The sequence below is a fragment of the Coregonus lavaretus genome (assembly GCF_964263955.1).
Source record: "Coregonus lavaretus genome assembly, contig: HAP1_SCAFFOLD_386, whole genome shotgun sequence".
Lineage (NCBI taxonomy): Eukaryota > Metazoa > Chordata > Actinopteri > Salmoniformes > Salmonidae > Coregonus > Coregonus lavaretus.
Genome location: NW_028165272.1, coordinates 181,529 through 247,647, shown reverse-complemented (window position 1 = coordinate 247,647; position 66,119 = coordinate 181,529). Strand labels below are relative to the sequence as shown.

Here is a 66,119-nt window from a genome sequence, read left to right as displayed (position 1 = left end):
TGATTCAATCTTAGACCTGTATTGACTCTTTGCCTGTTTGATGGTTCGTCGGAGGTCATAGCGGGATTTCTTATAAGCGTCCGGGTTAGAGTCCCGTTCCTTGAAAGCGGCAGCTCTACCCTTTAGCTCAGTGCGGATGTTTCCTGTAATCCATGGCTTCTGGTTGGGGTATGTACGTACGGTCACTGTGGGGACGACATCATCGATGCACTTATTGATGAAGCCAGTGACTGATGTGGTGTACTCCTCAATGCTGTCTGAAGAATCCCGGAACATGTTCCAGTCTGTGCTAGCAAAACAGTCCTGTAGCTTAGCATCTGCGTCATCTGACCACTTTTTTATTAGCCGAATCACTGGTGCTTCCTGCTTCAGTTTTTGCTTATAAGCAGGAATCAGGAGGATAGAGTTATGGTCAGATTTGCAAAATGGAGGGCGAGGGAGAGCTTTGTATGCGTCTCTGTGTGTGGAGTAAAGGTGGTCTAGAGTTTTTTCCCCTCTGGTTGCACATTTAACATGCTGGTAGAAATGGGGTAGAACGGATTTAAGTTTCCCTGCATTAAAGTCCCCGGCTACTAGGAGCGCTGCATCTGGATGAGCGTTTTCCTGTTGATTAATGGCCTTGTACAACTCATTCAGTGCAATCTTAATGCCAGCATTTGTTTGTGGTGGTAAATAGACAGCTATGAAAAATATAGATGAAAACTCTCTTGGTAAATAGTGTGGTCTACAGCTTATCATAAGATACTCTACCTCAGGCGAGCAAAACCTCGAGACTTCCTTATCTATTCAGGTGAAATGTTCTGAACGTTGCTAATAGAAATGTATTCAATAGAGCTGATATGATTCTCTATTCTACCTGACAGTCGTATCTATTCTTTAAAACACATTTCTGTCTGAACGTTCTGTATAGATTCACCCTATTGAACATTCATTTAGCTGCACCACATCAGACACAAAGAACAACTGTTTGAATGTAGAGGTTTTGAAACAGAAAAGATGTGATCGACATTGAAGGCCGTGAAATGTCTGACTTTAAAGAAGACCTTGCTCAGATACATGTATTAAAAATCATTTTAACCAACGTCTCTGCTGATGGTGGCTCCTTCACAAGTTGCTAGAGCTGTCTTTTAGAAAGATATTAAAACTGTAATGTGAAGGATTAATTAAAATGGAAATGGAAAGTAATCTGTTACTTTATTGTAATTATCCCCTATTCACTTTATAGCAGTTTTATTAAAAACCAGCTGCTAAACGGTTAACTTCAGAGTGTAATAGAAGTTTGAGGCAGCTATATTGCTGTCAGAAATATGAGTGGATGAGATGATTGAAGCACTGTAATGATGTTATGTAAGCCTTAAGAATCCCACTGGATGGTTTTAGCCAACTGAAATGTGAGACCAGTAAAACCTCCTGCAGCATCTTCAATAGATCAGACTGGAGATAAATAACTACACAGTTGATTGAACACTTTGATGAAGCTGTAATTGAAAGCCTAAATATTTCTGTTCCAGCTTTTAAATATTTATTTAATATGGTGTCACCAGGGTGATAAATCACAAGCATGAGGTGACTGAGGACACAGTTCAGATGTGTTGACAAGCAAAATAGAAAAACATGGGTCAAAATACACATATTAAGTTGTTGATAAAGATTAATGTAACTAAACTAAATAATGTCAGATTATTATGTAATGTTTTTAGTGGTAGTGGGGTAACATGGACTCCATTACAGTATTTGAGGTCAATGGTAGTAACATTGGAGTCAATCTGATAACTCAAACTTTTGATACTGTCATCATTATTGGTAATGACATCTCTTACTGATGTTAATTCAATTTAATTCAGAGACAAATATGACATTAAAAAGTCATGTAATGGGAGTGTTTGCGCTCCTGGAAGTTGGTGGTGCTAGTGAGACACAGAAATACAGAGGTCTCTCATCCGATCCATTTCCTTTACCAGAGTGGTCCATAATTAACTTTTGCTTGGTTGGCACTTTCAACCAGATATAAGCAGGTTGAGACCCCAGCATCCATTAGTCAGATACCTTCCTTCTCTGTGGTAAGACTCTCCGCCTCCTTGATGTTTCCATTTGTATCATTTTTTTTGTGCTCAGCATCTGAGTCAGTAGCTAACTGCACTGTTGGAATTGACTTCTGGATTGACTTATTTACATGTCCCTTGTCAGATTTTACAATATGCAATCAAGTGGCATTCATTTAAAATGTTGTTTTGGGGGGGAAAAAAGGTTTTTGCTTTAAATGTGTTTTACTTCAAACCTGTAGCTTTTATTTAGGGTCAAATGTAGTGCTCCTGCTGTTTGTAAATTGAGGGGGTGGTCTAGAATGTAACTGGGTTTTCAGGGGTTTTATTTGAATTCTTGACAGAATGTGTAGTAAAGTGAGTTGCCAATAGGAAAATGAATGTTACAAGTTGCACCTGTAGTTGAATTGGCCGTAATGATTGTGTTGAATGATGCCATTCAAACGGTTTTTGTGCGTATTCACAACACCCTAATGTTTCCCAGGGTTCTCCAAGAAGTACAAATTCATCTGTAGAAGGGGAAAAAGAAGGTGAGACATAGTTTGAGTCTTCATAAGAAAAGTGACAAATGTTCTGTGAGAGATACCACTCACAGCTCTGTTGACTGGGGAGGAAGCACCACAGAATCAATCATGTTTCTTGTCTCATCTCTTTCCTAGTGATCCGTCACCATGAGTACGGACGCGGAGATGCAAATCTACGGCAAGGCTGCCATATACCTCCGTAAGCCTGAGAAGGAGAGGATGGAGGCACAAACCGCACCGTTTGATTCAAAGAACGCCTGCTATGTGGCAGACCCCAAGGAGCTGTACCTTAAGGGTCTGGTCACTGCAAGGGCTGATGGGAAGTGTACTGTAACAGTCACGCATCCTGACGGCACTAAGGAGGTAAGCCTGATTGGTGCAATTACTCAATTTCTTGAAATAAACATCAAAATTATCCAAACATGCCAACAGGCTAAATGAAATCAGTAACAAAAGATAGATTGAGAAGGATTCCTCTGTTTTTTTTGTAAGCAGAATATAACCTTCAAACACATACATTTTATCGCTGCTAATTACAAATTTATATGGACTAGTTAAGAATCACCATGTATGTGTCAGTGGGTGATAACAAAGTAGTTGGATTAGATGGGGGTATGCAGTTAAAAATATATATTTAAAGATTGAACTCGTATTTAATGATCAAAAAGTATTCAGTCATGTATATTTTTGACGGTTTCAGGCAGGAAAAGAGTTCAAAGACGGAGACGTCTACCAGATGAACCCCCCTAAGTACGACAAGATTGAGGACATGGCCATGATGACCTACCTGAATGAAGCCTCTGTGTTGTATAACCTCAAAGAGCGTTATGCAGCATGGATGATCTATGTAAGATACCTGCATAAACACACACACACACATACATGAACATGAGAAACACACACACATACAGTACTACACATAAATGAATGGTAGAAACCAAAACATACCAATACAGTAGACCTACATTAGTATACCATAGTACACCTACATCCTCACATAAATCCAGGTAAAAGTCAATCTGATTGAGCTAATCCCCTAATTTAATTGAATCCCTTTCATCCAGACCTACTCTGGGCTCTTCTGTGCCACGGTGAACCCCTACAAGTGGCTTCCTGTGTACGACATGGAGGTTGTCAACGCCTACAGAGGGAAGAAGAGGATGGAGGCTCCACCCCATATCTTCTCCGTCTCTGACAACGCCTTTCAGTTCATGCAGATTGGTACGAGCTCTCATGGATGGATGGATGGATGGATGGATGGATGGATGGATGGATGGATGGATGGATGGATGGATGGATGGATGGATGGATGGATGGATGGATGGATGGATGGATGGATGGATGGATGGATGGATGGATGGATGGATGGATGGATGGATGGATGGATGGATGGATGGATGGATGGATGGATGGATGGATGGATGGATGGATGGATGGATGGATGGATGGATGGATGGATGGATGGATGGATGGATGGATGGATGGATGGATGGATGGATGGATGGATGGATGGATGGATGGATGGATGGATGGATGGATGGATGGATGGATGGATGGATGGATGGATGGATGGATGGATGTCCATAAGTGGATGTTTTATGTACCTTTATTTAATCAGGGAGTCACCATTGAGACCAGTGTCTCTTTTACAAGTGAGCCCTGCATATACAATTTAATAAAATACGTCAAAATCAATTACAATATAAAACTATAGGTTACTGAGCCAGCAATGCGGGGGGCAGCACACTTGAGCAGACCCGGCTCCAATTGGTCAGCCCCTGTGGATATCTAGGTATCTATAGCAAGTAAGGCATCAAGGACTTATTTTTCTGTGAATTACTGAAATACAAAATGTTGACTACCATTTTCAATCTGCAAAATTCCTGAATCAGCATTCAGCCCACTCTCAGAGATATAAGGGTTAGATGCTCTTTCAAATTATAGCCAGCTGAAATAAAAAGACGATTAAATTCATCAATGATAGCATTTTTGTCCGTAATGGGGCCAGAGTCTGAATGAATTTGTTGGGTCAGAGAGGAGGAAGTGCAACCCATCAGAGATTTGACAGTTTTCCAGAATTTAGCCGGGTTCCCATTACAATCAGAAAGAGTATTTACAAAATAATCAGATTTAGCTTTCTTGGTCAGTCTTACACATTGAGTCCTCAGTTGTCTAAAAGATTACCAATCCGGGCCTAAGCCTGTGTTCCTGGCCTTGACTAAGGCAACAATTCTCTTATGAATGACTTCAGATAAATCAGTTTTGAAGGGGCAATGATTATCTACAATAGTATTGAAGATATTTGGAAAAAAGCTTAAAGACAAATCAGGTTCAGGGATAGCTGAGATACAGTCAATGTCACTCAATTATAGATAATGTAAAAAAAGCTTGTTCACTAACGTTTTTTAAGTATTTCTTAATGATTACACGAGGCTTAGATTTATAGATTTTCACATTACTGACACAGAAAAAACTGGGAAATGGTCACAAAAATCCTGTGGGAAAACCCCACCAGCAACATATTTATCTGGCGTTATTGTGAAAATAAGATAAATCAGGGTAGATTTCGATGGATCTTTAGGATTTGGCCGTGTAAGCTCAGTTATCAGCTGAGACAGGTTTAGCTCAGAGCAAATATATTTCAGTGTATCTGACACTGGCATCCTCCAGTCAATAAAATCACCCATCATAAATAGTTCAGATTGACCACACTTAGATACCAATTCAGATAAATTGTTAAGAGCACATGAGAGAGCCGAGGGAGGGTGATGAACTCCCATTAGTGTCAGCTGGTTATTATGACCAAGGTCCACGTTAAGAACGAGACAATCAAACTGCTTAGGGACAGAGGTAGCAAGAGATACAGAAACATTTAAATTGTCCTATGTTAATATGGAGTTGTCGTTCCTCACTGTCTTGGCATTACCGTAAGCTTCCAGCAGAGGGTTAGCTGCGTTGATCAGATTCTTAAGAGGCCACTGATGGAGACAAACACAAGTTGCTCAGAATCTGGTAAAGTGGTCAAGTTAGTTTTCTCGATTGCTTGAACACTTTTCTTGAAACAGGATTCACAGGTGGAGAAAAAGATTACACAGCCAAGAAAACTGGAATGTGTTAAAAAGCCACAACCTTCCTACATTTTGCTGGGGTCAACTTCCTTCTTGGATCTCAAAGTCCATAAGTGGTTATGGATGGATTAATGGATGGATGGATTGATGGATGGTTGATGGATGGATTGATGGATGGATTTATGGATTGATGGATTGATGGATGGATTAATGGATAGATTGATGGATGGATTGATGGATGCATGGATGGATGGAAGTTAAAATATTCTTTAGAGAGTTATCTACTGTTTTCTAGTCTAGGTTGGAACAGTTTGCTGGTAATATCTGATTTCAGTAACCTTGAATGAAAAATGTTCCTAAATGAAATCAATAATGTACCCAGAATGTTGCTCGAGTATGATAAGCAATATGTTTTTTGGTTACAGACCAGGAGAACCAGTCCGTCCTGATTACGTGAGTTGTGTACTAAAAATCTCACTTGAGAAAGTGTTTCTACTGCAATATGTTGGGTCACTTGGGTGTGATGAAAATATATGACATAATGAATGGATTAGGCTATGCGTAATAATAAGTTGATGAGTGGGAATATTTGTTAATTATTTACTTATGTAAGAAACCAGGTCAACAGTGTATTTTTCAATGCTATTTCTTAGTGAAAGCTAAAACTAAAACCCCTCTTTCTCTGTCATATTAACCAGTGGAGAATCCGGTGCAGGAAAGACTGTCAACACCAAGCGTGTCATCCAGTACTTCGCCACCATTGCAGTTTCTGGTCCCAAGAAGGAAGCAGAGCCAGGCAAAATGCAGGTAGGTTTTAAGTTTGGTGGGCTGTGTTCAAGCGATTGAGAAAAACTAACTTGATCAGTTTCTGAGCAACTTGTGTTTGTCTCAATCAGGGGTCTCTTGAGGATCAGATCATTGCAGCTAACCCTCTGCTGGAGGCTTACGGTAATGCCAAGACAGTGAGGAACGACAACTCGTCTCGCTTTGTAAGTATGAAGGGCATACTGTGAAAGTGAACTTAGATTGGAAACATTTATTTCAGTAGTTCCCTTTTGTTATATCAATATATGTCCAACATTCTGTAACATTTAAAGGGGTCTATCAAAGTTAAATGTTAGATGTATTTAGTTGACCTATTTCTAACCCCCATGCTCTACTATAGGGTAAATTCATCAGGATTCACTTCCAAGGTAGCAAACTGGCTAAAGCTGACATTGAGACCTGTGAGTTGATTTGGATTTTTTCTCAATGCTTTACTAAATTCACACAGATTTTTTTTGGGAGATCATAATTCTCTAATTCTCTCTCTCTCTCTCTCTCTCTCTCTCTCTCTCTCTCTCTCTCTCTCTCTCTCTCTCTCTCTCTCTCTCTCTCTCTCTCTCTCTCTCTCTCTCTCTCTCTCTCTCTCTCTCTCTCTCTCTCTCTCTCTCTCACTCTCTCGCTCTCTCTCTCTCTCTCTCTATTTTTGTCAATCTCTCTCTCTTTCTCTCTCAGACCTGCTAGAGAAGTCCAGAGTGTCTTTCCAGCTTCCCGATGAGAGAGGCTACCACATCTTCTTCCAGATGATGACCAATCACAAACCTGAGATTGTTGGTATGGCAAAGTAGAGTTACGATAGATTGCCATAGATTTTCTATTATTACCAAAATTACTGAACATTCCGGTAACTTTGATCAATTACCGATAGCTTTGAAACCTTAACAGTGATATAGTTGAGTCCATCTATTGAGTAAAGGAAGGAGAGATACTGTAAAGGTAGGACAGCACAATTCTAAGAGATTTAACTGACAAGACATTCTCCGTTGTCCATAGAAATGGCGCTCATCACCACCAACCCCTACGACTTCCCCATGTGCAGCCAGGGTCAGATCACCGTGGCCAGCATCAACGACAAGGAAGAGCTGGATGCCACAGACGTGAGTCAAACAAAGGGCTAACCAAACTCTAGATATGGAATGGGTAGAACCACCATACACAATGAATGCACTGTTCAATTCCAACTTGGTAGCAGCTGGGAATTTTCATGTATTTTTTTGTCAGATTCTAAATGCCTTGTGTTAGTTAGGCATGAGCCTCAAGGCATTCTTCATGACTTCACACTTCACCTTGAGGCACACACATGTAAGACATCCACAAGAGAGTGCCACTAAGTGCCCTGTGAAACTGTGGAAAACTCCTTTTGTGCTGTCATCTACTAGCGTTGGCCAAGCATAATCATGTGGATCTGAGAAGGAGGTCAAATATATCCATCCGATTTGTTCTGGTGAGAGTACAGAACTGTAGTGTACTGTAAGTGAGCAAACTACCGTTCAGTTCATCACTGTTGTACTTCCTGTCAAATACCAGGATGCCATTACAATCCTGGGCTTCAATAATGATGAGAAGATTAGCATCTACAAGCTGACAGGAGCTGTATTGCACCATGGCAACTTGAAATTCAAGCAGAAGCAGCGTGAGGAGCAGGCCGAGCCAGACGGCACAGAGGGTGAGTCCCACTCATAGATATACAATATGTAAAGCATTAGTCCCATTCCCAGTCCCACTCATAGATATACAATATGTAAAGCATTAGTCCCATTCCCACTCATAGATATACAATATGTAAAGCATTAGTCCCATTCCCAGTCCCAATCATAGATATACAATATGTAAAGCATTAGTCCCATTCCCAGTCCCACTCATAGATATACAATATGTAAAGCATTAGTCCCATTCCCAGTCCCAATCATAGATATACAATATATAAAGCATTAGTCCCATTCCCAGTCCCACTCATAGATATACAATATGTAAAGCATTAGTCCCATTCCCAGTCCCACTCATAGATATACAATATGTAAAGCATTAGTCCCATTCCCAGTCCCACTCATAGATATACAATATGTAAAGCATTAGTCCCATTCCCAGTCCCACTCATAGATATACAATATGTAAAGCATTAGTCCCATTCCCAGTCCCACTCATAGATATACAATATGTAAAGCATTAGTCCCATTTCCAGTCCAATCATAGATATACAATATGTAAGACAGACAGCGCCTCATCAAAGTCCGGCAGGAGATCATTTATGGAGACCGAATTCCAACCTCCAGAAATGATTTGAAATTATCAATGTGGGTTCAAATCAAAACCTAACCCATAACAAACTTGGCCAAACCCTTTTGTCAGTGTGACATCAGAATCAAGTGATCTTGTGTCCCTGAGTCTGTTGTTGCTGGTTCTCTCTCCAGTGGCTGATAAAATCGGCTACCTGCTGGGCCTGAACTCAGCTGAGATGTTGAAGGCCCTCTGCTACCCCAGAGTGAAGGTCGGCAATGAGTATGTGACCAAGGGACAGACTGTGCCTCAGGTAAGGCGGCCAAACACAGCATCTACCATTTTCTGAGCACCAGAAATATTTAGGTGATTAGTGCATTGCTTGTTTTGAATAGTGATGTCTTCTCACCTTCTCACTATACATGGTCAATGTCTCATGTATTCATTTGAGGTATTATCATTGCAGGTTAATAACTCAGTCTCGGCTCTGGCCAAGTCCATCTATGAGAGGATGTTCTTGTGGATGGTCATCCGTATCAACGAGATGTTGGACACCAAGAATCCAAGGCAGTTCTATATCGGTGTGCTTGATATTGCTGGGTTTGAGATCTTTGATGTGAGTATGAGACCAGAACAAGACAATTAGTTGTGATTGAGAGGGATTACAGCCCTGTATGATGAAATGATCCCTTTTGAAATTCCATCAACAGTACAACAGCATGGAGCAGCTGTGCATCAACTTCACCAATGAGAAACTGCAACAGTTTTTCAACCACACCATGTTCGTCCTGGAGCAAGAGGAGTACAAGAAGGAGGGAATCGTCTGGGCCTTCATTGACTTCGGCATGGACTTGGCTGCCTGCATTGAGCTTATTGAGAAGGTAAACTGTCTGTCAGGATTGTAATGGACCACAACAGCAAAAGTTCATAGAGAGCGCTGTGTGAGATATTATCACAGTGGTAGAACGTATCTGACTGTTGAGAACTCTGTATCCTATTATGTGCCCCTAAATGAAGATACTCTGATAATAGCATGCTTGCTAAAGGAATACATGTGATCCTAAATGTAAATATCACTAATTTGATATACATCTCTTTTCGTAAAGCCATTGGGCATCTTCTCCATCCTTGAAGAGGAGTGCATGTTCCCCAAGGCTTCAGACACTTCCTTCAAGAACAAGCTGTATGACCAGCATCTTGGGAAAAACAAGGCGTTTGAAAAGCCCAAGCCTGCTAAAGGCAAGGCAGAGGCCCACTTCTCCCTGGTGCACTACGCCGGCACGGTGGACTACAACATCACTGGCTGGCTGGACAAGAACAAGGACCCCCTGAACGACTCAGTTCTTCAGCTGTACGGGAAGTCCTCAGTCAAACTTATGGCTACCCTGTATGTCGCTGCCCCACCTGAGGGTAAGACTAGCATCACATTAAAATAAGTGCTACAACTCCTTTAAAGGGTTAATCTGCAGTTGCTACATTTACATTTTTGGACGACATTCATTCTTGAAGAAAATAACTTTCTTGAAGAACATCAGCTCAGTTCAACTGTCGTACCACTTCAGAACCCAAAATAGAAGCTTGTTTTACTCCAATGTTTGTGAACCAAGTTAAGGTAAACAAGCAATTTATAGCCTCAAAACAAGGTTAAAACTATCATGTTGATATCATGGATGGTCAGTCCTTGTGTACATAGCTCTGCCTATGAATTTGAGTGGTTACATTTCTCCAGCCCCATCTCTCAGCTTTTTATAGAAACAGGGGCAGGGAGCATGATTTGTATTGCTTCAACTGCTGATTGCTGCTTTAAAGTCTTTAAATGTATCACAATTTCTCTGGGTTTTTCACTGGGTTTTTGTATTTGGTATTTTATTAGGATCCCAATTAGCTGTTGCAAAAGCAGCAACTGCTCTTCCTGGGGTCCACACAAAACATGAAACAATACAGAACATTAATAGACAAGAACAGCTCAAGGACAGAACTACATACTTTTTTTTTAAAAGACACACGTAGCCTACATATCAATACATACACACAAACTATCTAGGTCAAATAGGGGAGAGGTGTTGTGTCGTGAGCTGTTGCTTAATCTGTTTTTTGAAACTAGGTTTGCTGTTTATTTGAGCAATATGAGATGGAATGGAGTTCCATGTAATAATGGCTCTATATAATCCTGTACACTTTCTTGAATATGTTTTGGATTTGGGGACTGTGAAAAGACCCCTGGTGGCATGTCTGGTTGAGTAAGTGTGTGTGTCAGAGCTGTGTGTAAGTTGACTATGCAAACAATTTGGGATTTTCAACACATTCATGGTTCTTATAAAAATAAGAAGTGATGCAGTCAGTCTCTCCTCAACTCTTAGCCAAGAGAGACTGGCATGCATAGTATTTTTATCAGCCCTCTGATTACAATGAAGAGCAAGATGTGCCGCTCTGTTAATGTACTCATACAATAGGTGTTATTTTACACCATCTCATTGGCAGCATTTGCATTAAGTGTGAAGTTAACCTGAGATTGTCTAATTTATAATGATATATCACTTTTCCCCATTTTAACAGATACAACCAAGAAAGGGGGCAAGAAGAAGGGTGGTTCCATGCAGACTGTGTCCTCCCAGTTCAGGGTGAGCTTTTAAAATGTGTATATTCAGGCTTTCAAAAGGTGCATTGATTATCAGAAATGATCTCTGAGAAAATGGTTTGTAACCCTCTTACAGGAGAACTTGGGAAAGCTGATGACCAACTTGAGGAGCACTCATCCTCACTTTGTGCGCTGCCTGATTCCCAACGAGTCAAAGACTCCAGGTACAAGAACTATTGAGTTAAATATGACATATTATCAGTACAGTATCAGTAACCTTAACGAACCAATCTTTAACCTGTTAATGAGACTTGGTTTGTGTTTCCAGGTCTGATGGAGAACTTCCTGGTTATCCACCAGCTCAGGTGTAATGGTGTTCTAGAAGGTATCAGGATCTGCAGAAAGGGCTTCCCCAGCAGAATCATCTATGCTGACTTCAAGCAGAGGTACACACACACAAACACAAATGCACGCACACACACGCACCACACACACACAGAAAGTTCTGCGCTAAGGGTTTTCCCAGCATCCGTTTACATTTACATTTTAATCATTTAGCAAACGCTCTTATCCAGAGCGACTTACAGTTAGTGAGTGCATACATTTTTCATATTGGCCCCACGTGGGAAACGAACCCACAACCCTGGCGTTGCTCTACCAACTGAGCGACAGGAGGCTTATCGTTAACGTAATACAACCAACCTATTATAACTTGACATTTACTAAATTTCTACCACATGTTAAACAAGTCTCCTCATTCAGGTACAAAGTACTGAATGCCAGTGTCATCCCAGAGGGCCAGTTCATGGACAACAAGAAGGCTTCTGAGAAGCTGCTTGGGTCCATTGATGTGAATCATGAGGATTACAAGTTTGGACACACCAAGGTCAGTCAAATATCCCCAGAAAAAGCTAGCAATAAAACACAACCTCAATGATAATATAAATTCTAACCATTGAATGTCTCTCCAGTTGATACATTCATCTTTTTATTATTTCTTAAAGATTTGAAAAAACATTGATCTCAATTAATTATCATGTGCATTGTGTCAGAGTGGTATGGCTGCAGTTATCTGTATCAGTGTAAATTATTCATCTACAACTGTAAAATAACTTACAACTGATAAACAACCTATCCCATGGTTTGTTTGTAAGCATTGCAATTTATATGTTGGTGAAATCAATCTAGTGGCGTTGTTCCTCTCTTTCGATTCAACCCTTTCTATCTGTAACCATCTGACAGAGGTTCCATAATTGACCATGTTTACCTGTCTCAGGTGTTCTTCAAAGCTGGTCTGCTGGGTGTCCTTGAGGAGATGAGAGATGAGAAGCTGGCCTCTCTGGTCGGCATGGTCCAGGCTCTCAGCCGTGGATTCCTCATGAGGAGAGAGTTCACCAAGATGATGGAGAGGAGGTGAGGAATAGTAGACAACTTGGCAAAGAATTCTGTCAACCACCTGTATGTAAAGCATTATGATTACAGACTGTGTATGCTGTGAGTTGTTCACTATGAGAAAGTGTGTTATAGCAGCAGTTTGGGATTTAGCAAGCTGTTCAATTGTTATTTAAATTAGTGATATTTACCCATTCATTCTTGAAGAATATGACTCCTCCTGATCTTAGCATTACCTGTCAGTCCTTTCATCTAGAGAGCTGTCTATAAATGTAAGTGGGGTTACATTTCCCTAGCCCAATTCCTCAGCTGTATGCAAAAAGTGGCGGGGGTCCCCGTTTTGTTATTCTTTGAATCCCAGAACGTAGCTTTAAAGTCCTACCCTAGTCTCCTTTTCACCTCATTAAACACCTGATTTACTTAACAAAAGGCACATCTCATTAGGTGCTCCAGGTATCCTCATGGCATGGCACAAGTGAGGGGTGGGGCTTTCCTCTTTTGTTCTCTATTGCTCCTCTATTGTTCCTCAAGCAAGGGGGGAGGCCGATGACATCACAAAGCCACCATCAGACCAACTCCTTGAAGTTTCCTTGAAGTCTGCAGTTCACACTATTTTCTTTAAAACATATATTTTTAGGAGTTCTTTAAGCATGCCACTCACCATGCCACTCACCATGCCACTCACCATGCCACTCACCATGCCACTCACCATGCCACTCACCATGTCACTCACCATGCCACTCACCATGTCACTCACCATGCCACTCACCATGCCACTCACCATGTCACTCACCATGCCACTCACCATGTCACTCACCATGCCACTGACCATGTCACTCACCATGCCACTCACCATGTCACTCACCATGCCACTCACCATGCCACTCACCATGCCACTCACCATGCCACTCACCATGCCACTCACCATGTCACTCACCATGCCACTCACCATGCCACTCACCATGCCACTCACCATGCCACTCACCATGCCACTCACCATGCCACTCCATCCTTTCTGTCGACCAGAGATTCAGTCTTCACCATCCAGTACAACATCCGCTCATTCATGAATGTGAAAACCTGGCCATGGATGAAGGTGTACTTCAAGATCAAGCCCCTGCTGAAGACCGCAGAGACTGAGAAGGAGCTGGCCAACATGAAGGAGAACTATGAGAAGATGCAGACGGACCTGGCCAAGGCTCTGGCCAAGAAGAAGGAGTTGGAGGAGAAGATGGTGTCCATGGTGCAGGAGAAGAATGACCTGGCGCTTCAAGTCGCATCTGTGAGTGAGCAACGACCCTCATAAGAGACCATTCACATAAACATCTGCACATATGAACACACGCACACTGTGGCTAACTCAGAAATGTTTGTTGCCCATGGTATATATTTATATTTCATACATTTAAATTAATTTGCTCTGACCTATTTGACAAAATTAAGTCTATATTTTCATACACAAAGAGAGGCCAATTATATTCTTTCCTGCTCTGAAACCAGGATTCAGAGAATCTGAACGATGCTGAGGAAAGGTGCGAGGGGCTCATCAAGAGCAAGATCCAGCTGGAGGCCAAACTCAAAGAGACGACTGAGAGGCTGGAGGATGAGGAGGAGATGAATGCTGAGTTGACTGCCAAGAAGAGGAAGCTGGAGGATGAGTGCTCTGAGCTGAAGAAGGACATTGATGACCTGGAGCTCACCCTGGCCAAAGTGGAGAAGGAGAAGCACGCCACTGAAAACAAGGTTTCGTAGACAGTCTAACCAAACAATAATCCAAACAATAATCAACTCAAAACAGAAATGGAATTCAAGTTTTTTTGTGGGTGCTGTAAAGATTAAGACACAAAATAGTGTAATTTCATTTGTGGGGTAATCCACCCATTCATTACATGTTCTGTTCCCCCCTCCTTTATGACTTCCCCTCAATACACTGGCGTGGAGTACAGTGCCATCTAGTGTTGAATCTATAGTACAGCACTTGTTGACACATTTCTAATATTAATTAAACTAAATCTCCCCTTCATGGTGAAGTGACCAAAGACTAATTTTGTTGTTGCCGTTTTCAGGTTAAAAACCTGACAGAAGAGATGGCGTCTGTGGATGAGAGTGTTGCCAAGCTGACCAAGGAGAAGAAAGCCCTCCAAGAGGCCCACCAGCAGACACTGGACGACCTGCAGGCAGAGGAGGACAAAGTCAACACTCTGACCAAGGCCAAGACCAAGCTGGAACAGCAAGTGGACGACGTGAGTGGAGTTTGACATTTTGGCCATGGTAGTATGTAAGATGATATTATCTTCAATTGTTTAGAGTTGACCAATATATGTGTATTTTTATCTTGTAGCTTGAGGGTTCTCTGGAGCAAGAGAAGAAGCTCCGTATGGACCTTGAGAGAGCCAAGAGAAAGCTGGAGGGAGATCTGAAACTGGCCCAGGAGTCCATAATGGACCTGGAGAATGACAAGCAGCAGTCTGATGAGAAAATCAAGAAGTAAACACAAATCAATTACCACAGTATTACCTGCCATCTTGATCAAAATAATGGTTGTTATTGGCTCATTCTTGTAATTATGAATTTGTATGTGATTCTTAAAAGCAAAGTGAATGGTAATATAGGCTCCCTTTACACTATCTAACCAAATCAAACTTTGCAATCAACGTGTTTGTGTTTGTTAGGAAGGAGTTTGAGACCACCCAGCTCCTCAGCAAGATTGAGGATGAGCAGTCTCTGGGAGCTCAGCTGCAGAAGAAGATCAAGGAACTCCAGGTACAGTACAGGATCTAACCTCCAGTACAGGAAAGCACACACCTGAATCATTTCCTGAAAAATACGGACACATTTCTTCTGGTAGCACACATGAAAGATGAAAGATGGTGCTTCATGATGGTGCTTCTTTCTATGGAAAGATGGTGCTTCTTACCGTTGATAGTTTGGTTCCGCCCTTGGGACACTGTCTAATGAATATAGTAAATATGTTAGTGTAACTGGCTATGTATTAACACATTTATGCTAAATATACTGTACATACTATTATTATGTAGTGAGGTTCAATTGTTTCAACTGTATTGTAGTGTTCATCCCCCCTGATCCTGCCACCTCTTCTAGGCCCGTATTGAGGAGCTGGAGGAGGAAATTGAGGCTGAGCGTGCTGCCAGGGCTAAGGTTGAGAAGCAGAGGGCCGATCTCTCCAGGGAACTTGAGGAGATCAGCGAGAGGCTGGAGGAGGCCGGAGGCGCCACTGCTGCTCAGATTGAGATGAACAAGAAGCGCGAGGCTGAGTTCCAGAAGCTGCGTCGTGATCTTGAAGAGTCCACCCTGCAGCACGAGGCCACAGCCGCCGCTCTGCGCAAGAAGCAGGCCGACAGTGTGGCTGAGCTCGGGGAGCAGATCGACAACCTGCAGCGCGTCAAGCAGAAGCTGGAGAAGGAGAAGAGTGAGTACAAGATGGAGATTGATGACCTCTCCAGCAACATGGAGGCTGTCGCCAAGGCTAAGGTGAGTAGTGATGTTTTGGTCAAGCAGTGTTGAGGAGGGTCAGCTACATTACCATTCAAGTAAACTGAAGTTGACAGGAGTCCCATATGTTTCACTAACAGGGCAATCTGGAGAAGATGTGCCGTACTCTTGAGGACCAGCTGAGCGAGATCAAGACTAAGAATGATGAGAATGTTCGCCAGGTCAACGACATCAGCGGACAGAGGGCCAGACTCCTGACAGAAAATGGTACCATCAACAATGAACAACAAACCAAACCAATGTAGTTCACCTCAGTAGTAAACAGTAACATGTGTTTGGGCTGTAAATTCAGTCCACATAGTTTCTGCCCTACGATACCTCAAATACATTTTCAATCTTAGAGAACAGAGACCCCATTAACAAGAGGTTACTCTTTCCCTGCAGGTGAGTTTGGCCGTCAGCTGGAGGAGAAGGAAGCCCTGGTGTCTCAGCTTAACAGAGGAAAACAGGCCTTCACCCAGCAGGTGGAGGAACTGAAGAGGCAGATTGAGGAGGAGGTCAAGGTAAGGGACCCAAAATGGAAACCACCCACCACAATTTAGAGCTCTATATACATATAGACGGTGACTACGCCACCCTCAGAGACTTCTACTGCCATTTGATTTACTCTCTATCTAATCTCTCTTTGTCTTTGTCTTTCTTGCTTTCTTTCTCAGGCTAAAAATGCACTGGCCCACGGTGTCCAGTCTGCCCGTCATGACTGTGACCTCCTGAGAGAGCAGTTTGAGGAGGAGCAGGAGGCCAAGGCAGAGCTGCAGCGCGGCATGTCTAAGGCCAACAGTGAGGTGGCTCAGTGGAGGACTAAGTATGAAACTGATGCCATCCAGCGCACAGAGGAGCTGGAGGAGGCCAAGTGAGTTGCACGCAGTAGCAAAAACTCAAATAAATGGTGTGGATGGTGAGGGTGATAGGGGGCTCTGAGAAAATGTTATGTCAATATGTAGTGCAACATTTGTTTCACAACAAATTGCTCACCATAACACCACCTTCTGTTGTCCAACAGGAAGAAACTGGCCCAGCGTCTGCAGGAGGCTGAGGAGACCATTGAGGCGACCAACTCAAAGTGCGCCTCCCTGGAGAAGACCAAGCAGAGACTGCAGGGAGAGGTGGAGGACCTCATGATTGACGTTGAGAGAGCCAACGCAATGGCCGCCAACCTCGACAAGAAGCAGAGGAACTTTGACAAGGTGAACATTTATAAACGTCACTCAAGGTGATATTTTCTGTCTGCTATTTGATCAGTTGTAGTATAATTGTAGCATATTTCTGAATCAAAACTCTCCATCAATGAGTTCTAATGAAAATCCCATGTATTTCCCTAGGTTCTGGCAGAGTGGAAGCAGAAGTATGAGGAGGGTCAGGCTGAGCTGGAAGGAGCTCAGAAGGAGGCTCGCTCTATGAGCACTGAACTCTTCAAGATGAAGAACTCCTACGAGGAGGCTCTGGATCATCTGGAGACTCTGAAGAGAGAGAACAAGAACCTGCAACGTGAGCATTTGACAGCAGTTCTATTTGACTGATGTTTGACTAGTGTTTGAAAATGGAATTAACTGTAATCATCAACATTATATCAAAATTACTATTAAACCATCTCAGAATTTTCATGTAAAGTATAAAATGTTATTTTTTGGAACTTGTAATTGGTATTCCTTTGAATAGCCCAAGAATGTGGGGGGCAATTCGATTTGGAAGACAGTATGAAATGCTGTTAATTAATTAACTGTTATTATGATTCAATATAAACTTCAGTGCATTGGCGATATCCACTGTGAAAATCTCTGAAGTATAATCTGCTCCTGTGTTTGTGTGTGCAGAAGAGATCTCTGACCTGACTGAGCAGATCGGAGAGACTGGCAAGAGCATCCATGAGCTGGAGAAGGCCAAGAAGACCGTGGAGACAGAGAAGTCTGAGATCCAGACCGCTCTGGAGGAGGCTGAGGTACAAACTACAGCTGTTTGATAGGAAAAGCAGTGTTACACTAGCCAATACCAGCTACAGTCTAATGCTCCCCTTTATTGGTGTTTATTGTAGTCATTTATACAGTATGTAATTCCTTGTGTTATACACATCCAAATGTATTGAGCACAATTCACCTGACTGCTTCTCTTTGTCCAGGGCACACTGGAGCACGAGGAATCCAAGATTCTGCGTGTGCAGCTGGAGCTGAACCAGATCAAGGGTGAGGTGGACAGGAAGATCGCTGAGAAGGACGAGGAGATGGAGCAGATCAAGAGGAACAGCCAGAGGGTGGTTGACTCCATGCAGAGCACCCTGGACTCTGAGGTCAGGAGCAGGAATGACGCCCTGAGGGTGAAGAAGAAGATGGAGGGAGACCTGAACGAGATGGAGATCCAGCTGAGCCACGCCAACAGGCAGGCCGCTGAGGCCCAGAAACAGCTGAGGAACGTCCAGGGACAGCTCAAGGTAAAGGGACTGGGACATCAGGCTCAAAAACTTGATCATGGGGAGGGATTTGTTTGTGAATCAGTAGAAAACAATAGAACAGAGGAATGGAATAGTGGACTAATATACTGTAGATATTGTGGAAATGTTTACCAATGATCACCAATCCTATCACCCCTACTTCCACACGTCTAATGATTCTATGTCATTGTGAACCCCAGGATGCCCAATTGCACCTTGATGACGCTGTCCGCCTCTCAGAGGATATGAAGGAGCAGGCAGCCATGGTGGAGCGCAGAAACGGTCTGATGGTGTCTGAAATTGAGGAGCTGAGAGTTGCTCTGGAGCAGACAGAGAGAGGCCGCAAAGTGGCTGAGACTGAGCTGGTAGACGCCAGCGAGCGCGTCGGACTGCTGCACTCCCAGGTACGGGTCAAAAGCCATTTCTAATGAAACTCAACCAAGCATACCATTTACACACACATAGAATTTAACAGTGCTTGCTTTTAGATTTTCGTAATTTCTGAGTCAAATAAATGGCCTTGTTTCCTCCTTCAGAACACCAGCCTTCTGAACACCAAGAAGAAGCTGGAGACTGAACTGGTGCAGGTGCAGGGAGAGGTAGACGACATCGTCCAGGAAGCCAGGAACGCAGAGGAGAAGGCCAAGAAGGCCATCACTGACGTGAGTCCTTGAATTACATCAACTAGATTTGTCCCCAAGAGCCAATGGTAGCTGGGCTGGTTAACCACACCAAAGATCTCAAGGGGGCTTTATGAGTGGTGCCAGTTGGTGCATAAATTAAACTAAGTACCATTCCAGGCGGCCATGATGGCTGAGGAGCTGAAGAAGGAGCAGGACACCAGCGCTCACCTGGAGAGGATGAAGAAGAACCTGGAGGTCACAGTCAAGGACCTGCAGCACCGCCTGGATGAGGCTGAGAATCTGGCCATGAAGGGAGGCAAGAAGCAGCTCCAGAAACTGGAATCCAGGGTGAGTTAACAGCAGGGTGTATTGAAAGACAGATTGCTGGAAATGCATGTGATCATATAAAAAATAAGGTATTTCGGGGGAAATGCCCCCTTAAGGAAAATGTATATTTTCTGACAAAAAAAAGCTACTTTTGGTAAGATTTGAATATGGCATACTGGCAATTTTTTGGAAAATACATTTTTAATAAGTGCCCCCTGAAGATTAGTGTGTTAAAATACATTGTATACGTTTTATTATTACATTTTTGAGTAATTGACTCTTAAAAGCTAAAGTCTAGGTGTTTAAGCAGTAAGGCATGGAAAGCGCTGCAATTTTTTTGTGTGACATAAACTGTGTTCTGTTATAGGCAGAGGGCATAAGATTCCCTACACAGGGGCATTGTTTTAAGACGATCTCTCTCAATAACCCACCTACATAAGGAAAAGTAGTTGTTTTCATTATAGACCCCTCTAATTAAAATGGTAAAAATATATAGGAACAGACAACAATTGTACCTCCTTGACTAGCAGAAGAATATACTTCTGTTTTTACAAAGATTTGTTACGTCTGATTTCACCACCTCACATAAATGCCTAACTTTATTTCTTCCACAAAGGTGCGCGAGCTCGAGACTGAGGTGGAGGCCGAGCAGAGAAGAGGTGTAGACGCAGTCAAGGGAGTCCGCAAGTACGAGCGCAGAGTCAAGGAGCTCACTTACCAGGTAAGAACATGTGCCTTCTTCACACACTAAAGCACACTGGTTTGTGTATTAAACTATGGGGTATTGATTCTTTGATCTTCTCCCACAGACTGAGGAGGATAAGAAGAACGTTGGCAGACTTCAGGACCTGGTAGATAAGCTGCAGTTGAAAGTGAAGGCCTACAAGAGGCAGGCTGAGGAAGCGGTGAGTCACAGACTTAGTCAAATACTCTGAAAGCTTACGTTCCCTAGTAGACATTACAAAACTTCATGTCCAGACAGTTTAGTTGAAGTGTTGCTACTGCACATCAGTCAACAATGACTCAGTTGATAGTGCAAGTAATTGCTGAAGAAATGTATGCACAGTGACTCCTCTGCCTATGTGTTACCAATTTAAAAGAGAGGGGGTTGAATATTATTTAGCTTTGTGCCGGGGGCTGGTCTAGTGGTAGTGCTGCCGCCCCTATATCACATATGTCCCTGGAGGCAGCAGTTTGATCCCTCTGTTCCACCACTCACTTTCTCTGCTATATCATCTATCTCCCTATATACATTGCTATCCTAAATATGTCAATAAAAAAATTCGGAATATCTTTTTAAAAAGTACATGAATTTGCTATCTGAAGCTTCAAACTTTGAATACTGATGTTATGCTCTCCTCTGTTTATCTCACCCAGGAGGAAGCAGCCAACCAGCACATGTCTAAGTTCAGGAAGGTTCAGCATGAGCTGGAGGAGGCTGAGGAGCGTGCTGACATCGCTGAGACTCAGGTCAACAAGCTCAGAGCCAAGACCCGCGACACTGGAAAGGTACAGGACTGCTGCTAAACGTACACCTGACTCATGTTCAAATATGACCACATCAAGTTTCCATATATTTATCATGTTCATTATTAATACTGATCCATTATATTCTATCCAAGTCTATCCATATATTTATCATGTTCATTATTAATACTGATCCATTATATTCTATCCAAGTCTGTCCATATATTTATCATGTTCATTATTAATACTGATCCATTATATTCTATCCAAGTCTATCCATATATTTATCATGTTCATTATTAATACTGATCCAATATATTCTATCCAAGTCTATCCATATATTTATCATGTTCATTATTAATACTGATCCATTATATTCTATCCAAGTCTATCCATATATTTATCATGTTCATTATTAATACTGATCCATTATATTTTATCCAAGTCTATCCATATATTTATCATGTTCATTAATAATACTGATCCATTATATTCTATCCAAGTCTGTCCATATATTTATCATGTTCATTATTAATACTGATCCATTATATTCTATCCAAGTCTATCCATATATTTATCATGTTCATTATTAATACTGATCCATTATATTCTATCCAAGTCTATCCATATATTTATCATGTTCATTATTAATACTGATCCATTATATTCTATCCAAGTCTATCCATATATTTATCATGTTCATTATTAATACTGATCCATTATATTCTATCCAAGTCTATCCATATATTTATCATGTTCATTATTAATACTGATCCATTATATTCTGTCCAAGTCTATCCATATATTTATCATGTTCATTATTAATACTGATCCATTATATTCTATCCAAGTCTATCCATATATTTATCATGTTCATTATTAATACTGATCCATTATATTCTATCCAAGTCTGTCCATATATTTATCATGTTCATTATTAATACTGATCCATTATATTCTATCCAAGTCTGTCCATATATTTATCATGTTCATTAGTAATACTGATCCATTATATTCTATCCAAGTCTATCCATATATTTATCATGTTCATTATTAATACTGATCCATTATGTCACGATCGTCTTGGAAAGGAGTAGACCAAAGCGCAGCATGTTGCACGAACATGATGCTTTATTTAATTAAAGCGAAACACGAAACAACAAAACAAATAACGATTCGTGAAGTCCACAGTGACAATGACTGACTAGGAACAAAAACCCACAAACACAAGGTGAAAACAGACAGTTTAAATATGGCTCCCAATCAGAGACAACGAGCCAACAGCTGACACTCGTTACCTCTGATTGGGAGTCACTCAAACAAAGAAATACAACAACCTAGAACAACCCAACCTAGAAACAGAACACAAAGAAACGAACACACCCTGGCTCAACATACAGAGTCCCGGAGCCAGAGCGTGACACATTATATTCTATCCAAGTCTATCCATATATTTATCATGTTCATTATTAATACTGATCCATTATATTCTATCCAAGTCTATCCATATATTTATCATGTTCATTATTAATACTGATCCATTATATTCTATCCAAGTCTGTCCATATATTTATCATGTTCATTATTAATACTGATCCATTATATTATTTCCAAGTCTGTTCATATATTTATCATGTTCATTATTAATACTGATCCATTATATTCTATCCAAGTCTGTCCATATATTTATCATGTTCATTATTAATACTGATCCATTATATTCTGTATTTCTTCTTACAGGGAAAAGAAGCTGCTGAATGAACAAGACCAAAGTCTGATCAATTTCCTTTGATGCATAAAATATGATTTTCATGGTGAAATGTTGAGCATTGATTAAAAACACGTTGACCTACATAAACTTCCTTTGTGACTGTGGACTTATTACTCAGCATATAGCTTTTTCATACCATGAAAAATATTGCATTCTGGGATTTAAACAACAACAAAGCTGTCACCCCAACAAAGTGGCCACTTTTTTTGGTAAACACTCCCAAATGTATAGACTGACCTATGAATGCAAGTACTGACCATCCATAACATTCAAAATATAGTTGTAACCCTTTACAGTTGCGGGAATTGGCCTATATGGACACGTCCAAATTTCAAATGATACATTCGTAAATAGAAAGTCCTGCCCTTTGACATTAAGGGTTAAAACAGGCCAGAGGACACCTGATTAATGACAGAGACGGTGACGGAATCCAAACCTACATTGAATCTCGGCTGCAAGGATAAGGTCAGTAGTCTTTATTCATTAACTTGGTGAAATTGATTTGAGGACTTGCTAAAATATTGAAAAGTAGCAAATTGATCAATGCGTAGCAATTTTAAGTGAAATGTGGGGTTGACTGTCAGGAATTATCAAGATTACATTGTGAGGATAGACTCCTCCGTAGAGTAGGAGATAATTCTGGGGCACTAGTCAACCTGGTGGTGGGTCCGTAATGATTCACGGTAATAGGCCATTACCAAAAGAAACTACCCGGTGTTGAAATAGAAGGAACTATTAAAAGTACACCTATGGGATGTAACCTGTAAGAGATTATTGAACAGTCAACAAATAATCCGGGTTAAACAAATACAAAAAGTACACCAGAAGGAATTAAAGTAGCATGTGTGAGAAATAGAATATTAGTAAAGTCAAAAGTCACAAACAACTGTAGATTTTGCTGTAACTCTATCCGTTCTGGAGCCTTATAAACTCCAGGTTACCAATACAACACCAATAATCATGTAAGGTTGTATACGTGTGAGACCTAATGTTTGCTCAAAAGTCACATGAATAATTCCAGGTGGTTGTATAGAGGAGGGAGAACCCATTCCTGTTGTATGAGACTGTCAGGAATTATCAAGATTACATTGTGGGGATCAATCCCTCTGTAAAAGTATGAGATAATTCTGGGGGACTAGTCAAGACTACATATACAGGGAGGGGTGGTTCCAGGTGGTTGTATAGAGGAGGGAGAACCCATTCCTGTTGTATGAGACTGTCAGGAATTATCAAGATTACATTGTGGGGATCAATCCCTCTGTAAAAGTATGAGATAATTCTGGGGGACTAGTCAAGATTACATATACAGGAAGGGGTGATTCAAGGTGTTGTTGTGTAAAGCTATTTTGAATTACTTGTTAAATTGACTTGTTATATAGAAGAGGTGGCTAAGGGATTTTTAACAGTACCAACCATGGGGGGGCAAATCCTCACAAGAGGTCCCAGAATTTACTGGGGACGAGAAATACTTGATGTAATTAAAATGGAATCCAGGGATAGAAGAAATCTCCATTATGTAACCAGGTGGAGGGAGAGGTATGGTTTTGAGGGACGTCTAGACGCAGATAAACTCGAATCCATGCTTAAACAGATACATAAGGTGTGTAAAGGAGAAATAAGCAGTGAGAGAGAGAGAGATAAGGAGGGGGCCAGTACCCACTGATAGCCTTACCTAATCTATTGGTGGGGAATGAAAGGGGCCCCAGCAACCTTAGATGTATACAGTAATAATAATAATATGCCATTTAGCAGACAGGCCATGAACACAGAGGACGTGGCCAGAGCGGTAGAAGGAATGACCCACCCCAAAACAGGAATAGTAATGTTTGGGCTGCCGTTAGAGGGCAGTGGGTTTCAGGGGATGCCCAGAGGACACTTTTGCCATGGGCCGATCACGGAGAGTATGTTGGGGAAATAACTGAATTGTGTAATAGCCTCAGAGAGACATGCAATCCATCATGAGCAGAATAACAGACAGGACAGAGCCAAGAAAGAAGGCAGGAAGAAAAGAGAAGTGAGTGAGAGGGAAAGAGAAGTGAAGGTTGAGGTCTCCGTGCCTCCCCCAGAGCAGAGGGCAGAAAGGTTATATCCAAACTTGGCAGACCAGGCATGGAGAGAAAATCCAGATGATGAATACGTAGGGAGGAGAAGGAGAGTGCAGGGGAATAATGTTGCCCCCCCCCCACCGGCCCCACCTCCCTATGAGGAAGAAGGGGCTGGAGGAGGAAGGGAAGATGAAGGTGAGGAAGAGCCAGAGGTAGAGGAGTACAGGACAAGGGCAGAGAAAGTCAGACAGGAGAGAAAAGAGAGAAAAGAGAGAAGAGAGAGAGAGAAGTCCATCCCCCAGCTTTGAGCGTGAGGAAGAGGAAGATAAGGCGTGACTAGTCCTTGAGGGAGAAATAGTAGACTCTAGTGGGGGGAAGACTAAGGAACCCTTTGATCCAAATTGTGAGGTGTTTGAATTGGCTACTATTGACTTAGCACTTCAACAGGAACAGAAACCTTATTTGACATTGACAGTAATGGGTAAGAAAATTAAATTCCTTTGTGATACGGGAGCCTGCAGGACAGCAACCTGTGCAACAGACAAGCCAGATGGAGTCAGGATTGATGGGGAGAAAATCATAGTGCGATCTGCCTCTGGTCATCAATTTATTGAAAGGTTATCAGCCCCAATAACCCTAAAACATGACCAATCAGGATGAGAGGCAACCATACCCATCCTGATATCTAAGCTGTGTCGGGTAAATTTACTAGGACGTGATGTAATGACTAAATTGAATGTGGCTGTCATTTCCGCTGAGAGGGGAATGAAAGTACACATAGTCAGAGACAATATGGTGGTCTGTGGGGAAGGGGAGCCATGTTATTGGTATAGGCAAGATTTGTTTAGGGGGGGAATAACTGATATTCCCCGAACCTTGATGGAACTTGCTGATGATGTAGTACCAGGCCCCACTAAAATGTCCCCCGATGACCTACACTGTACTCTCTGGTATAACAAACACCCAGGTCCAGATGCAATCTATGAGAAAGCATTATTTAAAACCACAGAAAGGACTATAGCCTTGAAATGGTTTCACTATGACAACACCCACGCAGTAGTGGAGGTGGAACTAGGGCCCCAAAGTCAGAGACTGTTCAGGGAAATATGGAGCCCACATGTGTCCCTAGCAAAGGAGCCAGCAGAGGACTGGAAAGACATGGGCCAGTGGGTATCCAAGGGTAAGAGGATCACTGATTGGGTCAATATTGTGAGTGGCGATCAACACAGCCCATCCACAGATAGTACATTTAGATGAGAATAGCAGATGCTGAGGAGAGGAATACCTGTTGACAGAACAACAGGAGTCAGACTTAAAAGAAGTTCCAGAGCATTTGTGGTCCCGGGGTCCAGCAGACGTAGGATTAATAAAAGGGGTAATTCCAGTACAGGTGATACCCAAATCTAATCACAGGCCATATCAGAAGCAATACCCTATGAAACCAGAAGCAATAGAAGGTTTGCAGTTTACCAAGAGCAGATTGGGAGGGACCTTGAGGGAGGGCCAATTCCCGGGGAGATAGTGAGGCCAGAAACAAAGGTGCAGTGTCCTGGAAATCACAGTCTGTTTAGTTTTTTTTCAGTTCTGCTGGGAGTACATTGGATGATGGGGTTTTGTGTTGAATTAGAGACAGTGAGACTATTAGTCAATACCTAGGAGAGAAGAGAGGTTACGGTAGCAAAGACAGACAAGAAGGAAATGGTAATAGTGGAGACAGGAGTGAGTGGAAGTGTTACAATTGTGACAAAATGGGACATTTTGCTAGAGAATGTGAGGAACCGTGTAGTTACTGTGCAAGGAAAGGGCACCAGTTAAGAAACTGTAGGCAGAAGGGGAAGAGAGAAATCAGGAGTCCTCATGACCTGGCTGTTTGGTTGTTGTTTTTTAATTGGGGTTTTCAAATAAAAAACAACACACCTAGTATGATGTTTATAAAGCCTTGTTGTTTCAATTTTGGGGGGTTTTCAGCAGGTCAATGGTGATAGGTCTTAGAGGAGCACACAGTGAATTATATGGAGTTTTTTTAGGTTTTGGCTAAGTTTGGGGTATATATGATTTCTTATGAGAATGAATGTCATGAGGATTAATGAACACTTGGGATAAGTAACATTTATTAAATATTTAGAATAATGGTAATGTTTGGTATTGTTGGTGAACACATAATTAGGAGAGGAAGTACAAACCAACGACGCTGGACAGAGTGGAATTAGGTTTAAGCAAAAGGCAGTTTATTAAACACAGAGATATCTTGTACTGTTTTAAGCTACATGCATGGACCCAATCAATTGCCTCTTATGGAGACAGTTGAGAAAGATGATTAAACAGAGTTTACAGCATTACTTTATACAATGTAACATAAAGGAAGGGGTCCTTCTTCTAGTCCCTTGATTGGTTCCCGAGGCGTAGGAGGCGGGTCTGCTCTGTCCAGAGCAGATGCCCCATTGGTGCACGGCAGAGTCCTCTGCCCTTGGCACCCGACCAGTAGACAGGGGAGTGGAGTTTGAGTGTGCGTGCACAGTGAAATGTTTGTGTGTCAAAGAACTCGTGGGGAGTTGAGAATGAGTGTGCGTGCAAATGAAATGTTTGTGTGTGTCCAGGGAACTCGTGAGGAGGATCTGGTGATTGTGGCCTTGGGCGTGGGTGTTGTCCTGTTATTGCACTCCTGCAAGACTAGGCCATCTGGTGACAAGATATGGCTGCTCTTCTCTGTCCTTTGTTCGACAACTAACACAACAGCACACTGTTAATATCAGACACATGACAGTATACTATGGGATGGAATTTCAATTGCCTCTGAACTCTGTTTTAACCTTCTGGTGTTAATTAAACATCCACACTAGTAAATTCTAAAGGCATGAGAGGAGGACTTTAAGATAGTTTATTTTACTAAGTTGAGGGTAATTTATAGTACTGTGAAAATTGTGAAGAAGATTATAATTTGGTAATAATATATTTGATTTGAACCATTAAATAAAAGAAGAGAGAGTGGAGGGATGGCAATTGGATAATGAATTACCAATATTAACTAAAGTGATTGTTTAGGTAGGTGGTAATATTGACACATGGCCAAATCATGTGTCAAAAAGGGGGATGGTTGGATTAAATATTAAATATATACGAAGGAGAGGACAAAATACTTAAAAAAAAAAAAAAAACATGTATGATAGTTTATTAACCACACCTGTATGTCAGAGGTTTTGTGCCCCACAGGTGAATTAAAGGAGAAGGTGATCCACTCTATCTAACCAGGAGACTGAAGCAGGCCTGGCGGGAAGGGCCCTACCAAGTACTGCTGTAGTGTATTAAGATTATGACGTTGTTAATGTTTTTAAGTGGAACCGGAGAGGATGTTTATTTTAGTGTCAGAGGGAATGGTTTTAATGTGACACCCCGGATAGGACAGAGAAGTCTGTGTGTTGTAGACAGGGGATTGGACAGTAGAGGGAGCCACCCATATCTTGGGAAGATTATATATACTGGGTAAAAACGACGAAGAGGTTAGAGCGGCCATTGCAATCTGGGACGCCGTTCTCCGGGTGTCATGACACCTGTAACCTCATGCTGAAATCTTGTGATATGAATAAAACGTATGATCAAAGGTTCAGTATGAGCGGACTCCTTTGTTTATCAGCAATAATTGCCAGCATTTACTCGATACTACAAATGGCGTCACGAAAAGGGAGGGACTGCATCTCTTCTTTGTTCCATTCATTGCCGCCAAGCTAACTCGTTCTGAAGTCATGGCCAGATAAGGGTGAGTTTTTTTCTCACCGCTTTGGGAGTTTGTTAGTTTGCATGCTATTTGAGTGTGCCCTGGAGAGATGTACCGTTAGGACCGATGTGGGTATGTTGCTTTATTGCTGAGAACTGGGGGTCTGGCTAATCATTATAAAAAATGTTGCACTGGTAAACAGCGCAAAAGGGGGGAGAGTAGGCTTGGAATTTTAGAGCAATCGATGGTAGTTATTAAGGCAGATATTGAAGGCAGATATTGAAGGCAGATATACAAGGCAGATATTAAAGGCAGATATACGTATACATTAGGGCATTGCAATCTTGTAAAGACCCCAGGGGGGCCATCCAGGATGGGCTGAAAATCCTTTTGCGCGTTAGATGTGTATTAGGTGGGTTCTAAGAACTCGGGTTTGTGGAATTTATTTGATTGTGGTTACTGCTCATCTTTTATCCGACGGGATATCTGCTTGGGAGAACCTCTCAGTAGATATCCATTGAACTCACGGCATCATAAACGGTAGAGAATAAGACAAAGAAAAGGGCAATGCAGGTTACATTTTTACATGTTGCACGCCACATGGTACATATATGCTAAGGCTAAATGCTAATGCTAATTGTGTTACATGCTACATGCTAACGTGTGACCTTAGAGGGCCATTGCGATGGAATAAAGCCTCTTAAATTATGTTTGTGTGTGTAGAATTCAGGTTCTATGCGTTGTGAGCTCTGTTAAATGTTGTTTGACTATGAGGAGAGAATAAAGTTACAGCAGGACTGTTAACTGTCTGTTTGGGTTGGGGAGAGAGCTAAGAATCTCCCTTCCACGGTGAAATCGTATGGTTAAATGTAATGCACATGCGTGTGATTTTACTAAACTACAACACGTTTGATTTTACTGCACTAGATTACGACGCGTGTGATTTTACGGCACTAGATTATGACACGTTTGATTTTACGGCACTAAAACTACAACATGAGGGATTTTACTAAAACTACAACACAGGGGATTTTGGGTAAATCGGTCATACTTCTGTTAGACTGTGCTGCAGGGAGAAACAGACACAGATGGAGGAACAAAGAATTAGACATTTAGAGTCTAATGGTGTATTCTAGCTGTTACGTTGTCTGTTGTTTGAAGATAAAACTGTTTTCTTGAGACCTATTGAATTGATAAATGAGAGAGAGATGTTGACGGATTTAAAATATAAATAAAATGACGGATTAAAATAAATAAAAATGTTATTGAGCTATTTATTCCTGAGTTAATACTTAGAGCGAATGTGAGTGGAGGAATATTGAATGCTGGAAATAACTCAGTGAGTGTATAAACTCAAAATTCTTGTCTGTTTCTATGCTCTTTCGTCATATGAGAGGAACGATAGGACGAGAGGAGAGAGAAAGAGAGGAGGTGCTGACGTATACATCACGTGACAGATTGTGACGCAACAGAGGATCGAGTAGGAAGGTTTTGGTGCTGTTCTGTTTACAAAATCTTCCCCTACAGGATGTTTGATGTTATGACAATTTCACAGAGGCTTGGCAAATACTGATTCATTAAAAATTGCATTTTGGAGTTTCTGTGCATGAGTGGGTTTGATTACAGTTCTGTTGGAAATCGAGTACTGACATTATTCTGTAAAATTAAAATAATTGGGTGCTTATAAAGCAAGGGGGTTTATGGGTATTGTAGTCTGAAGTTGACTACTTGCATTTACTTTCCGGATGGGATGTGGTAAGATAGCCACCAATTGATAAATTGGTAAAATAGGATATAGAAATAAAAAATTGTTTTTGATTATTCATAATTTTTTTATTGATTTTTTAATTGATTTTTTTTTTTTTTTTAAATTTTTTTTTTAATAAATTTTTTTAGTATAATTTCTTAATATTCATATTTTTATTGATTGATTAAATTTTTTTTTGAATATAAGCTGTTGAAGAATCCTGATATGTCAACAACAAGAAAGAACAGGATGAAGAAACTCTCCGAAAACTCAATCAAATACAACTGGTGGAGAAGAAGAAGGAGAAGAAACAAGCTTTGGTTATGAAGAATCAGAGTGAACCAAATCAACAATCACTGCTACAGCTTCAACTGAACAAGGCCAACCGCAATTGTACCAGCCACCAAGGGCGGTACCAGGTGTTTCATATCCACAGCCAGTTTCTGGACAGACACAGAATTGGAGAGGAAGAGGACGAGAAGGCTTAGAAGGAGGAGGAAGGTTTCAGCTACACTTCCAGCAACTTTCAGAAGAGTGTTATAATTGTGGACAGGTTGGTTACTTTACCTGTGAGTGCAATGGGCCAGGAGGAAACAACAGAGGAAATTTCTGAGGAAGATAAAGGAGCAAGTGAAGATCACCTGTTCTCCAGGTGAACCCTTAAAGGAGCAAGGATTCTAGATTGCCTAGAAGATCAGAAGGGGGGTGTCAGCTGGTAGCACCAATTAGGAAGAAAAATATCTAACAATTGAAGTGAAAATAAAAAGGACTATGAGAAGTGATGGTGAATAGTGGAAAAGCTTTTATCTGTGTTGAGCCTAAAGAGGTTAAACATCTCACTATGTAAAATTAACTAATTAGGATAGGGATTTGAGGTAGTAAAACAGCTAATTACTCTTAAGGAACCAATTGAGCTCTGCTATAAAAAATCAAAGAGAAATTAAAATAGACATACTAATATTAGAACATATACCTATTGCATTGTTGGAAAGAGATGCATTGTGTAAATTGAACTGTACAATAAGATGTACACTAGACGACTGTCTGGTAGAGGATTTAAAAAAAAAGTAGGGTTTTTGGGAATCATATTTGCTTAAAAAGATAATATCATAGGAAGGATGATAATCTATAAGACTGCCTATTAGACAATCTGTCTGAAAAATAAAGTTAAAAGGGGTGACTGTTATTCTGGGTTACATTCCTACACCAAGAGATTTCAGGCTAGGCTAAGGGATGTTTAGTCGTTTGCCAAGTCTGTGTGTAAAGAAGTCAGAAGCAGGTGGGGACTTCCCAATCACATATTCTAAAAATGTGGTGGTAAAGGATTTTGTGAATAAATCAGTGGAAAAGGTTTAAAGGTTAGGAGAAAAGATTAGATTAAAAAGTTAAGAAAAACTAGGAGAGTAAGCTAAGTTTCAATGTTAGTTAGTAGGAAGAGAGAGAGAACTAGTGGTGATAGAGGGAAATACAAGTAAGGAGTTAAAAGTCTTAGGGAGAATGGATGAAGTAACAATAAGGACATCAACACTTCAGCCTATTATAACAACAGTGAGAAGCAATTCAACTCTTTCAACATTGATAGTTATTAAAGCCATAAATATATCGCATTTGATTATAAGGGAACCAATAGCTCCAGCACCAATTTTAGGGGGAAAAAGACTGTTATTAGGGTTAGGATGGGGACGTTCCTCCCACATGGAGAGATAATTATGGAGAAGAAGTATTGTTATCAGGACCAGAAGTAGAAGCTGTTGCACCTAGTCAAAGGAGGTATAGGTTGTACAACGATATGAAGTGGAAGAGGGTTATGAGTGATTGTTCATTTATTTTGCGTAATGTTACAGAGAAAGATCAGGGAGAATATATGTGTACTTATCTAGTGCAAGCATTAAAATTTGTTCCGGTTAAGAATTATTGGTTAAAAGGCTATGTAATTCGTAAAGTGACGCTTATAATGGAAGATTTGAAATCTGTTGAAGCTTCCACAGTCACCGAAGGAGTTCAGGATAAGTATATTACAGTAGCCACTCCAACAGTAAATAATACACAGAGGATATCGGTAGCTTTCCCACTAGAAGTAGTTAAGGGTATTACATCAACTAAATCAACTACTTTAATGGTAACTTTGAAAGGGATTAATGGTACGACGGCAATAGCAAATGTAGGAAGTATGACACAGACACAAACAACAACTTTTCTGAAATGATACGGATGGAGAGTGCTGTCAATGGTAGTAAGGATAGGGTTAAAATAGGAGAACAGATGGTGGTAGAGAAGATTCATCTGAAATAGTGAAGGATACTATCATGGAGGTACAGGATGAGTTCTTTGATTTTAATGACAGACAAGGAGAGGTATCTGATCAGTACCGCTCGTTAGGGAAGAGAGAAACTAAATGGAAGGCATATGGGTTTGATTCTTCTGTTGTGAAAATTAAAGATGGATGGGCAGGTAGGAATCTTTGGTTCCAGCAGCTAGCTCATTCTGTAAGATCAGTGAGGAATCTTGAGGGTCCATGTCTGTTGAGAATTCCAGAACAGATAAAATAATGTCATTGTCAAAACATTTGTTTAAGCCTAGGTTTAAGTGTTCTTGGTTAAATGAATTACCCTATGTGAATTTGTTAGATGGGAAGGAAAATCAGGTAACAGCGAACCCTGATGCATTGGAGGTGAAACCATTGAGGGCTAAAAGTTGTTTTTGTTCTAATAAAACATATGATGTAAGGGGTATGTTTATGGGAATATCAGATTGTGATGATTATATGATAACTTTGGGTAAGCATGACCTTAAGGGTAGTAATGAGAAATATAATGTTACTTTTTATGTTCCAGTTAGTAAGAAGAGCAGGACTTTGATGGTTAAAAGATTAGCTTTTGCCTGACAATGTGACTATTGGGAATTTTAGAGATATTTGGAGGGTTTGTGGTGATAAAGCATATATATTCTTACCCTATGGATGGACAGGATGTTGTTACATTGTGGTGCTTGCCTATGGAGCTGTGAGGGGAACGGCACCTCCGTACCTTCAGGCTCTGATCAGTCCCTACACCCAAACGAGGGCATTGCGTTCATCCACCTCTGGCCTGCTGGCTCCCCTTTCTCTGCGGAAGCATAGTTCCCGCTCAGCCCAGTCAAAACTGTTCGCTGCTCTGGCACCCCAATGGTGGAACAAGCTCCCTCACGACGCCAGGACAGCGGAGTCACTCACCACCTTCCGGAGACATTTGAAACCCCACCTCTTTAAGGAATACCTGGGATAGGATAAAGTAATCCTTCTACCCCCCCCCCGCCCCCAAAAAAAAAAAAAAAAAAAAAAGATTGTAATGTGGTTATCCCACTGGCTATAGGGTGAATGCACCAATTTGTAAGTCGCTCTGGATAAGAGCGTCTGCTAAATGACGTAAATGTAAATGTTACATGTCAACGTTGAAGCTTCCATATGAGGTTTCTATCATTAAAAGAGGGGTAGCACCGGACACAGATAAATCTGAATCTAGGTTTGGAAGTAGGGTGAAAAGGGACATGGCGACATTTCATAGTCTTGAAGCCTATCATTGGAGGATAAGTCTAAGAGAGAAGGGGGGACTTTTTCCATGGTATGGTGTAAAATTTTTGGCAGATCATATTGATAATATTAGCTATACTTTGATTTCAGACAGTTATAGATGCATTGAAGAATATAAGGGATGCATTTGGTAGATCTGAAGGAGCTCGATGGTCAGCGAAGTCTTGGTTGCAAGATCAGTTAGGCCCAGTGGGAGCAGTGATGGTTTACGATTTAATAGCAGTTTTGATAGCACTGTGTGTGATGTTTGTAATTTGTTACTGACCTTTGAGAAAGCTATGATATTGAGATAGGTTGGAGTTGTGATGCCTGGAGACAACGCTCAGATGCCGTTGTTGACTGTTCCTGATCTGGATGAAGATGGACAAGTGGGACTGGATGGAGTATTGATGATAAATATCCTTTTTGATTATTTGATCATTTTTCATTTTTTTTTTTTTTCAATATTAGTGTGATTTTAGTATGATGTTATGAATCAAAGGGGGGAAATAGGATGATGTGATTCATATATCATTTTATATCATTTTTTTATATTCTTAGTTGATATTGATGTTTTAATTTGAAAATGTTGTTTTGCAAAAGATACTGTTTGGTCTTTTCTTTTCTTCCAGAAGCATTTGGGGGAATATGTAGAGATTGAAATACTCAAACAAGGACAATATGAAGAGACAATATGAAAGGAGAATGACTGGAGGAGATGGAACAAGGAAGGTGTGGAAAGATTCCGATTCCATCATCAACGATGCATTGGAAGAGGAGACTACGGAGGAGATGAAGTGTAGTGGACTACATTCCAGTGTCTGCAATGAAATATAGACATATTTGCATGTGTAATACATAATTTGTGTCATATTCTTAGGTATTAATTTTTGTAGAATGATATTGGATGTTATTGAATACATGTGGGGATCTTAGATGTTTTTGTTTATTTTGGGAATGCTTAGGGACAGGGAGACTAGGCAGGGATAGAGATTCACTGTAGGGTCCGATGGGTCGACCAGCCTTAGAGTGGACATTTTGGATAGTATTTTGTTTGCAGGGGCTTACATGTGTATTTAATTGCGTCATAGTTTCAAATGCATTGATAAAGATTTATGAATTCATCGGGAGTACCTAGGTGGTTGCCTGGGGCAGAGGGACCGTGAGAGAATTTTACTGTCTTGATTGATGGATGGATATTTGGAACGAAGGCTGCCAGACAGGTTTTTCGCTCTCACACTCCATAAAGATTTGTTCATATTTCATAGTAATGTATTCACACTTCATAAACATTTGTTCATATTTCATAGAAAGGTATTTACACTCTAGAGAAAAATGTTTTTGGTTTAATGTTAAAGATACGCAATAAGATAAATTGTTACTTGTCATAATCCTATTCTGTTTGTTTTCGAGACTTTTAGTTCGTCTCGAAGGGGGGAATGTAGTGTATTAAGATTATGACGTTGTTAATGTTTTTAAGTGGAACCGGAGAGGATGTTTATTTTAGTGTCAGAGGGAATGGTTTTAATGTGACACCCCGGATAGGACAGAGAAGTCTGTGTGTTGTAGACAGGGGATTGGACAGTAGAGGGAGCCACCCATATCTTGGGAAGATTATATATACTGGGTAAAAACGACGAAGAGGTTAGAGCGGCCATTGCAATCTGGGACGCCGTTCTCCGGGTGTCATGACACCTGTAACCTCATGCTGAAATCTTGTGATATGAATAAAACTTATGATCAAAGGTTCAGTATGAGCGGACTCCTTTGTTTATCAGCAATAATTGCCAGCATTTACTCGATACTACACTGCCTTTGCCAGCAGAATAGCTGAGAGATCCATCTGGGTGCATGTCACTCACTGCAAAAAGGTAAACCCAGCTACACCTGACGAACAAACACAGAGTTAGGAGAAAGAACCGATCACCACTAGGGCTCGGGGGTTGGCTCCTTAACGAAGATTCCCTTACCCTGTCTGATCATCCCTGTGTGAGTTCGATAGAAGGTGAAGCAATGGGTTGGCCACTGGCGTCTGACATGTTCTCAGGGCGAGGGTGGGGATTCACAGGTCTCCCGACGGTAGGTAGCTGTCTGATTGTGGGGGCCATATTCCTAACACACACGGACCCTCCTGTTTCAGCCAGAAGTGGTAGTTAACCTAACACAAGTTGAAAAGGCATAGGAGACAGCTAGACGTAGGGAAAGGGGAAGTACTAGGGACTTTAGGGAAGGACATCACCAATCTCCATACACAGTTTAGGGACAGGTGTAGTATTGTGAAAGTAGGGAATTATCAGAAATGGCAGTGCGACCCATATAAGGGTAGGTACTGTCTGAAAGTCTGAATTATGCTAAAACAGATTACAGACCTGACAAGTGAGATATCCTCTTCAACTGGGGCACCCTATAGAGTAAACCTCTCTGAGGGAGGTAGTGAGACAGTGCAAACTATAGACCTGAAGGAAGTAGTACAGATGGAGACAGAGTAAATAGATTTTAACCTGTGGTTTGAATGGATTCAGTATACGGTCTAAAGAGGACTGTTATGCCTGTAGGACAGCCAAACCAAGGTTAACAACTACTCCGTTCCCCTTGACAGGCTTTAACTCTCTGTCAGGTTCCATGCAAGCCACCTGGGAATGTGGTGAAAGAGTCTTGTAGTAACTTGCACTATCTGTATCCCCCGATAACAAAGTCATCCCGACCTGGGTTGCCTCCGTTTGAAGTCACAGGGGAGTCTTATTGTTTTTCTAGGACTAATAAGATAGAATACAGGGTAAGGCATCTTAGCTCCTGCTCCCACACAGAGAATATCACAACTAAAAGAGACCATGACTAATCTCTCCTCTTTGTTGCAGCCAGAGGATTTTAGGACCCAAAACCAGGCCCGTGCTGACATCTGATGGTTGTGTGGTGATAACTGATTGTGAACTCACCTACATACGCAAACAATCAAACGTGTCAGAGACTGGTGAGTTGTCACGTAGAAAGTAGAACCTCCTCCCGGGATCCTTTGATGAAAGGATATATATATTGATGGGATAGGAGTACCTTGAGGGGTTCCAGAACAATTCAAAGCTAGGAATCAGATCGCAGCTGGGTTTGAATCAAGTATTTTCTGGTGGTCAACAATTAATAAAAACGTAGATTGGATAAATTATAAAGATTTATAAACCACACTCGTGATGCAATAAAGGGATTAGCTGAGCAGACAGCGGCAACTAGCTTAATGACATGGCAGAATAGAATAGCTTTAGATATGCTTTTGGCTGAGCGGGGCGGAGTTTGTGTTCTGTTTGGATCTATGTGCTGTACTTTCATCCCCAACAATACAGCACCGGACGGGTTCGTGACCAAAGCGCTTCAGGGACTCACCACGCTGGCAAACGAACTGGCTGAGAACTCTGGTATTGATAGCTCCATAAACGGTTAGTTTGATAACATATTTGGTAAATGGAAAACTATTGTTGTAACTATTCTGGGTGAAGTTATAGCTTCTATGGGTATACTTGTTCTTTGTGGATGTTGTCTTATTCCCTGTGTCTGAGGGTTGGTGAGCAAGGCGGTTTCCCAACAGATGGTGAGATACGGCCCAATCCCGGACTCCGACCTAAGGAATTAAGGATATGACCTACCAGGCTTGGTGGAGGACGACGACGATCCAGATAGTTTGAGACTGGATGTTTTCCTAGAACTATAAATCTCTAGTTTAAAAGTTATTGTAATTATCTTTTGTGTATTAAAGTCTCGTTTTAAGTATGATGTACTAGTTACCATTGCTAAAAAGTAACGTTATGCTTTTAATCATGGGGTAACCCTGATGAACCTGTAATGTTTTAATATGCAAACCAACTTATATACTTCAATGAGTGTGATTCATTTCTATAACAACATATATTTTGTATGTGTGTAATATTTAGTCAAAGGGTGGAATTGATAGATTAATTATTAATGACTAATTATTACACCCTGAAACTGTGTATAATGTGTTAGAAATGTGTGAGTGTAGGACCAGTAAAGGCTATGGCATTGAGCCACTATTTAGCAATGTGAGTAAGAGTTAGGCCAGACAACAAAGACAACTGAGAAACTAAGATAAAGAGGCCTCCCAATTTAGGGAGGGGAGAAACTGTTATGAAAACATGGTGCAGAATATTGTGAGAACGGCAATAACTGAGTAAAGCAGGGAGTAGGATATGTGTGTGTGTGTGTGTATGTATGTGTGTATGCATGTGTGTATATGTGTGTGTGTGTGAACTGAAGGTCAGTAGAGCAGTTTTAGAGTGGAAAACTACAGCCCGCCTACAGAGGGAAGGGATTTCTTTTTGTATGACGTATGAGTATAAAACATGGACTCTGAAATTGTGATGGCAGAATTCTCAATGAATAAATATCTCTGACTATGCAGACCGGGACTCTGGCCGTTACTTAAATTCCAAAAGACTTACAACCTTTTGGGAGACGCACAGAGACACTAAAATAGTTTGTTAAATAATTCACATAACACAGTCACAAAGAAAGTTTATGTAGGTCAACATTTTTTAATCAATGCTCAACATTTCACCATGAAAATCATATTTTATGCATCAAAGGAAATTGATCAGACTTTGGTCTTGTTTATTCAGCAGCTTCTTTTCCCTGTAAGAAGAAATACAGAATATAATGGATCAGTATTAATAATGAACATGATAAATATATGGATAGACTTGGATAGAATATAATGGATCAGTATTAATAATGAACATGATAAATATATGGACAGACTTGGATAGAATATAATGGATCAGTATTAATAATGAACATGATAAATATATGGATAGACTTGGATAGAATATAATGGATCAGTATTAATAATGAACATGATAAATATATGGATAGACTTGGATAGAATATAATGGATCAGTATTAATAATGAACATGATAAATATATGGATAGACTTGGATAGAATATAATGGATCAGTATTAATAATGAACATGATAAATATATGGATAGACTTGGATAGAATATAATGGATCAGTATTATTAATGAACATGATAAATATATGAACACCTGGAAATAATATAATGGATAAAGCATTTAAGACTCAGCGCTCAGCTTTGATTTTGATTTTGAACCAACTAAATTTGGATTAATCTTTTATTTAGATTTTATATTAACCCTGTCCTGAAATGTGTTTTTCAGAGATCTTAAATACCTTAGAGTGAGTGTAAAATGTCAGTATTGACTACTGTGAAGAATGAATCATAGGTGGTGTTGATGTGGTCATATTTGAGTCAAGTGTACGTTTAGCAGCAGTTCTGTACCTTTCCAGTGTCGCGGGTCTTGGCTCTGAGCTTGTTGACCTGAGTCTCAGCGATGTCAGCACGCTCCTCAGCCTCCTCCAGCTCATGCTGAACCTTCCTGAACTTAGACATATGGCTATTGGCTGCTTCCTCCTGGGTGAGATAAACAGAGGAGAGCATAACATCAGTATTCAAAGTTTGAAGCTTCAGATAGCAAATTCATGTAATTTTTTAAAAGATATTACGAAAAATGTTATTGACATATTTAGGATAGCAATGTATATAGGGAGATAGATGATATAGCAGAGAAAGTCAGTGGTGGAACAGGGGATCAAACTGCTGCCTCCAGGGACATATGTGATATAGGGGCGGCAGCACTACCACTAGACCAGCCCCCAGCACAAAGCTAAATAATATTCAACCCCCTCTCTTTTAAATTGGTAACACATAGGCAGAGGAGTCACTGTGCATACATTTCTTCAGCAATTACTTGCACTATCAACTGAGTCATTGTTGACTGATGTGCAGTAGCAACACTTCAACTAAACTGTCTGGACATGACGTTTTGTAATGTCTACTAGGGAACGTAAGCTTTCAGAGTATTTGACTAAGTCTGTGACTCACCGCTTCCTCAGCCTGCCTCTTGTAGGCCTTCACTTTCAACTGCAGCTTATCTACCAGGTCCTGAAGTCTGCCAACGTTCTTCTTATCCTCCTCAGTCTGTGGGAGAAGATCAAAGAATCAATACCCCATAGTTTAATACACAAACCAGTGTGCTTTAGTGTGTGAAGAAGGCACATGTTCTTACCTGGTAAGTGAGCTCCTTGACTCTGCGCTCATACTTGCGGACTCCCTTGACTGCGTCTACACCTCTTCTCTGCTCGGCCTCCACCTCAGTCTCGAGCTCGCGCACCTTTGTGGAAGAAATAAAGGTAGGCATTTATGTGAGGTGGTGAAATCAGACGTAACAAATCTTTGTAAAAACAGAAGTATATTCTTCTGCTAGTCAAGGAGGCACAATTGTTGTCTCTTCCTATATACTTTTACAATTTTAATTAGAGGGTCTATAATGAAAACAACTACTTTTCCTTATGTAGGTGGGTTATTGAGAGAAAAAGTCATTAAACCAGTCTCCTGTGTATTTTTATATGATCACATGCATTTCCAGCAGTCTGTCTTTCAATCCACCCTGCTGTTAACTCACCCTGGACTCCAGTTTCTGGAGCTGCTTCTTGCCTCCCTTCATGGCCAGATTCTCAGCCTCATCCAGGCGGTGCTGCAGGTCCTTGACTGTGACCTCCAGGTTCTTCTTCATCCTCTCCAGGTGAGAGCTGGTGTCCTGCTCCTTCTTCAGCTCCTCAGCCATCATGGCCGCCTGGAATGGTACTTAGTTTAATTTACGCACCAACAGGCACCACTCATAAAGCCCCCTTGAGATCTTTGGTGAGGTTAACCAGCCCAGCTACCATTGGCCCTTGGGGACAAATCTAGTTGATGTAATTCAAGGACTCACGTCAGTGATGGCCTTCTTGGCCTTCTCCTCTGCGTTCCTGGCTTCCTGGACGATGTCGTCCACCTCTCCCTGCACCTGAACCAGGTCAGTCTCCAGCTTCTTCTTGGTGTTCAGAAGGCTGGTGTTCTGAAGGAGGAAACAAGGCCATTTATTTGACTCTCAAGAGAACTTACAAGTCACAAGGCAGAAATTATGAAAATCTAAAAGCAAGCACTGTTAAATTCTATGTGTGTGTAAACGGTATGCTTGGTTGAGTTTAATTAGAAATGTCTTTTGACCCGTACCTGGGAGTGCAGCAGTCCGACGCGCTCGCTGGCGTCAACCAGCTCAGTCTCAGCCACTTTGCGGCCTCTCTCTGTCTGCTCCAGAGCAACTCTCAGCTCCTCAATTTCAGACACCATCAGACCGTTTCTGCGCTCCACCATGGCTGCCTGCTCCTTCATATCCTCTGAGAGGCGGACAGCGTCATCAAGGTGCAATTGGGCATCCTGGGGATCACAATTACATAGTATCATTAGACTTGTGGAAGTAGGGGTGATAGGATTGGTGATAGGCATGTTCATTGGTAAACATTTCCACAATATCTACAGTATATTAGTCCACTATTCCATTCCTCTGTTCTATTCTTTTCTACTGATTCACAAACAAATCCCTCCCCATGATCAGGTTTTTGAGCCTGATGTCCCAGTCCCTTTACCTTGAGCTGTCCCTGGACGTTCCTCAGCTGTTTCTGGGCCTCAGCGGCCTGCCTGTTGGCGTGGCTCAGCTGGATCTCCATCTCGTTCAGGTCTCCCTCCATCTTCTTCTTCACCCTCAGGGCGTCATTCCTGCTCCTGACCTCAGAGTCCAGGGTGCTCTGCATGGAGTCAACCACCCTCTGGCTGTTCCTCTTGATCTGCTCCATCTCCTCGTCCTTCTCAGCGATCTTCCTGTCCACCTCACCCTTGATCTGGTTCAGCTCCAGCTGCACACGCAGAATCTTGGATTCCTCGTGCTCCAGTGTGCCCTGGACAAAGAGAAGCAGTCAGGTGAATTGACCCTTCACTAAGCCCCGTCCCCCTTGGTTACTGTTGCAACCACGGACAACATTTTCCTGGGAAGTCCAATTCCCCATTCTAACTAGTGGAGAAAACAATGATCTCAAACTGTGTTTTTAATACACAATTAAATGAACCACTTCTCCTCAGGTATGTTGTGGTACTGTCATTAGAGCTGCTTCATGGGGATCCTGGTAAATGTATTTTTGTAGTGTGGCTAGCCACTGAATGGCTCTGAATTCACTTAGCATGCAGTCAAAGGTATAACTACTTTTGGAGCTAACTAGTGGGCTCAAATCGTATCCTGATGTTGAAAGCAGATGGGAGTTGTATTCATAACATGACTTACTTAGCTAGCCAACTTTTGGAGCTAACTAGTGGGCTCAATCGTATCCTGATGTTTGAAAGCAGATGGGAGTTGTATTCATAACATGACTAACTTAGCTAGCCAACTTTTGGAGCTAACTAGTGGGCTTAAATCGTATCCTGATGTTGAAAGCAGATGGGAGTTGTATTCATAACATGACTAATTTAGCTAGCCAACTTTTGGAGCTAACTAGTGGGCTCAAATCGTATCCTGATGTTGAAAGCAGATGGGAGTTGTATTCATAACATGACTAACTTAGCTAGCCAACTTTTGGAGCTAACTAGTGGGCTCAAATCGTATCCTGATGTTGAAAGCAGATGGGAGTTGTATTCATAACATGACTAACTTAGCTAGCCAATGTACATGAGTATATATTTAGAGGAAACAACTTACATGGCTAGCTAGCAACGTTTGGTGGTCTATGAGACAGAGCTAGCTAACCAGCTGAGCTAGCAAACAATGTAACAAAAGTATAATATCGGATTCGAAATATACTCCATGAACAGGCTCTGCATTTCAGGAAACAAGTAGCAAGTAACCCTGGTGAGCTGTACAATTATATAGCCAATTAAACCAAAAAAAAAAAAAAAGACAACTGTCTGTTTTTCCTACTGCCATCACTGGCAATGTCTTTGAAACATTTGCTATCCATTGGAGAACTGCGATTGGTTGCCCACAATGTTAGAGCGGGGCTTAGCGAAAGGTCGCTTGTGCTCAATACATTTGGATGTGTATAACACAAGGAATTACATACTGTATAAATGACTACAATAAACACCAATAAAGGGGAGCGTTAGACTGTAGCTGGCATTGGCTTGTGTAACACTGCTTTTCCTATCAAACAGCTGTAGTTTGTACCTCAGCCTCCTCCAGAGCGGTCTGGATCTCAGACTTCTCTGTCTCCACGGTCTTCTTGGCCTTCTCCAGCTCATGGATGCTCTTGCCAGTCTCTCCGATCTGCTCAGTCAGGTCAGAGATCTCCTCTGCACACACAAACATAGGAGCTGTTTAGACTTGGGAGATTTTCAGCGGATATCACCAGTGCACTGAAGTTTATATTGAATCATAATAACAGTTAATTCATTAACAGCACTTCATACTGTCTTGCTAATCTAATTGCCCCCCACATCCTTGGGTGGTTCAAAGGAATACCAATGACATGTTCCCAAAAAGTATATTTTATACTTTACATGAGATGGTTTAATAGTAATTTTGATATAATGTTGATGATTACAGTTAATTCCATTTTCAAACACTAGTCAAACATCAGTCAAATATAACTGCTGTCAAATGCTCACGTTGCAGGTTCTTGTTCTCTCTCTTCAGAGTCTCCAGATGATCCAGAGCCTCCTCGTAGGAGTTCTTCATCTTGAAGAGTTCAGTGCTCATAGAGCGAGCCTCCTTCTGAGCTCCTTCCAGCTCAGCCTGACCCTCCTCATACTTCTGCTTCCACTCTGCCAGAACCTAGGGAAATACATGGGATTTTCATTAGAACTCATTGATGGAGAGTTCTGAATCAGAAATATGCTACAATTATACTACAACTGATCAAATAGCAGACAGAAAATATCACCTAGAGTGAGGTTTATAAATGTTCACCTTGTCAAAGTTCCTCTGCTTCTTGTCGAGGTTGGCGGCCATTGCGTTGGCTCTCTCAACGTCAATCATGAGGTCCTCCACCTCTCCCTGCAGTCTCTGCTTGGTCTTCTCCAGGGAGGCGCACTTTGAGTTGGTCGCCTCAATGGTCTCCTCAGCCTCCTGCAGACGCTGGGCCAGTTTCTTCCTGTTGGACAACAGAAGGTGGTGTTATGGTGAGCAATTTGTTGTGAGACAAATGTTGCACTACATATTGACATAACATTTTCTCAGAGCCTCCTATCACCCTCACCATCCACACCATTTATTTGAGTTTTTGCTACTGCGTGCAACTCACTTGGCCTCCTCCAGCTCCTCTGTGCGCTGGATGGCATCAGTTTCATACTTAGTCCTCCACTGAGCCACCTCACTGTTGGCCTTAGACATGCCGCGCTGCAGCTCTGCCTTGGCCTCCTGCTCCTCCTCAAACTGCTCTCTCAGGAGGTCACAGTCATGGCGGGCAGACTGGACACCGTGGGCCAGTGCATTTTTAGCCTGAGAAAGAAAGAAAGACAAAGACAAAGACAAAGAGAGATTAGATAGAGAGTAAAACAAATGGCAGTAGAAGTCTCTGAGGGTGGCGTAGTCACCGTCTATATGTACATAGAGATCTAAATTGTGGTGGGTGGTTTCCATTTTGGGTCCTTTACCTTGACCTCCTCCTCAATCGCCCTCTTCAGCTCCTCCACCTGCTGGGTGAAGGCCTGTTTGCCTCTGGTCAGCTGAGACACCAGGGCTTCCTTCTCCTCCAGCTGGCGGCCAAACTCACCTGCAGGGAAAGAGTGACCTCTTGTTAATGGGGTCTCTGTTCTCTAAGATTGAAAATGTATTTGAGGTATCGTAGGGAAGAAACTATGTGGACTGGATTTACAGCCCAAACACATGTTATTGTTTACTACTGAAGTGTGCTACATTGATTTGTTGTTCATTGTTGATGGTACCATTTTCTGTCAGGAGTCTGGCCCTCTGTCCGCTGATGTCGTTGACCTGGCGAGCATTCTCATCATTCTTAGTCTTGATCTCGCTCAGCTGGTCCTCAAGAGTACGGCACATCTTCTCCAGATTGCCCTGTTAGTGAAACATATGGGACTCCTGTCAACTTCAGTTTACTTGAATGGTAATGTAGCTGACCCTCCTCAACACTGCTTGACCAAAACATCACTACTCACCTTAGCCTTGGCGACAGCCTCCATGTTGCTGGAGAGGTCATCAATCTCCATCTTGTACTCACTCTTCTCCTTCTCCAGCTTCTGCTTGACGCGCTGCAGGTTGTCGATCTGCTCCCCGAGCTCAGCCACACTGTCGGCCTGCTTCTTGCGCAGAGCGGCGGCTGTGGCCTCGTGCTGCAGGGTGGACTCTTCAAGATCACGACGCAGCTTCTGGAACTCAGCCTCGCGCTTCTTGTTCATCTCAATCTGAGCAGCAGTGGCGCCTCCGGCCTCCTCCAGCCTCTCGCTGATCTCCTCAAGTTCCCTGGAGAGATCGGCCCTCTGCTTTTCAACCTTAGCCCTGGCAGCACGCTCAGCCTCAATTTCCTCCTCCAGCTCCTCAATACGGGCCTAGAACAGGGGGCAGGAGCAGGGGGGATGAACACTACAATACAGTTGAAACAATTGAACCTCACTACATAATAATAGTATGTACAGTATATTTAGCATAAATGTGTTAATACATAGCCAGTTACACTAACATATTTACTATATTCATTAGACAGTGTCCCAAGGGCGGAACTAACACCGGTAAGAAGCACCATCTTTCCATAGAAAGAAGCACCATCATGAAGCACCATCTTCCATCTTACTGAGCCGTCAGAAGCAACCAGATAGAATGTGTGCTACCAGAAGAAATGTGTCCGTTTTTTTCAGGAAATGATTCAGGTGTGTGCTTTCCTGTACTGGAGGTTAGATCCTGTACTGTACCTGGAGTTCCTTGATCTTCTTCTGCAGCTGAGCTCCCAGAGACTGCTCATCCTCAATCTTGCTGAGGAGCTGGGTGGTCTCAAACTCCTTCCTAACAAACACAAACACATTGATTGCAAAGTTCGATTTGGTTAGATAGTGTAAAGGGAGCCTATATTACCATTCACTTTGCTTTTAAGAATCACATACAAATTCATAATTACAAGAATGAGCCAATAACAACCATTATTTTGATCAAGATGGCAGGTAATACTGTGGTAATTGATTTGTGTTTACTTCTTGATTTTCTCATCAGACTGCTGCTTGTCATTCTCCAGGTCCATTATGGACTCCTGGGCCAGTTTCAGATCTCCCTCCAGCTTTCTCTTGGCTCTCTCAAGGTCCATACGGAGCTTCTTCTCTTGCTCCAGAGAACCCTCAAGCTACAAAATAAAAAATACACATATATTGGTCAAATCTAAACAATTGAAGATAATATCATCTTACATACTATCATGGCCAAAATGTCAAACTCCACTCACGTCGTCCACTTGCTGTTCCAGCTTGGTCTTGGCCTTGGTCAGAGTGTTGACTTTGTCTTCCTCTGCCTGCAGGTCGTCCAGTGTCTGCTGGTGGGCCTCTTGGAGGGCTTTCTTCTCCTTGGTCAGCTTGGCAACACTCTCATCCACAGACGCCATCTCCTCTGTCAGGTTTTTAACCTGATAACGGCAACAACAAAATGAGTCTTTGGGTACTTCACCATAAATAGGATAATTAGTTTAATTGATCTTAGAAATGTGTCAACAAGTGCTGTACTATAGATTCATCACTAGATGGCATTGTACTCCATGCCAGTGTATTGAGGGGAAGTCATAAAGGAGGGGGGAACAGAACATGTAATGAATGTGTGGATTACCCTACAAATGAAATTACAATATTTTGTGTCGTAGTTTTTACAGCACCCACAAAAAAACTTGAATTCCTTTTCTGTTTTGAGTTGATTATTGTTTGGATTATTGTTTGGTTAGACTGTCTACGAAACCTTGTTTTCAGTGGCGTGCTTCTCCTTCTCCACTTTGGCCAGGGTGAGCTCCAGGTCATCAATGTCCTTCTTCAGCTCAGAGCACTCATCCTCCAGCTTCCTCTTCTTGGCAGTCAACTCAGCATTCATCTCCTCCTCATCCTCCAGCCTCTCGGTCGTCTCTTTGAGTTTGGCCTCCAGCTGGATCTTGCTCTTGATGAGCCCCTCGCACCTTTCCTCAGCATCGTTCAGATTCTCTGAATCCTGGTTTCAGAGCAGGAGAAAAAAATCAGTGGCCTCACTTTGTGTATCAAAATATATACTTAATTTGGTCAAATAGGTCAGAGCAAATGCATTTAAATGCATGAAATATAAATATATACCATGGGCAATAAAAAAAATTGAGATAACCACAGTGTGCGTGTGTTCATATGTGCAGATGTGTGTGTGATTGTGTTCGTGTCTGTGTTCATGTGTGTGTAAATGTGCTCTTATGAGTGTCGTCGCTCACTCACAGATGCGACTTGAAGCGCCAGGTCATTCTTCTCCTGCACCATGGCCACCATCTTCTCCTCCAACTCCTTCTTCTTGGCCAGAGCCTTGGCCAGGTCCGTCTGCATCTTCTCATAGTTCTCCTTCATGTTGGCCAGCTCCTTCTCAGTCTCTGCGGTCTTCAGCAGGGGCTTGATCTTGAAGTACACCTTCATCCATGGCCAGGTTTTCACATTCATGAATGAGCGGATGTTGTACTGGATGGTGAAGACTGAATCTCTGGTCGACAGAAAGGATGGAGTGGCATGGTGAGTGGCATGGTGAGTGGCATGGTGAGTGGCATGGTGAGTGGCATGGTGAGTGGCATGGTGAGTGGCATGGTGAGTGACATGGTGAGTGGCATGGTGAGTGGCATGGTGAGTGGCATGGTGAGTGGCATGGTGAGTGGCATGGTGAGTGGCATGGTGAGTGGCATGGTGAGTGGCATGGTGAGTGGCATGGTGAGTGACATGGTGAGTGGCATGGTGAGTGGCATGGTGAGTGGCATGGTGAGTGGCATGCTTAAAGAACTCCTCCAGTGTTATTTGAACTTTTCCTGTGGAAAAGCGATATCCCAAGTATAAATACAGTAAAGTACACACACTAAAGGGTAAAAATATATGTTTTAAGGAAAATATTGTGTTTTAGACACAAATGCAAACTTCAAAGAGTAGGGCATTCCCAGTTCTGTTGAACAGGAAAAGTTTAAAAAATCACTGGATGACGTCTTTAAAGCTACATTCTGAGATTCGAAGAACAAAATGGGGACACCACCACTTTTTGCAAACAGCTGAGGAATGGGGCTAGGGAACTGTAATCCCTCTTAAATGTATAGACAGCTCTCTAGGTAAAATGACTGACAGGTAATGCTAAGATCATGAGGCATTTCATATTCTTCTAGAATGAATGGGTAAATATCACTTATTTAAATAACAATTGAACAGCTTGTTAAATCCCAAACTGCTGCTATAACATACTTTCTCATGGTGAACAACTCACAGCATATACAGTATGTAATCATAATGCTTTACATACAGGTGGTTGACAGAATTCTTTGCCAAGATGTCTACTATTCCTCACCTCCTCTCCATCATCTTGGTGAACTCTCTCCTCATGAGGAATCCACGGCTGAGAGCCTGGACCATGCCGACCAGAGAGGCCAGCTTCTCATCTCTCATCTCCTCAAGGACACCCAGCAGACCGGCTTTGAAGAACACCTGACACAGGTAAACATGGTCAATTATGGAACCTCTGTCAGATGGTGACAGATAGAAAGGGTTGAATCAAAAGAGAGGAACAACGCCACTAGATTGATTTCACCAACATAAACATTGCAGTGCTTACAAACAAACCATGGGTTAGGTTGTTTATAAGTTGTAAGTTATTTTACAGTTGTAGATGAATAATGTACACTGATACAGATAACAGCAGCCACACCACTCTGACACAATGCACATGATAATTAATTGAGATTTTTTCAAATTCTTAAGAAATAACGAAAAGATGGATAGATCAACTGGAGAGACATTGAATGGTTAGAATTTATATTATCATTGAGGTTGTGTTTTATTGTTAGCTTTTGCTGGGGGTATTTGACTGACCTTGGTGTGTCCAAACTTGTAATCCTCATGATTCACATCAATGGACCCAAGCAGCTTCTCAGAAGCCTTCTTGTTGTCCATGAACTGGCCCTCGGGGATGACACTGGCATTCAGTACTTTGTACCTGAATGAGGAGACATGTTTAACATGTGGTAGAAATTTAACAAATGTCAAGTTATAATAGGTTGGTTATATTACGTTAACGATAAGGCTATTCTGATGTTGGGAAATATTTATGTGTGTCTGTCTGTTTGTGTGTGTGTGTGTGTGTGTGTGTGTGATTGTGTGCGTGTGTGATTGTGTGTGTGTGTGTGATTCTGTGTGTGTGTGTGCGTGCATGCAGGAATTGATTTGTGTTTGTGTGCGTGTACCTCTGCTTGAAGTCAGCATAGATGATTCTGCTGGGGAAGCCCTTTCTGCAGATCCTGATACCTTCTAGAACACCATTACACCTGAGCTGGTGGATAACCAGGAAGTTCTCCATCAGACCTGGAAACACAAACCAAGTCTCATTAACAGGTTAAAGATTGGTTCGTTAAGGTCACTGATATTGTACTGATAAGATGTCATATTTAACTCAATATTTCTTGTACCTGGAGTCTTTGTCTCGTTGGGGATCAGGCAGCGCACAAAGTGAGGATGAGTGCTCCTCAAGTTGGTCATCAGCTTGCCCAAGTTCTCCTGTAAGAGGGTTACAAACCATTTTTTCAGAGATCATTTCTGATAATCAATGCACCTTTTTAAAGCCTGAATATACACATTTTAAAAGCTCACCCTGAACTGGGAGGACACAGTCTGCATGGAACCACCCTTCTTCTTGCCTCCTTTCTTGGTTGTATCTGTTAAAATGGGGAAAAAGTGATATATGATTCTAAATTAGAGAATATCAGGTTAACTTCACACTTATCTTAATGCAAATGCTGCCAATGAGATTGTGTAAAATAACACCTATTGTATGAGTACATTAACAGAGCGGCACGTCTTGCTCTTCATTGTAATCAGAGGGCTCATATAAATACTATGCATGCCAGTCCCTCTTGGCTAAGGGTTGAGGAGAGACTGACTGCATAACTTCTTCTTTTTATAAGAAACATTAATATGTTGAAAATCCCAAATTGTTTGCATAGTCAACTTACACACAGCTCTGACACACACACTTACTCCACCAGACATGCCACCAGGGGTCTTTTCACAGTCCCCAAATCCAGAACAAATTCAAGAAATGTAAATGTAGCAACTGCAGATTAACCCTTTAAAGGAGTTTTAATATGATGCCAGTCTTACCCTCAGGTGGGGCAGCGACATACAGGGTAGCCATAAGTTTGACTGAGGACTTCCCGTACAGCTGAAGAACTGAGTCGTTCAGGGGGTCCTTGTTCTTGTCCAGCCAGCCAGTGATGTTGTAGTCCACCGTGCCGGCGTAGTGTACCAGGGAGAAGTGGGCCTCTGCCTTGCCTTTAGCAGGCTTGGGCTTCTCAAACGCCTTGTTTTTCCCAAGATGCTGGTCATACAGCTTGTTCTTGAAGGAAGTGTCTGAAGCCTTGGGGAACATGCACTCCTCTTCAAGGATGGAGAAGATGCCCAATGGCTTTACGAAAAGAGATGTATATCAAATTAGTGATATTTACATTTAGGATCACATATATTCCTTTATCAAGCATGCTATTATCAGAGTATCTTCATTTAGGGGCACATAATAGGATACAGAGTTCTCAACAGTCAGATACCTTGTACCACTGTTGTAATATCTCACACAGCGCTCTCTATGAGCTTTTGCTGTTGTGGTCCATTACAATCCTGACAGACAGTTTACCTTCTCAATAAGCTCAATGCAGGCAGCCAAGTCCATGCCGAAGTCAATGAAGGCCCAGACGATTCCCTCCTTCTTGTACTCCTCTTGTTCAAGGACGAACATGGTGTGGTTGAAAAACTGTTGCAGTTTCTCATTGGTGAAGTTGATGCACAGCTGCTCCATGCTGTTGTACTGTTGATGGAATTTCAAAAGGGATCATTTCATCATACAGGGCTGTAATCAATCTCAAACACAACTAATTGTCTTGTTCTGGTCTCATACTCACATCAAAGATCTCAAACCCAGCAATGTCAAGCACACCGATATAGAACTGCCTTGGATTCTTGGTGTCCAACATCTCGTTGATACGGATGACCATCCACAAGAACATCCTCTCATAGATGGACTTGGCCAGAGCACTGACTGAGTTATTAACCTGCAATGATAATATCTCAAATGAATACATGAGACATTGACCATAGAAGGTGATAATACATCACTATTCAAAACAAGCAATGCACTAATCACCTAAATATTTCTGGTGCTTAGAAAATGGTAGATGCTGTGTTTGGCCTCCTTACCTGAGGCACAGTCTGTCCCTTGGTCACATACTCGTTGCCGACCTTCACTCTGGGGTAGCAGAGAGCCTTCAACATCTCAGCTGAGTTCAGGCCCAGCAGGTAGCCGATTTTATCAGCCACTGGAGAGAGAACCAACAACAACAGACTCAGGAACACAAGATCACTTGATTCTGATGTCACACTGACAAAAGGATTTGGCAGTGTTTTCTGTGGGTTCGTTGAACCCACATTGATAATTTCAAATCATTTCTGGAGGTTGGAATTTGGTCTCCATAAATGATCTCCTGCCGGACTTTGATGAGGCGCTGTCTGTCTAACATATTGCATATCTATGAGTGGGACTGGAAATGGGACTAATGCTTTACATATTGTATGTCTATGAGTGGGACTGGGAATGGGACTAATGCTTTACATATTGTATATCTATGAGTGGGACTCACCCTCTGTGCCGTCTGGCTCGGCCTGCTCCTCACGCTGCTTCTGCTTGAATTTCAAGTTGCCATGGTGCAATACAGCTCCTGTCAGCTTGTAGATGCTATTTTTCTCATCATTATTGAAGCCCAGGATTGTAATGGCATCCTGGTATTTGACAGGAAGTACAACAGTGATGAACTGAACGGTAGTTTGCTCACTTACAGTACACTACAGTTCTGTGCTCTCACCAGTACAAATGGGATGGATATATTTGACTGGCTTCTCAGAGCCACATGATTACGCTTGGCCAACACTAGTAGATGACAGCACAAAAGGAGTTTTACACAGTTTCACAGGGCACTTAGTGGCCCTCTCTTGTGGATGTCTTACATGTGTGTGCCTCAAGGTGAAGTGTAAAGTCATGAAGAATGCCTTGAGGCACATGCCTAACTAAAACAAGGCATTTAGAATCTGACAAAAAAATACATGAAAATTCCCAGCTGCTACCAAGTTGGAATTGAACAGTGCATTAATTGTGTATGGTGGTTCTACCCATTCCATATCTAGAGTTTGGTTAGCCGTTTGTTTGACTCACGTCTGTGGCATCCAGCTCTTCCTTGTCGTTGATGCTGGCCACAGTGATCTGACCCTGGCTGCACATGGGGAAGTCGTAGGGGTTGGTGGTGATGAGCGCCATTTCTATGGACAATGGAGAATGTTTTGTCAATTAAATCTCTTAGAATTGTGCACACTATTAATGTTCATAGTGCCCTGTAGCTCAGTTGGTAGAGCATGGCGCTTGCAACGCCAGGGTTGTGGGTTCGATTCCCACGGGGGGCCAGGGGGGCCAGTATGAAAATGTATGCACTCACTAACTGTAAGTCGCTCTGGAAAAGAGCGTCTGCTAAATGACTAAAATTGTCCTGTCCTACCTTTACAATATCTCTCCCTCCTTTACTCAATAGATGGACTCAAGTACGTCACCATTAGGGTTTCAAAACTAATTATCAAAGTTACTGGAATCTTCAGTAATTTTGGTAATTAGCAGAAAACCCATCGCAATCTATCGTAACTTTGGTAATTTATACTTTAATAACTTGTTAAAAATTTCTTAATATATACGTCTCTTCCAACTATTCCAACTGCCACCAGTTTGATGCCAAAATATTGACAACCAATACATATTGACATAGTAAAATAAATCAGATATTGTCAAAATAAATTGAATAGTTCATGGTTTATATTTAGGTTTAATGTTTTACTGATTTGTCATTCTATTTTCTATTTTAAAATCATATTATATTAATAATTGTTTCATATTTTACTTGTGATAAGGCCACACAGAGGGCCAGAGATAATTACAGACCCCTGGGATAATCTGAAACACCCAAAAGGGCCACTGGATGTTTTACATAAAATCCTTGAAAGATACCAAAATGCTGGTAGTTTACTGGTAAACTTGGAAAAGTTTCCAGTAAAATACCCTCCATTTGCAAACCTAATCACAGTGCATTACTTTCTTAAAGACCTAATCCATATCTAGATGCCTTGTTACATTGGATGTACTCATTGTAATAGTATAAATAGTCTGGACTGTGGACATTTTTTAAAAGTTTCACAGATGGGGGTGGGAAACATGTCCTCTGAAACTCTTTGCCATACCAACGATCTCAGGTTTATGATTGGTCATCATCTGGAAGAAGATGTGGTAGCCTCTCTCATCGGGAAGCTGGAAGGACACTCTGGACTTCTCTAGCAGGTCTGAGAGAGAAAGAGAGAGAGATTGACACAAAGAGAGAGAGAGAGAGAGAGAGAGAGAGAGAGAGAGAGAGAGAGAGAGAGAGAGAGAGAGAGAGAGAGAGAGAGAGAGAGAGAAAGAAAATTAGATAATTAGATAATTATGATCTCCCCAAAAAAATATGTGTGAATTTAGTAAAGCATTGAGAAAAAATCAAAATCAACTCACAGGTCTCAATGTCAGCTTTAGCCAGTTTGCTACCTTGGAAGTGAATCCTGATGAATTTACCCTATAGTAGAGCATGGGGGTTAGAAATAGGTCAACTAAATAAATCTATCATTTTACCTTGATAGACCCTTTAATTGTTACAGAATGTTGGACATCTATTGATATAACAAAAGGGAACTACTGAAATAAATGTTTCCAATCTAAGGTAACTTTCACAGTATGCCCTTCATACTTACAAAGCGAGACGAGTTGTCGTTCCTCACTGTCTTGGCATTACCGTAAGCCTCCAGTAGAGGGTTAGCTGCAATGATCTGATCCTCAAGAGACCCCTGATTGAGACAAACACATTTACATTTTAGTCATTTAGCAGACACTCTTATCCAGAGTGACTTACAGTAGTGAGTGCATACATTTTCATACTAGTCCCCCGTGGGAATCTACACGGTTGCTCATAAACTGGTAAAGTTAGTTTTTCTCAATCGCTTGAACACAGCCCACCAAACTGAAATGTGTTAGAAAGGTAAAACCTACCTGCATTTTGCCTGGCTCTGCTTCCTTCTTGGCACCAGAAACTGCAATGGTGGCGAAGTACTGGATGACACGCTTGGTGTTGACAGTCTTTCCTGCACCGGATTCTCCACTGGTTAATATGACAGAGATAGAGGGGTTTTAGTCACATGTTTGAATGTCAGATTGGTTTTCACTAAGAAATAGCATTGAAAAATACACTGTTGACCTGGTTTCTTACATAAGTAAATCATTAACAAATATTCCCACTCATCAACTTATTATTATGCATAGCCTAATCCATTCATTATGTCATATATTTTCATCACACCCAAGTGACCCAACATATTGCAGCAGAAACACTTTCTCAAGTGAGATTTTTAGTACACAACTCACGTAATCAGGACGGACTGGTTCTCCTGGTCTGTAACCAAAAAACATATTGCTTATCATACTCGAGCAACATTCTGGGTACATTATTGAATTCATAGCATCATCATGAATTTCATTTAGGAACATTTTTCATTCAAGGTTACTGAAATCAGATATTACCAGCAAACTGTTCCAACCTATACTAGAAAACAGTAGATAACTCTCTAAAGCATATTTTAACTTCCATCCATCCATGCATCCATCAATCCATCCATCAATCTATCCATCAATCCATCCATCAATCCATCCATCCATCAATCCATCCATCAATCCATCCATTAATCCATCCATAACCACTTATGGACTTTGAGATCCAAGAAGGAAGTAGACCCCAGCAAAATGCAGGAAGGTTGTGGCTTTTTAACACTTCAGTTTTCTTGGCTGTGTAGAATTTTTTTCCACCTGTGAATCCTGTTTCAAGAAAAGTGTTCAAGCAATCGAGAAAACTGACTTGACCACTTTACCAGATTCTGAGCAACTTGTGTTTGTCTCCATCAGTGGCCTCTTAAGGATCTGATCAACGCAGCTAACCCTCTGCTGGAAGCTTACGGTAATGCCAAGACAGTGAGGAACGACAACTCCATATCAAATTAGGACAATTTAAATGTTTCTGTATCTCTTGCTACCTCTGTCCCTAAGCAGTTTGATTGTCTCATTCTTAACGTGGACCTTGTTCATAATAACCAGCTGACACTAATGGGAGTTCATCACCCTCCCTCGGCTCTCTCATGTACTCTTAACAATTTATCTGAATTGGTATCTAAGTGTGGTCAATCTGAACTATTTATGATGGGTGATTTTATTGACTGGAGGTCACCAGTGTCAGATGGGCTGAAAGATATTTGCTCTGAGCTAAACCTGTCTCAGCTGATAACTGAGTTTACACGGCCAAATCCTAAAGATCCATCGCAAAATCTACCCTGATTGATCTTATTTTCACAATAACGCCAGATGAATATGTTGCTGGTGGGGTTTTCCCACAGGATTTTTGTGACCGTTGCCCAGTTGTCTGTGTCAGAGATGTGAAAATGTGTACATCTAAGCCTCGTGTAATCACTAAGAGGCACTTAAAAAACGTTAGTGAACAAGCTTTTTTTACATGATCTATAACTTAGTGACCTTGACTGTATCTCAGCTAACCCTGAACCTGATTTGTCTTTAAGCTTTTTTCCAAATATCTTCAATACTATTGTAGATAATCATGGCCCCTTCAAAACTGATTCATCTGAAGTCATTCATAAGAGAATTGTTGCCTTGGTCAAGGCCAGGAACACAGGCTTAGGCCCGGATTGGTAATCTTTTAGACAACTGAGGACTCAATGTGTAAGACTGACCAAGAAAGCTAAATCTGATTATTTTGTAAATTACTCTTTCTGATTGTAATGGGAACCCGGCTAAATTCTGGAAAACTGTCAAATCTCTAAAGGGTTGCACTTCCTCCTCTCTGACCCAACTAATTCATTCAGACTCTGGCCCCGTTACGGACAAAAATGCTATCATTGATGCATTTAATCGTCTTTTTATTTCAGCTGGCTATCTTTTTTGAAAGAGCATCTAACCCTTGTATCTCTGAGAGTGGGCTGAACGCTGATTCAGGAATTTTGCAGATTGAAAACGGTAGTCAAGATTTTGCATTTCAGTAAATCACAGAAAAATAAGTCCTTGATGCCTTACTTTCTATAGATACCTAGATATCCACAGGGTCTGCTCAAATGTACTGTCCCCCGCATTGCTGGCTCAGTAACCCATATCTTCAATCCAACATTGTTCACAGGAAATATTCCAAAAGTAAAAAAAGCTTATGTGCTGCCAGTCCATAAGGGCAGGGATAGTAGTTATCTTGATAATTATCGTATCATCTCCAGGCTTCCATGCTAAGATTCTCAAATCAAAACAAGCAACTTCACACTTTTTATCTGAGCATAGTACTTTAAATATAAATCAATCAGGGTTTAGGCCAGGGCACAGCACTAATCACAGCAACCACATTAGCTGCTAATGATATTGTCAACGCTTTAGACACTAAACTGAATTGTGCCGCCTTGTTTGTGGACCTTTTCCAAAGAGTTTGATACTGTTGATCATGCTATTTTATTGAACAAGTTGTCCTCGATTGACCTGAGCTTTGACGCCTGCTTATGGTTTCACGATTATCTTAGCGACAGAACTCAAGCCATCGTAATTGATGGGGTTAAGTCCGAATTTCTTGAGGTACTTAAAGGGTCGATACTAGGACCTGTTCTTTTCACCATTTATATAAATGCTATCTGTTAAAAATGGTACATTTCTTCTATATGCGAAATGTGCTATTATGTACACAATTGCCCCGACTGCTGGCCTGGCTGTGTCAAGGCTACTGTCTGATCTGCAGCTGTAAAGGAAGCCCTTACTGATTTAAAACTCGTGCATAATATTGTCAAAACTAAATACATGTTGTTTTCAAGTTCTTGTAAGATTATTTCAGATGGATTACATCTTCACACATCAGATGGTTTTATAATTAAACGAGTCCCTGCATACAAATACCTTGTTATTTTTTATTTGAAAATGATTCATCATTTAAAACACATACGAATGAGCTTGTTAAGAAACTACGTTTTAAAGTGTGCTTTTTTTTGTTTTTGAACAGAAACAGATCTTGTCTCTCTCTAGTCAGCAGGAAGCAGATTGTGCAGTCAGCCTTTCTACCTGTTCCTGATTATGGTGATAGTATTTATCAACCTTTCTACCTGTTCCTGATTATGGTGATAGTATTTATCAGCCTTTCTACCTGTTCCTGATTATGGTGATAGTATTTATCAACCTTTCTACCTGTTCCTGATTATGGTGATAGTATTTATCAGCCTTTCTACCTGTTCCTGATTATGGTGATAGTATTTATCAACCTTTCTACCTGTTCCTGATTATGGTGATAGTATTTATCAACCTTTCTACCTGTTCCTGATTATGGTGATACTATTTATCAAAGTGCAGCTGCCTCTACTCTTAAACTCTTGGAGGCCGTTTTTCATAACGCCCTTCGTTTTATCACAGGAGACCGTTGTATTACTCATCTCTGTGTTCTTTACCAAAAGGTCGCCTGGACCTCTTTGAAGTCACGTTGATCACATCGTTACGCTCTATTTGTTTACAAAGCCCTGCTCCACAAGCTTCCGACTGACCTAACGTCACTGTTAAGATTTAAAATGACTAGTTACCAAAACCCTGTTCACAGGGTCGGTTAATAACTCTGGAGACTCCTTTGGTGTCTAAATAGCTAGGGAAGCCAGCATTTAGATTTCTTGCTCCACATGTTTGGAAAGATGAATCCAAAATACATTTAGAATAGATGTGTTAGTGACCCTGGGGCACATCCATCCATCCATCCATCCATCCATCCATCCATCCATCCATCCATCCATCCATCCATCCATGAGAGCTCGTACCAATCTGCATGAACTGAAAGGCGTTGTCAGAGACGGAGAAGATATGGGGTGGAGCCTCCATCCTCTTCTTCCCTCTGTAGGCGTTGACAACCTCCATGTCGTACACAGGAAGCCACTTGTAGGGGTTCACCGTGGCACAGAAGAGCCCAGAGTAGGTCTGGATGAAAGGGATTCAACTAAATTAGGGGATTAGCTCAATCAGATTGACTTTTACCTGGATTTATGTGAGGATGTAGGTGTACTATGGTATACTAATGTAGGTCTACTGTATTGGTATGTTTTGGTTTCTACCATTCATTTATGTGTAGTACTGTATGTGTGAGTGTTTCTCATGTTCATGTGTGTGTGTGTGTGTGTGTTTATGCAGGTATCTTACATAGATCATCCATGCTGCATAACGCTCTTTGAGGTTATACAACACAGAGGCTTCATTCAGGTAGGTCATCATGGCCATGTCCTCAATCTTGTCGTACTTAGGGGGGTTCATCTGGTAGACGTCTGCGTCTTTGAACTCTTTTCCTGCCTGGAACAGTCAGAAATATAGATTATACACAGCTCAAACTGGACATGACTGAATGCTTTTTGCTCATTAAATACGAGTTCAATCTTTAAATATATATTTTTAACTGCATACCCCCATCTAATCCAACTACTTTGTTATCACCCACTGACACATACATGGTGATTCTTAACTAGTCCATATACATTTGTAATTAGCAGCGATAAAATGTATGTGTTTGAAGGTTATATTCTGCTTACAAAAAAAACTTGAGGAATCCTTCTCAATCTATCTTTTGTTACTGATTTCATTTTGCCTGTTGGCATGTTTGGATAATTTTGATGTTTATTTCAAGAAATGGAGTAGTTGCACAAATCAGGCTTACCTCCTTAGTGCCGTCAGGATGCGTGACTGTTACAGTACACTTCCCATCAGCCCTTGCAGTGACCAGACCCTTAAGGTACAGCTCCTTGGTGTCTGACACATAGCAGGCGTTCTTTGAATCAAACGGTGCGGTTTGTGCCTCCATCCTCTCCTTCTCAGGCTTACGGAGGTATATGGCAGCCTTGCCGTAGATTTGCATCTCCGCGTCCGTACTCATGGTGACGGATCACTAGGAAAGAGATGAGACAAGAAACATGATTGACTCTGTGGTGCTTCTTCCCCAGTCAACAGAGCTGTGAGTGGTATCTCTCACAGAACATTTGTCACTTTTCTTATGAAGACTCAAACTATGTCTCACCTTCTTTTTCCCCTCCTACAGATGAATGTGTACTTCTTGGAGAACCCTGGGAAACATTAGGGTGTTGTGATTACGCACAAAAAAAGTTTGAATGGCATCATTCAACACAATCATTACGGCCAATTCAACTACAGGTGCAACTTGTAACATTCATTTTCCTATTGGCAACTCACTTTACTACAAATTCTGTCAAGAATTCAAATAAAACCCCTGAAAACCCAGTTACATTCTAGACCACCCCCTCAATTTACAAACAGCAGGAGCACTACATTTGACCCTAAATAAAAGCTACAGGTTTGAAGTAAAACACATTTAAAGCAAAAACCTTTTTTTCCCCCAAAAACAACATTTTAAATGAATGCCACTTGATTGCATATTGTAAAATCTGACAAGGGACATGTAAATAAGTCAATCCAGAAGTCAATTCCAACAGTGCAGTTAGCTACTGACTCAGATGCTGAGCACAAAAAAAAATATATACAAATGGAAACATCTAAGGAGGTGGAGAGTCTTACCACAGAGAAGGAAGGGATCTGACTAATGGATGCTGGGGTCTCAGCCTGCTTATATCTGGTTGAAAGTGCCAACCAAGCAAAAGTTAATTATGGACCACTCTGGTAAAGGAAATGGATCGGATGAGAGACCTCTGTATTTCTGTGTCTCACTAGCACCACCAACTTCCAGGAGCGCTAACACTCCCATTACATGACTTTTTAATGTCATATTTGTCTCTGAATTAAATTGAATTAACATCAGTAAGAGATGTCATTACTAATAATGATGACAGTATCAAAAGTTTGAGTTATCAGATTGACTCCAATGTTACTACCATTGACCTCAAATACTGTAATGGAGTCCATGTTACCCCACTACCACTAAAAACATTTCATAATAATCTGACCTTATTTAGTTGAGTTACATTAATCTTTATCAACAACTTAATGTGTGTATTTTGACCCATGTTTTTCTATTTTACTTGTCAACACATCTGAACTGTGTCCTCAGTCACCTCATGCTTGTGATTTATCACCCTGGTGAAACCATATTAAAGAAACATTTAAAAGCTGGAACAGAAACATTTAGCCTTTCAATTACAGCTTCATCAAAGTGTTCAATCAACTGTGTAGTTATTTATCTACAGTCTGATCTATTGAAGATGCTGCAGGGGCTTTTATTGGTCTCCATTTCAGTTGGCTAAAACCATCCAGTGGGATTCTTAAGGCTTACATAACATCAGTACAGTGCTTCAATCATCTCATCCACTCATATTTCTGACAGCAATATAGCTGCCTCAAACTTCTACTACACTCTGAAGTTAACCGTTTAGCAGCTGGTTTTTAATAAAACTGCTATAAAATTAATAGGGGATAATTACAATAAAGTAACAGATTACTTTCCATTTCCATTTTAATTAATCCTTCACATCACAGTTTTAATATCTTTCTAAAAGACAGCTCTAGCAACTTGTGAAGGAGCCACCATCAGCAGAGACGTTGGTTAAAATGATTTTTAATACATGTATCTGAGCAAGGTCTTCTTTAAAGTCAGACATTTCACAGCTTTCAATGTCGATCACATATTTTATGTTTCAAAACCTCTACATTCAAACAGTTGTTCTTTGTGTCTAATATGGTGCAGCTAAATGAATGTTCAATAGGGTGAATCCATACAGAACGTTCAGACAGAAATGTGTTTTAAAGAATAGATACGACTGTCTGTCAGATAGAATAGAGAATCATGTCAGCTCTATTCAATACATTTCTATTAGCAATGTTCAGAACATTTCACCTGAATACACCCTGTTTGTTTTGTGAGCAGTGTCCACCCAGCACATCAGTACAAGAAGCCCCATAGCGGGGAGCTGCTTAATGCACTAGTTGAGCAGGGGGCTGGACTGGACTGACCATCTGGAAGGACCATCAAGGCCTTTTCATTTCTTGGACTGTGCTCTCATCTTCACTTCAGCCAAGGTTTATTGTTTGGTATATCTGCCAACATTTCGACACAGACTAAATCTGGCACCGATGCCACTGTTATTAGACAGAAGATATTTACTTGGCATGTTTGTGGGTGGAGAGAACATTCACACCATGCAGACCAAGAGTTTATGACATTCAAGTTATTTTAATGTGTAAAGATCTGGCATGATATCTGACCTGTGTTTTTGTATCTGAGGGACATGGTGCTGGGATGTAATATGAGCCTGCATACCATGTGGATGGGCTGTCCAGAACAGGAGTTGCAGGCCTCTGAGATACTGTTAACTGCCAGACGTCAAATCAAATCAAATCAAATGTTATTTGCCACATGCGCCGAATACAACAGGTGTAGACCTTACAGTGAAATGCTTACTGACAAGCCCTTAACCAACAATGCAGTTTTAAGAGAAGAAAAAAAGTGTTAAGTAAAAAATAGATAAGTAAATGCAAATAGTCCGGGTAGTCATGATTAGCTGTTCAGGAGTCTTATGGCTTGGGGGTAGAAGCTGTCATTAAACAGTTGAGTAAACTGACATTATAAAACTGTCATTGTACATATTTAACATATTTTGGCAGGTCCTTGGGAGGATCGGACATTAACTCTTGATCCAAGACATTTTAATGGTGCTTTCAACAACTCAGGCTCGCAATGTAGTTTAATCATCACAGACAGGAGCTTGCCTGAGACGCCCAAAAGCCTTGGTTCACCTGCAGCACTTTTAACATGATTCAATCCATTAAAATGTCACAGCCAGTCACATCTATATCTGGATATGACACGTCACATGCTGTGGCATGGATCCACAAAAAAACCAAGCTGGACTCGGATCCTTCAGATCTTATTCAGATCTCACCGTCAATCTATTATGGGGGCCAATCCAATGTCAGCAATGTGGGGACCTCGTGGTCGACTAATAAGGTCAAAATAATGTGCTGGCTTGTACCGGATCTCTCTGTGGTTTACAGTATCGGTTATGAGGTCTTCACTTTTCAGCATGCAGTGTGAAGTCAATGGAGGGCTAAATGTAATATTTATCTCAGAAATGTACAAGGATAAACACATGGATCAAATAGGGAGCTGTTGTGTTTTTTTTTAGCAAGCTTTACAGATCTTTGGACAAACGTACAAAATGTTCCAAGAGGTATTACCTCCTGTCAGTGAACTTCTCCAGCTGCTGAGCTGATCTTGACACTCCAATTTCATCCCATCCAGTCGATGCCCAGAGTTCCAAGAAGCATACCAAAGCAACAGATGAGTTACGAGCCCAATATGGCCGTGTTCAGTGTCAGAAATACATTCAGCTTCCACAGCAATCTCTAAGGTAGTTTGGCATTGCTTCGTTGCTTTGTTGGCAGATCTGCTGCCATTTGAGCTGTGCACCAGAGGATATGGCCTGCTTCTTTTAGGAACGCTTTATTTTTAGACTCACAAACTTGTTCATGGAATTGCGATTAGGCCACACCGTCCCAGCTCTCATCCTCCCAGAGCATGCCAACCTGTACACGGACACAGGGAAAATACTGGGCATTTAATGGCAAAACCCCGTCCCACTCTAACATCTAGCACCTGTAAATAATGACAGTAGGTGAGGCATGTCACACAGAGAACATAAATATAACTGGGAATCCCACACATTGGGTCTGGGGGAGCAGGGGACTCGTCCTAGCCAAGCCTTTGGAAGAGTCAAGGACAAGTGACAGCCCAATCTACTAGATGGCCAGAGGCCAATGATCAATGTTTAGAAGGGAAACACTTCACATCCATTCGCACAATTGGAAGATTGATTTAAATAACGGGGGGAAAGGAAAGTGTTCCTGTCTGCCTGGGAATGAGTTGACCAGAAGGTGTTGAGTAGAAGGTTGTCCAGTTTAACTGCTGTTGTGGTAATTGGCTTGACCTCTATGGCAGCTGTTATATCTGGGACGACTGAAGACCTGATGGCCTTGACCTCTATGGCAGCTGTTATATCTGGGACCACTGAAGACCTGATGGCCTTACATTTTACATTTACATTTTAGTCATTTAGCAGACGCTCTTATCCAGAGCGACTTACAGGAGCAATTAGGGTTAAGTGCCTTGCTCAAGGGCACATTTACGTCATTTAGCAGACGCTCTTATCCAGAGCGACTACAAATTGGTGCATTCACCCTATAGCCAGTGGGATAACCACTTTACAATTATACTTTTTTTTTGGGGGGGGGGGGGGGGGGGGTAGAAGGATTACTTTATCCTATCCCAGGTGTTCCTTAAAGAGGTGGGGTTTCAAATGTCTCCGGAAGGTGGTGAGTGACTCCGCTGTCCTGGCGTCGTGAGGGAGCTTGTTCCACCATTGGGGTGCCAGAGCAGCGAACAGCTTTGACTGGGCTGAGCGGGAACTATGCTTCCGCAGAGGAAGGGGAGCCAGCAGGCCAGAGGTGGATGAACGCAATGCCCTCGCCTGGGTGTAGGGACTGATCAGAGCCTGAAGGTACGGAGGTGCCGTTCCCCTCACTGCTCCATAGGCAAGCACCATGGTCTTGTAACGGATGCGAGCTTCAACTGGAAGCCAGTGGAGTGTGCGGAGGAGGGGGGTGACGTGAGAGAACTTGGGAAGGTTGAACACCAGACGGGCTGCGGCATTCTGGATGAGTTGTAGGGGTTTAATGGCACAGGCAGGGAGCCCAGCCAACAGCGAGTTGCAGTAATCCAGACGGGAGATGACAAGTGCCTGGATTAGGACCTGTGCCGCTTCCTGTGTAAGGCAGGGTCGTACTCTCCGAATGTTGTAGAGCATGAACCTGCAGGATCGGGTCACCGCCTTGATGTTGGCGGAGAACGACAGGGTGTTGTCCAGGGTCACGCCAAGGCTCTTCGCACTCTGGGAGGAGGACACAACGGAGTTGTCAACCGTGATGGCGAGATCATGGAACGGGCAGTCCTTCCCCGGGAGGAAGAGCAGCTCCGTCTTGCCAGGGTTCAGCTTGAGGTGGTGATCCGTCATCCATACTGATATGTCGGCCAGACATGCAGAGATGCGATTCGCCACCTGGTTATCAGAAGGGGGAAAGGAGAAGATTAGTTGTGTATCGTCAGCGTAGCAATGATAGGAGAGGCCATGTGAGGATATGACAGAGCCAAGTGACTTGGTGTATAGGGAGAAAAGGAGAGGGCCTAGAACTGAGCCCTGGGGGACACCAGTGGTGAGAGCACGTGGTGCGGAGACAGCTTCTCGCCACGCCACTTGGTAGGAGCGACCGGTCAGGTAGGACGCAATCCAGGAGTGAGCCGCGCCGGAGATGCCCAGCTCGGAGAGGGTGGAGAGGAGGATCTGATGGTTCACGGTATCAAAGGCAGCAGACAGGTCTAGAAGGACAAGAGCCTTGACCTCTATGGCAGCTGTTATATCTGGGACGACTGAAGACCTGATGATAGGAGCCTCTGCTGAGGGATTTATGTCAAACTGTCATAATAACAGGCAACTTTAATATCACAATCATCTCAATAATGACCGGAATCAGAGTTCTTAAGTAGGCATATTGAAGTCGGAAGTTTACATACACCTTAGCCAAATACATTTAAACTCAGTTTTTCACAATTCCTGACATTTAATCCTAGTAAAAATTCCCTGTCTTAGGTCAGTTAGGATCACCACTTTATTTTAAGAAAGTGAAATGTCAGAATAATAGTAGAGAGAATGATTTATTTCAGATTTTATTTCTTTCATCACATTCCCAGTGGGTCAGAAGTTTACATACACTCAATTAGTATTTGGTAGCATTGCCTTTAAATTGTTTAACTTGGGTCAAACATATTGGGTAGTCTTCCACAAGCTTCCCACAATAGGTTGGGTGAATTTTGACCCATTCCTCCTGACAGAGCTGGTGTAACTGAGTCAGGTTTGTAGGCCTCCTTGCTCGCACACGCTTTTTCAGTTCTGCCCACAAATGTTCTATAGGATTGAGGTCAGGGCTTTGTGATGGCCACTCAATACCTTGACTTTGTTGTCCTTAAGCCATTTTTCCACAACTTTGGAAGTAAGATTGGGGTCATTGTCCATTTGGAAGACCCATTTGCAACCAAGCTTTAACTTCCTGACTGATGTCTTGAGATGTTGCTTCAATATATCCACATAATTTCCCTTCCTCATGATGCCATCTCTTTTGTGAAGTGCACCAGTCCCTCCTGCAGCAAAGCACCCCCACAGCATGATGCTGCCACCCCCGTGCTTCACGGTTGGGATGGTGTTCTTCGGCTTGCAAGCTTTCCCCTTTTTCCTCCAAACATAACGATGGTCATTATGGCCAAACAGTTCTATTTCCGTTTCATCAGACCAGAGGAAATTTCTCCAAAAAGTATGATCTTTGTCCCCATGTGCAGTTGCAATCCGTAGTCTGACTTTTTGATGGCGGTTTTGGAGCATTGGCTTCTTCCTTGCTGAGCGGCCTTTCAGGTTATGTCGATATAGGACTCGTTTTAAAGTGGATATAGATAGTTATGTACCTGTTTCCTCCAGCATCTTCACAAGGTCCTTTGCTGTTGTTCTGGGATTGATTTGCACTTTTCGCACCAAAGTACGTTCATCTCTAGGAGACAGAACACGTCTCCTTCCTGAGCGGTATGACGGCTGCGTGGTCCCATGGTGTTTATACTTGTGGAGGTCTACAATTTCTTTTCTGAGGTCTTGGCTGATTGCTTTTGATTTTCCCATGATGTCAAGTAAAGAGGCACTGAGTTTGAAGGTAGGCCTTGAAATACATCCACAGGTACACCTCCAATTGACTCAAATTATGTCAATTAGCCTATCAGAAGCTTATAAAGCCATGACATCATTTTCTGGTATATTCCAAGCTGTTTAAAGGCGCAGTCAACTTAGTGTATGTAAACTATGATCCACTGGAATTGTGATACAGTGAATTATAAGTGAAATGATCTGTCTGTAAACAATTGCTGGAAAAATTAATTGCGTCATGCACAAAGTAGATGTCCTAACTGACTTGCCAAAACTATAGTTTTTAACAAGAAATTTGTGGAGTGGTTGAAAAACAAGTTTTAATGACTCCAACCTAAGTGTATGTAAACTTCCGACTTTAACTG

At 41.7% G+C, this 66,119-nt stretch overlaps 2 protein-coding genes across 4 annotated transcripts; one reads left to right on the top strand and one right to left on the bottom strand.

Annotated features, from left to right (window-relative positions):
• Positions 1–2,713: 2,713 nt before the first annotated feature.
• LOC311116033 (myosin heavy chain, fast skeletal muscle-like) lies at positions 2,714–22,759 on the top strand (the record flags this gene model as incomplete). Of its 2 annotated transcripts, none has more annotated exons than XM_084191166.1 (39): positions 2,714–2,929; positions 3,279–3,413; positions 3,631–3,787; positions 6,060–6,087; positions 6,333–6,441; positions 6,531–6,623; positions 6,800–6,860; positions 7,132–7,230; positions 7,450–7,553; positions 7,984–8,122; positions 8,868–8,986; positions 9,140–9,289; positions 9,384–9,554; positions 9,780–10,083; positions 11,230–11,294; positions 11,388–11,475; positions 11,580–11,697; positions 12,014–12,137; positions 12,528–12,664; positions 13,670–13,925; positions 14,144–14,386; positions 14,710–14,886; positions 14,985–15,130; positions 15,316–15,406; positions 15,746–16,135; positions 16,237–16,363; positions 16,541–16,659; positions 16,813–17,009; positions 17,160–17,343; positions 17,479–17,644; positions 17,971–18,095; positions 18,273–18,581; positions 18,782–18,985; positions 19,118–19,243; positions 19,382–19,552; positions 20,148–20,252; positions 20,341–20,436; positions 20,909–21,040; positions 22,739–22,759. In XM_084191166.1, the coding sequence occupies 39 exons, from the start codon at positions 2,714–2,716 to the stop codon at positions 22,757–22,759; spliced, it is 5,802 nt and encodes a 1,933-aa protein (XP_084047292.1). The 2 variants fall into 2 exon arrangements, with proteins under 2 accessions (XP_084047292.1, XP_084047291.1); XM_084191165.1 differs by having other exon boundaries at positions 3,267–3,413.
• A 15,678-nt stretch (positions 22,760–38,437) lies between these two features.
• LOC311116035 (myosin heavy chain, fast skeletal muscle-like) lies at positions 38,438–58,925 on the bottom strand (the record flags this gene model as incomplete). Of its 2 annotated transcripts, none has more annotated exons than XM_084191167.1 (39): positions 38,438–38,458; positions 39,127–39,258; positions 39,730–39,825; positions 39,914–40,018; positions 40,310–40,480; positions 40,619–40,744; positions 40,903–41,106; positions 41,316–41,624; positions 42,881–43,005; positions 43,321–43,486; positions 43,622–43,805; positions 43,956–44,152; positions 44,308–44,426; positions 44,599–44,725; positions 44,827–45,216; positions 45,577–45,667; positions 45,853–45,998; positions 46,098–46,274; positions 46,598–46,840; positions 47,092–47,347; positions 48,188–48,324; positions 48,709–48,832; positions 49,080–49,197; positions 49,302–49,389; positions 49,483–49,547; positions 49,993–50,296; positions 50,522–50,692; positions 50,787–50,936; positions 51,082–51,200; positions 51,522–51,660; positions 52,091–52,194; positions 53,158–53,256; positions 53,462–53,522; positions 53,698–53,790; positions 53,993–54,101; positions 54,365–54,392; positions 57,826–57,982; positions 58,202–58,348; positions 58,710–58,925. In XM_084191167.1, the coding sequence occupies 39 exons, from the start codon at positions 58,923–58,925 to the stop codon at positions 38,438–38,440; spliced, it is 5,814 nt and encodes a 1,937-aa protein (XP_084047293.1). The 2 variants fall into 2 exon arrangements, with proteins under 2 accessions (XP_084047293.1, XP_084047294.1); XM_084191168.1 differs by having other exon boundaries at positions 58,202–58,336.
• Between the last annotated feature and the right edge of the window lie 7,194 nt (positions 58,926–66,119).